This window comes from Cavia porcellus, unplaced genomic scaffold (genome assembly GCF_034190915.1).
Source record: "Cavia porcellus strain 051 isolate PalLab524CR breed Dunkin Hartley unplaced genomic scaffold, mCavPor4.1 scaffold_11, whole genome shotgun sequence".
Taxonomy (NCBI): domain Eukaryota; kingdom Metazoa; phylum Chordata; class Mammalia; order Rodentia; family Caviidae; genus Cavia; species Cavia porcellus.
In genome coordinates, this window is record NW_026947494.1 from 34128164 (window position 1) to 34186213 (window position 58050).

The following is a 58050-nucleotide window of genomic DNA, read 5'->3' on the forward strand; positions in this document are numbered from 1 at the left end:
TAAAAAAAAAAAAAAAAAAAAAAAAGCGTTAGGCCATCAGAAACATTCTGATAGTTTTGAAATGTATTTTTCATCAACTGAAAACCAATTTTCAAACAAATCTTTATCTGACAGTGGACAAAACAGCTTGTTGATCAAGCTTTGAGGCAGGTGATGTACATGGTGTGGTAGAGAAGTTGAACAGATGGAGAAAGGGTGACCCTGAGGTTGAATTTGAGATCATGTGGTAAAACATCTGGGGACCATTAACCCACTGTGAGCCTCAGTCTAAGAGAAAACCCCAACAATTAACTGAAAACTCCACTTACACAGTAAGAGTTGACTGTGAGACTATCCTTGTAAGTAAAATAAATCAGATTTACACTCTAAGTATCTCTAGTGTAAAAAATAAGAGTAGTAAGATCCAAAATGTGTAACAGATATGTAATAACAAAAGGGAAATGAGTGCTTGAAAGGAAAGAACAACTTGTAGGTATACACATATAACTGTATGTATAAGTGTGCAAGACAGATAACCATACTATGTTTTTGACAGTCCATTAAACAGAATAGTTTGTGCTGTCAGTTTGTCTGTTCATTTTTTATGCTTTGGTTTTGTAACTTGAACAACTACTTCTAAGATAACAACGTGATATATCAAGTAGTGATGTCTTCTATTTTTTAAAATTCTGTATCATTTTTACCTTGTTTTGTTTTTAAAAAATAAATCTAAGCAGGCAGTCATGAGTTCAATCCCTGGTACCGATAAAAACAAAAAAGACAAAAAAAAAAAAATTAAGATTTGGGGGCTGGGGATTTAGCTCAGCAGCATAAGTACCTGCCTGACAAGTGCAAGGTTGTGCATTCAATCCTTAGTACCAAAAAAAGTCAGGGGAAAAAAAGTTGACCACATGTTTTAAACACTATTTGGCTCCATCTATGACATCTTCCCTTTCTTCTTTCCTCTCTTGATTCACTGACATATCCCTGTGTCCAGCACACAGACAGCATTCAATTATAAAATTATAATTGAATTATAAAATGTTAATTAAGTTGGGGCTGGTGATTTAGCTCAGTGGCATAAGCACCTGCCTTGTAAGCAGGTGGTCATGAGTTCGATCCCCGGTACCGATAAAAAGAATATGTTAATAAGTTTACTGAATATTTATTAATTTTGTGACACTTGGTCTGAGCTTCACTTGAAAGGTAAACCATTCTCATTGTTTTGATCAAGCAAGTTCCTAAGCCCACAGTGCTTGAGTCTACAGCAGTGATGGTGAACCTTTTAGATGCTGTGGCACATGTACCGCAGGTTCACCACTGCCTGCAGTGATTTTACCAAGTCACATATTGTCTTGTAGGATTATTTTGCTACAGTTATCAAAATACCTGTTATCCAGAATAACAGTGACTGTTAACATTTATCAAACTCTTACCAAGCGCCACTGTATTGAGCACTTTATTATATGGTCTCATTTATTCTCAAATTAACTTTGCAGCAAGCATTTATCATGTAAGAAACTGTACTAAAATGATCTACAAGTTAAGTCATTTTTGTGTTTTAGTTCTATGTATAAAGTTATATTGTAAACTCAACATGTTTCTTGAAAACTTTTAACAAATAATCACTTTATCACAAAATAATCAACTTGCTATGGATTAGCCACCAATCACATGTAGCCACTAAGCATTTGTAGACAGTTCAGATGGAGATGTGCTTAAAGTATAAAATATGCAGTTTTGAAGACTTATTATGTAAACAATGTAGATATCTCAGTAATTTTTATACTAATTAATGGTGAAAATATATTAGGTTAAAGAAGTTACATTATCAGAACCAATTTTACATTATGAGTGTAGTTACTAGAAAATATATTTTGTTTTTTGCTCCTGGGGATTGAACTCAGAACCTCATGCTTGCCAGGCAGGCACTTACCCCACTAAGCTAAATCCCTGGCAAAAGTTTAAAACAATATCATTTAGATTTCTAGCTCACATTACATTTGTACTGAACAATGTGTGTCTAGCACATGTTCAAGACATTTATTTTAGTCAAGTTAGCACAAATTTATGGAGGTTAAATCTGACAGAAAGCTTTATAGTTCACTTGTGCTGCTTTAACAAAATACTTAAGACTGGATATATATATACAACAGAAAAACTTTCTCACAGTTGAAATATAATATTCAAGTGCTGGCAGTTTCAGTGTCTGCTGAATCTGGTCTCTACTCTTTTTTTTTTTTGTCTTTTTGAGTCAGGGTCTCGTTATGCAGTTCAGGCTGGTCTCGAACTCGCAAGGATCCTCCTGCTTCAGCCTCCCAAGTGCTGGGATTACAGGCGTGAGCCACCACTTCCTTACTTTTCTGTCACTGTGACCAAATAATAATCAACAAAAAGGACGAAAGAGTTATTTTAGCTTATAGTTCCTTAAACTTTTAGTACATGGAGTTTGGCTTGTTTGGGGCCTACACTGGCAAATACCTCATGGTAGGAGCACATGGTCTGATCACCTTATGGTGGTCAGGAAGCAAACAAAGACAGAGGAGCTCAGCATTTCTTTCAGGAATATCCCAACAGCCTTTTGTTCCCCACTGAATTCTACTTCCTAAAAGTTCCACCACTTTCTAGTAACAACACAGCCAATCAGAGGTTCCTCTCCAGAGCCTGGTCTAACAGGACAATACTTCTGAGGCTTCTTGTTTCCTCCCCTCCCTTCTGGAGCTGCTCTTCTTCTCATGGTGCTTCCCTGTGACACAAGGACTTTTAAAGTTTCTATTCCGAATAAACACTCTTCTCTCTGATGTGGCTGACCGTGTACTCTGCCTTCTACCCATTCACTCAAAATGGTTCTGTTGTTGAAATGCTATTTGTAACCAGTCCTCCTCCTATTCAGCCATATGTAACTCCTGTTCTAATTTAAGATAATCAGACTTTTCTCTTGTTCTCACCCTAGTTTTTTTGTTTGTTTTTTGGAACCAGGATCTCATTATTTTGTTGAGGCTGACTGTGAAATCATGGCAATCCTCCTGCCTCAGCCTCCTCAAGTACTGGGCATACAAGCATGAGCCACCATGGCTAGCGTAATTATCTTCTAAAGAAAGCTCTTTCCCCTAAGACTTCCTCCATTTAACACTCAGAACTTCACATCACTTTAAACATTTTCTATTTTTTAAAATATTGATTTGACTTTTGAGACATCTCACTATGTAGTTCAGGATGGCCTCAAACTCATGGTAATCTTCCCACTGGGAATACAGGTGTGTACACCTGGCTAAACATTGTACTAAAGCAAACCAAATGCTTTTTACATGTTAGATATTTGCAAGCCTACATAAATATTACAGTGCAATTTTTCCCACCTCAGGAAGTACCAGAAAATCTTTCACACATACATACACACTCCGTTTTCCATTCAGATCAGGGATGTAGGAGTTAGACACCACTAAAGAAATTTCTCTGGAAGGTGACTGGATTATGCAGGCAGTACAGCTGACTAGGAGGCCTGGTCTGAAAGGGCAGGTTACTGGCGCTAGTCTAGGTTATCTCTCTCCTCTGCTCCTCCACATTTTACGCACTGCTTCTTAGTCATGACAAGAGATGCTCTCCTATACTACATTGTCCTGCCTTGCAGCCAGCTATAAACTTCTCCCTTAAGTTGTGGGTGTTGGTATTTTGCCTGGGTAATGAGCAAAGTACTAAAATACATACAGTAACTGTGATCCTGCCAATGTCATTAGATGTAAATAAGGGGGCTGGATAGTTGGCATAGGGAGGAATTACAGGACTGTTTTGAACTGCTGAACTGTGATGGGTCCATCAGATTTCAGGGAATTTAAAAGGGGTAATCCCACAGGTAATCTCCCAAGAGGTCACACAAGTATCCAGAAGATACAGAGCTTAATCCTTTCTGGGGTTCAGACCATGAAGTCACCCAGCAAAGAAAGAACTAATCCTAACTCCTCACCTCCTTCATCTTATTTATCCTTCAGCCCCAATGAGGAATGAAATACAGCTCACCAGCCCCAGGAAAAAGACACACAGGAGAAAGCTGAAACACAAAACCCTTCTATTGCCAGTTTCTAGCCCAAAGCAAGCCTATGCCAAGAAGCAAGTTAAGTTCATCAGCTTTAAATTTTGACTTTGGAATAGGACTAAATGTTTACTGATATTAAAACTAAACATGATGCTGAACCTTTTAGAGCTTTCAATGATAAAAACAGCCCACTCTGGCACAGGTGCCATAGGTTTACCATTACTGATCTAAGGCCACTGAGACATACACATTATGTAAAAAGGATATGAAAATGTTTTGATCTCAGTCCACATACTAGGTCTATTATACAAATGCTCAGCTAAGAACTTTATTTTCTAGAATTTTGTCACTGGGTATGGTGAAGCACATCAGTAATCCTAGCACTCGGGAGACTAAGGCAGGAGGATCACTGTGAGTTTGAGGCCAGCCTGCACTACATAGCAAGGCCATCTCAAAACATTCCTTCAGTTCCTAGACAAGGATGCTTTTGTTTCACTACTTACATTTTGGATCCTGAGGTTATTAGCCAGCCCTGTACTTCTCATGTTCTAAACTATCTCTTGCTTAAAAAAATAAAGCCTAATACAATTCATATACTGTCAAAGGGTCTCTTTTCTTAAACAATTCTGTAATGTATTAATTTGCTTTTCTAACAGGAATACAATTAATTTTAACTAACTGCCGCCACAGTTAATATTGCCATGAACCCAGCACTCAAGGGCTAAGACAACTTCTGCATGAATATTATCTTCACAGAAGTAGCTCCTTACCATTCAGCCTTTATTGAGACAGTGTCATGCTATGTAGCCCAAGCTGGCTGGTCTCAATTTGAGGTGATCCTTTTGCCTTAGCGTCCTAAGTGCTGGAATACAGCTATGGGCCACCATGTCCAACTCATTCCCACACTGTGGCCAACACCACATATCTGAAACAGTAATAGGACTGAAATTTCTTAACAGAGCAGGGCCATTGTTTATTTTGCTTTCCATTTACATTTCTTGAACTTACAACTGCTTCTGATAGAGGTACTAAACAGATTTGCCTAACAAGCATTATACAGTCTAAAAAACCCGAAGAGATCAATAAAACACACATTCTGTGATTCCCGTCTTTTTTACCCTTTCTAGCTTCAGTCACAAGATTGTCCTATCAGACAATTTCCTTATTAGTTTGAGTCACTCAATCTTATCCTAATTTTCTAGCTTATTCTGCAGTCACTGGTGTAGACGTAAAGGTGACAAAGGCTGTCTGGCTTTGCTCCCAGTAACAGTGTACATCACACATGCAGAACAAATGAGTTGTTAACTCTGATGGCCATCTCCCCAGATTTTCAAGCTCTTCTACATCTTTTCCTTTTTTGATATTTTATTTTAAATGGTTTTGACCATTAGTGAGTCAATAAAGGTTACTAAAGTTCAGCGAATTGTTCTCACAGTTGTTTTTGGTGATGCTACTGGCAACTGAACCCAATGCCTGGTAGGTGGGCACTCTCCTGCTAACTGCATCTCCAACCCCCACACTTTTAGGTATTGAGTCAAGGCTACACAGGCTGGTTTTGAACTTGTGACCCGCCTGTCTTCTAAGCAGCTGAGACCATAGGCATGCACTACTACTTCCACCTCTCACGGTTTAAAAATGCATACCAAATCTTACCACCATTAATCTTTTTAGCTTCACCATTCTAACTTAAATTGTCTCCTTATACAACAGTACATTAACTTTAAAGGCAGATTTTCAGTCCTGGCTTTCAATCTCAACTGCCACTAGGGTTTATTTGCTTCTTAGATATTTCATGGCCCATCATCTCAACAACTCCATCACCTCCGGTCTGTATTTTATCTCCCAGTGAATGCACCAACCTTGCCCTAGCCTGAAACCTAAGGAATCTCAAGACTCCTGTATCCCTGCTTTCAAGGTCTGCTTCATTAAGGCCAATTTCATTATCTCATTGTGGAATTCACAGATGGGTATGGTGGGGCAAGCCTATAATCCCAGCACTCTGAGGAGGGATCTCTTGAATTTGAGGCCAGTCTGAACTGCCAAGCCAAACCTTGTTTCAAGATAGCTCATGGGGCTGGGGATTTAGCTCAGTGGCATTAAGTACCTGCCTTGCAAGCAGGCGGTCGTGAGTTCGATCCCTGGTACCAATAAAAAGTTAAAAAAAAAAGGTAGCTCATGTAGTCCTTTAAAGCCTATGGCCAAATTCATTTCATTGTAATTGAGCCAACTTAGGCTGACTTCAGCATTCTAATGCCTTGCTTGCCTTTTTTGAAATTTCACTGTTAATACTTTAAGACTATCCAATTCTGCCACACAAGAAACTCCTGTTATATACTTATCATCTTATAAATGTCCAACTTAAAGTACGCACAGAAGGGGAAAAAAAGCCTGTGGGCCAAATAAACAATTCATGGACACTGTGTTCCTGAGGTCCTATGTGCCTTTTGCCCAGAAAACGCAAGTTCATCACTGTCCTGCTGGGAAACTTGGAAGCTACAAGCAGTGGTCAATGCCTCTCATTCCTGCCAAATCTCAGTTCTGAACATCTGACACACTGGCAACAAGGAAAAAACATTCCACACGCTAGCATTTAAAAAGCACAACTGCATCCATGTATTTACCCATCCTGTGTCCTTTCTACTGCTTCACCATAATTAGAACCCTCTTGTCATAATTAGGCCTTTCTCCATGTTACATCACTGTTCATCTTTATGGAAGTACTTTTTCTAGCTGGATTTCACTTCAGGTAGTAAAATCAGTGCCCACTTGCTTGAACGGCTATTTATACCACACTGAGCTTTACCTATTTTAGTGGCTATTCCATCACTGAAGAACCATTAGTAATGTAGCAAGATCAAGTTACAAATAACTAAAGAGACTACACTGGTCTCAGGTGCAAACCCAAAATGTAACACAATTGTTTTTCTAGGTTGAAAACAATGTTATTATCTTGAAGTTGATTTGACTACAGTGCTCCTGTGAAAAGCACTTTTATGGACCTACTCAACAACTGCTCAAAACCCCTCAAAATTACTAACTTTTAAAAGAACATGGGGGCATAAATTAACAAAATTACGCTAACAGTCCAATTCCTGGACAGTCCAATACTAAGAACCAAGGTTAAGAAGTGTTTCACATACTGGGAAAATCCCATATTGAGATCTGCAAGGGCTTCTGTATAAATGTACCTTAAAAAATAGAGTAAAGGCAGGAATTTGTCCTTTTCCCCAAATACGACAGCTTAAACATCTTAGCTGTTATCCTTAATGTGTGAATTTACAGTTGAAACAGCACAGTGTCACCATTAACACAGAAAAATACAAGAATTGGCCAAGAAGACCCAGTATTCAGATTGCCTTGAGTTTGAGGACAGCTTGGGCTTCAGAGACAGAACTCTCAAACAAACACCAACTCACATAACTGAACAAGCAATTAAGCTGTCCCATTCCCCAAACCAGTTATCTCACTGAAATTATTAGCATAATGATTAAAAATACCTTAGCACACCACATATATGTCTTTTAAAACCAAAACATTTATTTTGAGTAATCGCTGAAATCCTCAAGACGAACTGGATGCTGCAACTGCTGCTCTCTTGGGTTTAGGTGTTGTTCCTTCACGGAATCCATGCCTATACCACATTAAAGACAAAAAGTTTTCTTTAGCAACAAAAACAAACCCTATCATTTTTGTTAAATGTATGTGAATAAGCTTATCTCAGTTAAATGCTGAAATCATTGTTATATTCATATGTTCAGACATTTTTTTAAAAACATCACTGATAAGCTATTATTTCATTCTGCATAACAGCACAGCTAACTGCAATTTCAATATTCAATAATTATTTATTGGGCTGTATTTGTAATTAAAGTTAGCATTTGCCTGTTGGCCAAGAAACGTGGTTATTTGTAAAAATCCTTATAAAGGATAGATCCTACTAACTTCCTCTTGGTAAAGGAAGAACAAACAGTAGACATTTTAAACCGTTTAAGTAAGATTACATTTCAAGTAATATTCTAGAAAAGAAGTATTTACCCTTTTGAACATCAGTGAATGGAGAAAAAAAAGGTTAAGTCTAAAATCTGTCCTTGGTTCATGATGTCACTTTACACTAGTTAAGTCCACATGATGACTGACTGCAAAAACAATTTTAAGGTCACTTGATCGAGGTAAGCCTCGTGACTTTTTTGTTTTGTTTTATCGGTACTGGGGATCCAACTCATGACGGCCTGCTTGCAAGACAGGTGCTTATGCCACTGGGCTAAATCCCCAGCCCCCTAGCCTAGTGACCTTTTAAACTTCTGTATGGACAATTACATAGGCAGAGGTTATTGTACTTATTCTTTACACCACTAATTGCCTACAAGTAATTTTTCAGCCTCAGATATCAAGGTTCAGAACTGTTGAAACAACACAGTAATGGAACTACTGGCTTGAATGAACCTGTTTCTCAATTGAGAATGGCAGATAATTTCCTACAAGGGACTGTAAAAATGCAGCTAAATTTGGGATGGAATTGAGTCTGCACTTTCCTAAGAAACTCTAGAACTGAGATTTTGAGTAAGACTCTAACGTAGTATAAATGCAATCCGCAATCGCTCACCAAAAACCATAAACGAATTTCAGGCCAGCCTTGCTCCCTTTCTCATTTGTGCAATTGTCTTAACAAATTTGCGTACAAACTATACTAAGATGTAGTATCAACATTTTGAGAAATACAGCCCAAACAAAACTTGAGGTATTTAATTCATATTTCTGCTGACTAAAAAAACACCTTCTGATGCTTCATTCCTACTAATCACCAGAGTAGGATAATTTTACACAAACAAAGGTTCTTATCCAAGCTCTTAGGACCCACTATGTTGAAACACAAAAAGCTGTACCTGAATCTGCGATACACAATTTTTAGGTGCCTCATTCGCCCAGTTCCGGTGGTATTTCGCCTTTTAGCCTTTGCGCTCCAGTTATCTACAACACAAGATTCTACTCATTTATTGGCCAAATTTTACAGTATCTAGTTTTTGCCACTTCGTTTGGATATAGATGCACCCAACTTTGTTATATCCCCACTTAAGTGCAATACAATTCCTTTAGTTAGGTCCAGGGAACACTTACACTTTCTCTTGCGCTTGGCAGGGTAGCCACATTTGCCACAAGTCGACTTTTGAAGGTGATAGGCCTTAGAGCCACAGCGGCGGCACAGTGTGTGCGTCTTATTACGACGCTTTCCGAAGGACGACGTTCCCTTCGTCTACAAATTAAAAGACAATTTAAAAAACTAATCATTTATATATACCATTTAGATGTTTTCTGGGAAACCGATCTATTGATCTGGTTTAAAAAGACCACTACTGGTAATTCACATTATCCTAAGTCTTCGTTGGGGAAAAGACGCAGGGTTGTGACTAGTGTTGGGGACTGCAGGCCAAGCTATCATCCCCGACTCGACCACGTATCCATGTATTCGAAAGGCATCAAGACTGGAGATCGAAAACATGTGCCTACCCCAAAGCCTGAGGTCTCTTGCCAGGAACCAGCAGCGATTCCTCTGCTGTTACAGAGCCAAAGGCTCTCAGACCTCTTCCCTCAGTCTCCTATCCGAAGTAGAGCTGCGTGCGCCCCACAACACGGAAGGGATCTACAGAGGATCCAGTTCCATGACTGTTGGCTAGGCCCGTCACCCAGAAGTCATTCTTTTGGCCCTTGTGGGACATCGCATGCTCCTTTCTTGCCCGCCAGCTTCCCTGATTCGGAACCTTGCCAGGTCCCCCAGAGATAGTACGCAGGACACCACAGGGAACGAGGATGAAAACCGATTCGGAGATACCCTACAACCAAACTCACCATCGCGCTTGTGCCGCCGAGACCAAAGAGGCCGGAAGAGAAGGCACTTCCGCTATATCACGCTCATAAGCTTCCGCCTAGGGAACTACTTCCTGCGGGGCGTGGTGCACCGCTCTCAAGCGTCCGTCGCAACAATGTGGGTGGAGTTAAGAGGAGACTGGGAGCCGGGCAGTGCGCGCTAGTCCCACGGGCTTTAGTTCTGAGCAGCCCGTGGGCAGTAATGAGGCTCCTTGTGCTCTGCTCCTGCGTTTCTTCCTTATGTCCCAGCTAATGGCGTCTGGACTTGCTACTTCCGCATGGACTGCAGAATCTGGAGAGCGGGCCGGTCCAGCAGGGTGCCGGCAGCGGCACCTGTGAACGCAGTGCGTGGCGTGCGCGTAGTGAGGCTCCGGGCTGACCGGCACCGCCGGCAGAAGCTGCGGAGTGCAGAGGCCGGGACTGGCCTGGCTGAGCGCCCATGCCAAGGGAGAAATGAGGTGTTTTTATACAGGGTGACTATAGGAGCCGATTGTTTGACCTCAGGTTTCCTTGTGAAATTTGTTGTATAACGATTCCAGCACCCGACCAGCGGGAAATGTGATTCCCCCCGCCCCCCCCCCCGGCTTAGAATAGGACTGTCGGAGTCTGCGCTAGTAAACAAACAAGGCTCTGTGGATACTTTTGAAATTGGCGGTTCCCACGCGACCTCGATTTGTGATTTCTTTAGCTGACAAAGCCCAGCGCTTGTAGAAACAGTTAAAGAATATCTCCAAACACATAAGGATAGGAAAAACGATCTCTACGTATATAATTTGCTGAAACTTGAGAGTGCCTGGCCTGCAATACACAGTTCCAGCAACTTGATAGCCTGCAGAGCAAAATGAACACTAGGAATCAGAGGGTCAGTTTTGACACTTAACAATTGATTAGGGCCTAGTAAGTCCGGGGCTCTTTTTTTAGGAGCAGGGAATAATTATGTCCTCATGCAAATGATACAGTAGGTGTGGGAGAGGAAGAGAGCATAAATTTGAGTCATTGAACTAAGTTGGAATTTGAGACTTTCTAAATTACTTCCATTTTACTAATGAAGACATAGGTTGCAGAAGACACAAAATCACACAGCCTGTGATACTGAGATGTTAAGTCTGACTTAAATTTACTCTGATAGAACAATTTTGGAAGGTTGATCACTGGTCCCCACAGGCAAGGAGACCCAAGAGACTGAACGGATAGACTGAGCATGCTCAGCTCCTCCTCCCAAACTGGCCACTCAGCTTGATGGGAGGGAGTTGAGTCACCAAAAGTCTCTTGGAAACCTCCTAGCTAAGTTGTTACTGGGTTTTGGGGACCTGGAGTCTCCTTCTGGGGTAGTTTCTAGGTTCTTTCTGCAAAGAATTAAAACCATCAAAAATGAAGGCAAAGTTTCACATTTATTAAAGGTAGGAAAACGGATTAAAAAAAAAAAAGAAAAGGTAGGGAAAACCCCCAGAAGGGTAGGAAAAAAAGAGCTCAGCAGAGTATGCTTCGGGCTGAGTAAAAGGGGAAGAAAAAATAAAAATGCACCCTACAGTGTCTGAAGTTTATTCCTTTTGAATGCTATATAATATTAAGTGAATATTATTGTCTGTTCATTCAATATCATGTTGATAGTTATTTAGATTGCTTTCAGGTTCTTAAAAACTATGTAACTATAAGTAAAGACCAATTAGTTTTCTTAAAATGAGAAGTCTGTTAATGACAAAAAATATTAAACAGTATTTAAAGTAGGAAGTATAAAACTAATCATATCTGAGATAATCTGTTAAAATTTGGAGTATCTCTTGACTATTCTAAATATATATACATACACATACATATGTTTATATTGGAAATACCATAATATTAATGGTATGAATGTCATTACTTATCAATATGTAGAGATCTACTTCATCATTTTTGACAGTTTGGTGTTGAAACACCAAGTTTGGTGTTGATATTCCATAGATCCTCAATTTATAAAAACTAGGTTTTTAATATTCTGGTATTATAAACATTATTATTTATTTTAAAGAGGATAAAACCAAGGAATATAAAACCAATCAAAACAAACCAGTATAAGAGATACAGAACTTCAAACATTACAAAATCAACAATAGTTACCATAATGTCTTTAGTTGTCTCCAAAATACCTACAGATACTTTTGGACACAGTAAAAATCAAACAACAGAATAGAATAGAAACAATGAAAAGAAAACAGTTAATGCAACAAAAGACTTAAAAACAGACCTATAATAAATTTAAAATGGCTACCATAATGTAACTTGCCATCTTTGAAATAGCTGTTCATGCCATTGGATTTAATAGAATCAAAAGAGAATAAAACCCAACCCAACAAATAAATGAAAACAATGTAGGGTTTCAAAACAAGACAATAGGGAATCAACAATGCCTACCACCCTCTGAAGGAGATCTCCCCCAGATGCCACATTGCAAACCACTATTGTCAGAACAAATAATCAGACCACTGGCCCTAGACCTGCAAGGTCAGTGAAACACCAGAGCGCGCACACACAGGCATCCAATTGCATTTCACTTTGATGGCTATCTTCACAGACTGTTTTTCTCTGGATAAGCTGCTCACTTATGGCCTGGTGGGGAGGGAGTGGATTGCTACTTCTTGTTTGCCAGCCCCACACACTGGAAGGGGCGGGGGTCTGACTGTTCCCAGTCTAGCAGCAACCAGCACTGGCATCGGTTCCTAGGTGGGGCTTGCTTTCTGATATGGCCTTGTTCTTTCCTGCAGAAGTCCACAAATGGCCTATAGACAATATTATTAAAAAGCAAAACTTCGAAGGAAAACAAGCCTGAATAAATTTTCCCAAACTCCCCTCCCTGAAAGTACATTTCTGTGTGATTACGAATACAGTTAACAACTATACTCCTGCAAACTGAGTTCTGCGGCATCCTGTTCCCACCACAATCTGTTTTCCTTTAAGGCTATTCCTGCTCTGTTCCTGATAAGAATGACAATTATGGTCCTAAAGAATGCATCCTATAATTCCCTATGGTGTCCTTTGCAACATCTAGGTTTACGACATCCTCCTGTCTCCACAAAGTTCAAAGATTCAAAAGGTTACAAAACTGTCACTGTGTGAATAACTGCCTTTGTTTATGTTCTCACCTGTTTTGGTGTCACTAACTGATACTAACCCCTCCCCTCCCCTATTGCCATATACATAAAACCTGCAACCTTTCCTTTGTTCTCAGTCTTTTGGACACAAGTCCAACTGAGTCAAGTGTATCTAATGGTCTCTTCTGTCTCTTAATATTCTGCAGCATTCTAATGTAGATTCTTATGTATATACCTTTGATATTCATGTTTTCTTAAAATGATTTTCTAAAGTGGAATTGCTGGATTGAAGGGTATGAATTTTTTTTTATCTTATCCTTTTCTTAGTGCTCCGTATCGCCAAATTGACCTCCAAAAATCAATGAACTAATTACATTCTTATCATCACAGTGTAGTGTTCAGAGCAGGAAACACTAGTCCAACCTGAAGTTTACAAGAGGCTTCTTAGAGGAGGTGACCCTAGCTCGAATCTTGATGAAATTCTGGTTATGAAAACAGTGGATAAAACTGGGGAGTCAGTCTATCAGCCAAGCACTGCAAAGCTCTGTGTTCATTCCATCACCACCAGAAAAGGAAGAAGAAGAAAAAAAAAAATACCTAAGGAGCCACAAGTAAATGATCCATAGGGAGCCAGGAACCCAGAGTGTCAGGCTGAATTTCCATACTGTGTGCCTGCCATTGCCTCCATTAGGTATCACTGGCGTATTGGTATTGTATCATTGGTAGATAGAATGACACTCTTTTGGCAGGGACTGGTCACGGGCCTGAATTTGGACCCCTACTAATGCATTTTCCTTCACCAACCCACTACCAAGAGGCCCATAAAAACAGAAAATTTATTCACAATTTGGTCAAATTGTGGTTATACCCACCCCTGTCTAAACACAGAAGCACTTTAACAGGAGGGGTAGAACAAAAGCCAAAAAACAGGTGTACGTAGGTTCAGCCAGGGTTTGGCACACCAGCAGGCCTGGAGAAATGTTGAATGATTATGACCCTTGAAACTTTCTTGGCACCGGGAATGGGGTAGAAGTTTGTCTTTTAGCACAAGGAAGCTGGAGAAAAAACTTCCCCCGTTTATTTATTTACTTCTGTTTAATGGTACGAGGGTATTTGCCCTAAACTATACCCCAGCATTTATTTATTTAAAATCCTGAGAGAGGGTCTCTAAACTGATAAATTATGATCTTTCTCCTCGTGTTTCAGCCCCCCGCAGAGTGCTGGAATTGTAGGCGTGCACCACTATGCCCAGCTGCAGCTTCCTGATTTTAAAGCTCCATTTCAGCATCTTGGTTTCATGTCTTTTTTTTTTTCCCCCCACTCTTATTTGTGCATCTATCAGAAGACTTCATTTCCTGGTCTTGAGGAAACAGAAACAATGGCTATGGGGCGTGCTCCTTCAGAGATTCTAGAAAAACAACAAAAAGAGTTGCCTAAACTCCTCCAAGAAGATCCTGCTACTATTTTTGATGAGTTAACCTCTCAGAGGCTGATTTCTGAGGACGAGCATGAGACTCTAGAAGACGTTGTGGATCCCCTGAAGAAAAGTCAGAAGCTGTTAAATTTAGTAGAGAAAAAGGGGGTGGGGGTTGAAAGAGTTGCTGGCCCAGATGGAACACTGTAACCAGAAAAGGCTGCAGCTAAACTCATCCCCCCCCCCCCCGCCCCCTATGGACTTGATTGTAACCCTATATCCCCATCCTTAAGAATCTGTGCGCCAATGAGATACCTGTGCATCTCTAATGGCCTTTGGGGCACTGCCCTAAGCTTAGGCTATTTAGATTCCCCCACGCCACGTGTCCGAGGGAGTTCGCCAGAGAGAGAGTTCGCCAGAGAGAGAGAGAGCTTGCCAGAATCCAGCGGCCAGCGCCTGCCAGCGCGCCAGTCTCCACTCCCCGTGTTCCCGGAGAGACCACAGCCTGGCCCCGGGCTCGGTGTAGAGATGCTGTGCCCCGGGACCGGCGGCGGGGGGCCCCTTCCCCGCATTCCCGGAATAAAGTCACCGCTGCCCACTACTTTCACGGCCATCCACTCCGCTCCATTCCTCCCATGGACTTCTCCTCTCCTCTCCCTTCTCTCAGACCTAACAGGGGTGAGCTGCCACAATTTTCTCCAGTGCTTATCAAGGACTTTTCCAGAGTCTGCTACCACTTGGGGCTTAAGCCATGGTAAGTTAAGGCTTACATTTTGGGAGTTATCAAGAGAGAGTAGGTTTTGTGTTTGTCTTTTTCCCAACGGTAATTTTCACTGAACTATCAGAGGAAAAAAAAGGTTTCATGTACATGTCTGCAACATTTACAAAGCAGGGAACAATGATTAGGGGGTTGGTGATTTGTTGTTCGGACTGTACCAAACTTTTCAGTTGTTTTAGTGTGACAATCAAGCGCTCATTGTTCTGGTAGGGACAGTGTGAACTCCTGCAGTTGGAAAGAAAATAGTGTTAATAATGGCACAGTCAGGTGTATTTTTTTTGAGTAAGTAACCTCAACCAGCATTTTTAGTTGAGCTAGCCGTTCTGAAAGTACAGGAAAAAATAACTTTTTGGATAGCTAGATGGTTGATTAGTAATTTCATTTTTCTCTCTAAGAATATTAACAGAATTCCAGTTTTCTGAAGTAATTCAAACACTAATTCTTTCTATAAAATATTGTTTACTTAATTTTTAATTGACACATAATACTTGTACATGTTTAAAGGGTTCAGTGTGATTTTCAATGTGTAAGGATCAGATCAATGATCTCTATTATGATCAATAATCTCTATTATGTTAAACCTTTTCATTTCAAAATCTGTGCTTTCTAATTATATATATATATATATATATGTATATATATATATATGCTACATCTTAGATGGTCAAAATACCTAGTAGCAGCTAGTAACAGATGAAGGAGCAGTTATTCCAGAATATATTGCTTAAAATTGTGGAAATTACCACTAGAGGCAGCTATAGCTCCTTTTTTAAAAAAGGAATTTAAAAGATTCTCAGCATTTTTAAAGCAATTCTAAAGTAGATGTTCTTATTAAAAAGTGAGTCTTAATGATCCCTAGTGTTGGACAAGATAATATGCTTAGAAAAAATAGGCTTTATTATTTCTATGTTGTATTTTAGATTACTGCTCTTTGTTTGTGAATTGGAATTATTCAGATCAGATTTAATTAACAATAGTCTCAGGAAATCTGACATGAGGGTCATAGTAAGTCCACAAGGAAATACTTTGTAAGATTTAAAATTTCTCTTTCATTCATTTATCCTGTAAAGTTTCTGTGAGAGATAAACTTTTGAGAAAGGCAGTTGTGCCATCTGATTTTTTTCTGAAGGAAATAGTTTTGGCAGTTGATTTTTTGCCATACAAATTAGGTAAGAGGCAATAGATATTTTTTACCTTCCAGTGACATAAAGAAGAGGGATTTTAGGCCTACAGCTCAAGCTTCTCAGAAGGTTAAGTCAGAAGGATAGATCACTTAAGCCTGGAATTTCGAGGCCAGACTAGGTAGCATCGTGAGATTCTGTGTCAAACAAACAAAACAAAACAAAAAAAGAAAGAAAAGAAAAAAAACAGCAGCGATGTTTTAAGAACTTAAAACTCAAGTTAACTTCTAATTTCTTTTGTATTATTTCTAGGGGGAAAAAAATAACCAAATCTTGTCCTTTTCAGAATTTTTAAACCATGAGAGTGTAACATCTTTTCAATCTAAGGGACAAAGCAAGAATTCACAAGATACTTCTTCCTTTGGAAAGAAAAAGCTTGAGAGCCCTGGGGTTCCTCTGTCCCCCATAGAGAAAGAACACTTAGATTTGAAAAGCTTGGCACTCTCCAAAGACAAGAAAACTAATCAGAGAGAAAGTGCTTTGTCCTCCAGGGACAATGAGGAAACATGTGATACTCCAAAAGTCACATTAATATATTCAGTTGAGAAAGCTGAATATGAAACTCCAATAACTATTAGGGTTTTAAGGATGGACAAAGATATGAGGAGCCAGATGATACTTTATACTTAGATGAAGAGGAATATCAAGAATCTGTTGGATACTCTGAAGACGCAGAAACCACCGTGAAAAAGAGGGGCTATAATGACTCAGAAGGCATCCTGTATGGTGGTGAAGAGGACTCTGCATATTCAAAAACCACAGGCTTCTCTGATGAAGAACTCAGTTATAAGTATTTAGAAACCAACATCTCCCTGGAAGAAGAAGAGAAATGTATGGAAGGTATGTAGACAATGTGTGTATTGTTAATTAGGCAACAACTTATCAAAAATTAATAAGCTTGCCTTGATCTAATGGGGACAGGGGATAACAGGGCAAATAGCAGAAATCAGCAGTCAATGAATCAGAATTTGCTTTAACATCTCTTGGAATGTCTTCAGAGGTGACATAAAGGAATACCCGGGACCTTGGAATGGTGTGTCATAAAGTGATCCTTCTGAATCCAAGGGAGATAGAGCCAGGACTCCGCTTGGGTACCAAAGTCTGTGGATGCTCAAGTCCCTCTATAGTCATGGCATCTGTACATAACCTATGCCCTTGTTGTATATTTAATTAAATTATTTATTTTAAAATCAAAAAAGAATAAAAACAATGATACATTATTACAAAATAAAATAATAGATTAACAATGATTAATATATTGTGTAATGTTACATTCACAGTAGTTCCGATTACAAGATATACGCATAAAAATGATCAAACAATCAAATAGTGAAAGCACAAACCATTCTTTTTGATGAACTAACAGAGATTAGTAGTATAGGTATCAATCTTGTATATGTATAATCTTTTCTCCTCTTGTTTCCCTTGAAAGAAGGGAAAGAAGAGCAGTGTTCTTTACTTTCACAATATCTATTGTACTTTTTAGATCTTATTTATTCTTTCACGTTTTTACAGTAGGGAAGCAATACAATACTAACACATGCAATTCTGATTTATTTCACTTATGAGTATTGTCTCAAGTGGCAACCATTTACCTATAAAAGCATCAAGTTTATCATTCTTTATAGCTGAGTATTACTACTTTAAACATTTTTATTTATAATTAGCATATAACAAGTCTGCATATTTATGGAGTTCAGCATATTTTCATGCATGTACATAACATAGATGAACTGATCAGGGTTACTGGCATCTCTGTTGTCTTAGATATGTCTTTGCTATGTGTTGGGAATTTCAAACTCCTCTGTACTAGCTATTTTGAAGTCATTGTTGTAAACCACAGTTATCCTATCCACAGTGCTAGAAAAACATTAAAAGTTCTCTCATCCAACTGCACTGCTGTATATTTTAACCATCCTCTCTTCATCTTTTCCTCCCTCTTGTGGCCAGATACTTTTAAGTCATGTCTAGATTACTTATAATACCTAAAACAAGGTAACATTATGCAACTAGTTGTTTTATGTATGGCTTAGGGAATAATAAGAAGTAAAAAGAATGTACATGTTAAATACAGACACAGCTTTTTCCACATATTTTTGATCTGCAGTTGGCTGTATCTGTACATGTGGATTGATCTCAATACAGAGGAGCTACTAAAAAAGCAAAAGCAAATAGTGATTATCAGTTTATAGATTTCTGTAGTTAACTTGCATCACACATGTAAAGAGTTTCAAACCATGAAGTTTAGTAGTTACGGTCTATTCCTCAATTCAAAGCATGTTGGTCAGTTTAGTATCTTTATGGGCAGAAAGGTATTGGGCTTATCGTTCTAATCACTGAAGTAGAAACAGCTAGTGCAGAAGCATATGGTGAATAACTTGAAAAGAAAAAGGAATAAAAATAATGATACAGAATTTCAAAGCAAAATAATAGACTAACAATGGTTAATATATTGCTTATGGTTATCTTCAAAGCAATTGCTAATATCACAAGATATTAGCATGAAAAATTGGTCAAACAGTGAAAGCACAAACCGTTAGTTAGTTAGTTTCTTTTTGAGGCATGGTCTAGCTATGTTGTCTAGGTTGACCTTGAATTTAAAATTCCTGCCTCAGCATCCCAAGTGCTGGGAATACTAGGTATACTACCACACCTGGCTTCATGTTACCAACTTGATTAAGACGTTTATATTAGCACAGTATCTTGCAACTTGGTATTTCCTAATGAAATCCAAAAAATAAGAAATTTTTCATTGATATCATCTGGGAAAATAAATACTAACAAATTCTGAGTAGAGAATGGAGAGGTAACTACCATCTCACATTCATCCCACATGGGGAGAATTCATAATCCCCTGTAGATAGTAAAGACTAATGTTTTCCTCCTTATTCCCTGTACTAGTGTGCTAGGAATAATGTAACAAAGTTTCACAACATGAGTGACTTCAACAACAAATAATAAGTACATATTTTCTCATTGTTTTGGGAGCTGCAAGGGCCAAGATGCAACTGTTTCTTTCTGAAGGCTCTGGAGAACAATCTGTCCTAGTTTCTGGAAATCTTTGGCAAATGGTGTTAGCAGTTCTTCTCTCTGTCTTCATTGTATTTTCTGGATACATTTTTCTGGAGATAAAATTCATACAGCACTATCTCTCTTAACACCTTTTGTCGACCAGAGCAAGTCTTATAGCCAGCATAAAAACATGGGTTAGGAAAAACAGAAAATTAGGCATGATGCTCATGCCTCTAAGCTTATCTACTCTGGAGGCTGAAGCTAACATGGGCAAATTTATTGAGACTGTCTCAAAATAAAAGATTTGAGAGCGGTGATCTGGGACTATAACTCAGAGGTAGAGTATTGCTGGGTTCAGTCCCCAGTACTGAAAAAACAAAACAAATCCCCAGAATAAATTTCACCTCTTGCAAAGTAAGATTGCATAGGATGTGAATACCAAAAAACCCCGTTCATTGTGGCTGTTATTGCAATCAGTTTAACACCTTTGCCCAAATCAGTCAAGAAAAGGCTTAGTCATGATTGTGACTGTACTGTAATTCTAATGGGTCTGACAGGAAATATGGCCAATACTTTGTCTCCTTCCTCAGTAATGTTTACCTGTCTGTCCAATAGCTGGAAAAAATCTAAATATCTCTGACTGTGTAGCCCAGGCTGGCTTCATTCAAACTCTTGGCAATCCTCCTGCCTCAGCCTCCTAAGAGCTGGGATTATGGGAATGTACCACCATATCTCGCTTCTTTAGGATAATTTTTGAAATTTATTTTTATTAGTGATGTTTTTAGGACATAATGATTACATTCTTCCTGGGGAATTGGTACAGATATATAACACATCTTAATTCATTTTATGTCTCTTTACTTTCTCCTCCCTATCCCCTTTCTCCATCTTAGCTGCCTTAAAATTCTTATGTGTAAAATCCAACAACTGGATCATTTTGGGATCAATCTCTTGATTGGAGTATGGGTTACATTTCTTGATTTTCTCCTATTGTTACTTTGGATTATGTCCTAGTTTGAAATGTAAAGACTCAGTTATTATATTTTCCCCAAAGGTTTTCCTTCTTTCTTTTTTTTTTTTTCCTTTAGTTCCTAATTCAGCTAGACTCAAAATTTCAATTTCCTTTTCAGTAAGTGGCAACGGACATCGCTGGTCATTTCTTTTTACCTTAGCTGAGTTACTTTTATGAATTTTTAATTTACAAAAATGGTAGTAGGTTCTAAATGGTATTTCTTTCTTTTTCCGCTCAGCTCTGTGCTTAATTAGATACATGCTTGCTTCCTTGTGGATGTATGTTCTATTTCTTCTACTGTTCCATTTAGCACCATCCATAACCTCTCAACACTAGGTACCTGGCTTCAGTTATGTGAGAGACTATCTCTGTTCTAAAAACTGTGGAAGATTTTCCTAAGGAAAAATATGAGACAGGCAAAAGCAGAACTTGAAAAACTTACCTGCAGATTATAGAATCTTCTTACTGCCTGCTGTGGGAACCATTCATTATAGTGTAAATTTCTCCCTCATTTTCTTACCTCAATACATATACCATTTGAAACAACTTTGAAACTACCCAGGTGTATCTTTCTGTTCATTCATAAAATCTGTGCCTTTCTCTCACTTTGTTGGTTCTTCTTAGTTTTTTAAAAAATTTTATTTAAAAGGAAAAAGAGAAAACACAAAACAAAACAAAGCGGTGTAAGGGTACACGTAATACAGAACTACAAAAAAAAAAAAAGTAAGAAATCACCTGTTAATAGATTACATATTATCATCTTGGAAATAGTTGCTCAAATCACAGTATCAAAGAATACAAAGTGGACATTCAAACAGAGAGACAACAAACAGCTGTGTTCAATGATCCAAAAACATTAATATAGTCAGCTATTTAACACCCCTAAACACACTTGCTGTTATATCCATTAGAGCTCTTTTTTTCCCCCTCTCTTTTTTTACAACAAAATTTACACATTTTGGATTTTATTACTCCTTAGTTCTTATTACTTTTTTGGGGGGGAGAGAATAAAGTCAAATATGGCAAAACAAAGCTGTCAGTCAAAACCAAGGATAGACATAGTACATGATGTAAAACAGAGTACAAGGTTATCAACAATGGTTATCAACAATGTCTCTTGTTTCCTTAAAAAGAATTGTCTATCTCATTAGATATTATAAAGTTGGACAAAACAGTAGAGAACAAGACCAATAAAACTTAGGCATTGTAAACATTACAGGACTTCCAAAGGAGACAATAGTCAAACCAGAATGGGCATCTTAGTGAATCTTATTGCCTTCAAAGTAGTTGCCTATACCCTCAAACTTGACACTATCATACAGAATGGAACAGAGTCTAATCAGTCAAAACAAGATAGTAGGAGTATTACAGAACTTCAAAACAACTTAATAGGAAATCAAAAAAAGTTACTATTATATATCTGCTAATTTTTAAAATTTTTCCCCTTAATTAAAAAAACATAAAAAATAACTAAATAATTTTTTTAATGAATACGGGAGAGATTGAGATAAAACAGGACAGAACAATATAACAATACAGGTCAAAGCATGACTTTCAGCAACCTAGTGCTTCACCACCAAATAACCCGACTTAATAGTAGTTACCATAGTGTCTGTCTTTTTCCTTGAAATATTTGAATAAAACTTCATATACTATAGCTTCAAATATTTTCATATAAAGAAGCCGAGAATGAAGCCTTTCCAATTAATAAGTGAAAACTTTATAAGGCTTCAAGGCCACATAATGGGGAATCATGATTACCACATATTTTTATATATTTGAATCATTACTTACATTAGGGAGACTATTCGGTATTCACACATGCGAGATTGATTTATTTCACTTATGAGTATGGTCTCAAGCTGCGCCCATTTATTGATAAATATCTCAATGTGATCCTTCTTTATAGCTGAAAAATACTCCATTGTATAGAAATACCACAACTTTTTTTAATCCATTACTCAGTTGATGGACACTTGGGTTGTTTCGAAGATCTGGCGATTACAAATTGTGCTGCTATAAACATAGGTGCACATATATCACTGTGGTATGATGCTTTCAGTTCTTCTGGGAATATGCCTAGAAGTGGAATAGCTGGAATAAATGGGACTTCCAATCCCAGCTTTTTGAGAAATCTCCAGACTGACCTCCACAAAGGCTGCACCAGTCTACACCCCACCAACAGTGTAGCAGAGTTCCTTTTTCCCCACAGCCTCTCCTGCATTTGTTTTTGTTGGTTTTCTTGATCCCGGCCATTCTTTCAGGAGTGAGATGGTATCTCAGGGTGGCTTTAATTTGTATTTCTCTAATGAGCAATGATGATGAACATTTTTTCATGTATTTATTTGCCATTTGCATTTCTTCATCTGAGAAGTGCATATTCATCTCAGATGCCCATTTTTGGATTGGATCTTTGAATTTTGAGGGTCTGAGTTTTTTAAATTCTTTATATGTTTTAGACAAGAGTCCCTTGTCTGAGAGAGAGTTCACTAAAATCTTTTCCCAGTTTGTGGGTTTTCTTTTCACTATGCTGGAGATTTCTTTTGACATGCAGAAACTTTTTAATAAGAAGTGGTCCCAGCTATTGATTCTGGGAAGTATTTCCCGTGCAGTTTGAGTCCTGTTCATGAATTCTCTACCTACTCCTATGTCTTCAAGGTTTCTACCCACTTTGTCTTCCAATAGATTTAGTGTTTCTGTTTTAATATTCAGATCTTTGACCCATTTAGATTTTAATTTAGTACATGGTGATAGACATGGGTCTAGCTTTAGTTTTTGGCAAATGGAGAGCCATTTTTTCCAGCACCATTTATTAAAGAGACTGTCATTCTCCCAGTGAACCTGCTTGGCTCCTTTATCAAAGATAAGGTGGCTGAGTGTGTTTGTAGTTGTGGTTGTATCTTCTAATCTATTCCATTGATCTTTGGCTCTGTTTTGATTCTAATACCATGTTGATTTTACTACTGTTGCTTTGTAGTATAACTTTAAGTCAGGGATTGTGATGCTTCCTGCTTTGTCTTTGCTGCTTAGAATTGCCTTTGCTATTCTAGGTCTCTTCTGGTTCCAGATGAAACTTAGGAGTGATTTCCCTAGATCTATGAGGTATTTTGATGGTATTTTTATTGGGATTGCATTGAATCTATATAGCAGTTTTGGGAGAATGGCCATTTTCACAATGTTTGTTCTTCCTATCCATGAGCAAGGGATGTCTTTCCATTTTCTGAGATCATCTTCAATTTCCTTTTTCAGTGTATTATAATTTTCACTGTATAAGTCTTTCACTTCTTTTGTAAGAGTAATTCCTAAATATTTCATTTTTTTGCTTGCTAATGTGAAGAGTGTAGTTTCTCTTATTTCCCTCCCTGTGATTTTGTTGTTCGTGTATAGGAACTATTGATTGTTCGTGTATAGGAGCTATTGATTTCTGAATATTGATTTTGTATCCAGCCACATTACTGAATTTATTTATTGTATCTAAGAGTCTTTCAATGGAGTTTAGGGGGTCTTCTATGTAGAGTATCATGTCATCTGCAAACAATGATAATTTAACTTCTTCTTTTCCTATCTTACCCCTTTTATTTCTCTCTCTTGCCTAATTGCTCTGGCTAGTACTTCCAGTACTATATTAAATAGGAGTGGTGATAAAGGACATCCTTGCCTTGTGCCTGATTTTAAAGTAAAGGCTTTCAATTTTTGGCCATTTAGTATGATGCTGGCTGTTGGTTTGTCATAAGTGGCCTTTATTATATTGAGGTAAAGACCATCTATTCCAATTTTCTGTAAAGTTCTTATCATGAATAAATGTTGGACCTTATTGAAGTCTTTTTCTGCATCTATAGAAATGATCGTGTGATTCTTACTTTTGGCTTTATTGATATGGTAGATTACATTTACTGATTCACGTATGTTGAACCACCCTTGCATTCCTGGGATGAATCCCACTTGGTCATGGTGTATAATCTTCTTGATGATTTGCTGCATCTTATTTGCCAATATTTTATTGAGGATTTTTGCATCTGTGTTCATTAGGGAGATCGGTCTATAGTTCTCTTTTTTAGTTGGGTCTTTCTCAGGTTTTGGTACTAGAGTAATATTTGCTTCCAGGAATGACTTAGGAAGGATTGCTTCCCTTTCAATTTTATTGAATAGTTTGAGGAGTGTCGGCATTAGGTCTTCTTTGTATTTCTTGTAGAATTCTGCAGTGAATCCATCTGGGCCTGAGCTCTTCTTTGTAGGTAAGGACTTAATTACATTTTCAATTTCATTAACAGAGATTGGGTTATTCAACAGTTCTACATCCTCTTGATCTAGCTTTGGTACTTCATATGTTTCTAAGAATCTGTCTATTTCTTTTGTGTTATCAAACTTTTGAGAGTAAAGGTTTTTGAAATAGGTGATGATCTTCTGTATTTCTATTGGGTCTGTAGTGATTTCTCCTTTTTCATTTCTTATTGCATGAATTTGAGCTTTTTCTTCCCTTTTTAAAATAAGGTTGGCTAGGGGCTTATTGATTTTATTTATTCTTTCAAAGAACCAACTCTTTGATTCGTTGATTCTTTGGATTATTTTCTTAGTCTCTATTGCATTGATTTCTGCTCTGATTTTTATAATTTCCTCTCTTCTTTTGGCTTTGGGCTTGACTTGCTCTTCTTTTTCTAGCTGTTTGAGGTGTAGCATCAAGTTATTTATTTGTATTCGTTCTGTTTTCCTGATGTGGGAACTCAGTGCAATAAATTTTCCTCTGAGGACGGCTTTCATTGCATCCTACAAATTCCGGTAAGTTGTATCTGCATTTTCATTTTCTTTTAGGTATTTTTTAATTTCTTCTGTGACCCACTGATTACTCAAGAGTGTGTTATTCAGTTTCCATGTGTTTGCGGGATTTTTGCAGTATCTTTTATCATTAATTTATAATTTCAGAGCGCTATGATCCGATAACATGCAAGGGATGATTTCAACTCTTTTGCATTTGTTTAAATATGTTCTGTGAGCTAATATATGGTCTATTTTAGAGAATGATCCATGTACTGCTGAGAAGAATGTGTATTCTGATGTTGTTGGGTGAAACATTCTGTATATGTCTATGAAATCCATTTGTTCGCAGGTGTGATTCAGTTCTGCTATTTTTTTGCTCATTTTCTGTTTGGTTGATCTGTTCCTTGGTATCAATGGCATATTAAGGTCTCCTGTTACAATTGTGTTACTGAAAATTTGAGTTTTCATTTCTGTTAATAGTTGTTTTATATAACTGGGTGCTCTGGAGTTTGATGCATATATATTTAAGATAGTTATCTCTTCCTCTTGGAGTTTCCCCTTACGAGTATGTAGTAACCTTCTTTGTCCTTTATGGTCATTGTTGGTTTAAAGTTCACATTGTCTGCAAACAGAATGGCTACTCCTGCCTTTTTTTTTGGATTCCTGCTGCATGAAATATTGTTTTCCATCCTTTGACTTTCAGTCTGTGAGTATCCTTCTGGGTTAGATGGGTTTCCTGTAAACAGCGTATGGTTGGATTTTGTTTCTTCATCCATTCTGCTAGTCTGTTTCTTTTGATTGGTGCATTGAGACCATTTACATTAATGGTTATTCCTGTTAAATGCTGGTTTATTTTTGATGTTATCTCTCTGCTGTTGCATCCTTACCTTTCTGTTCTGTTTAATTATCTGCTTTGCTTGTGTATCTAAAATGTCTTTCAATATTTTTTGCAGGGTTGGTTTGGTGTTCATGAAGTTCTTCAGCTGTTCTTTGTCATGGAAGTATCGTATTTCACCATCAATTTGGAATGATAGTTTTGCAGGATACATCAGTCTAGGTTGGAAATCATTTTGCTTTAGGATCTGGAATACTTCGCTCCATGCTCTTCTTGAATTTATTGTTTGTGCTGAGAAGTCTGCTGTGATTCTGATAGGTTTTCCTTTATAAGTGATCTGTCTTTTCTCTCTGACAGCTTTTAATAATCTATTCTTGTGTTGGATTTCTGGGATGGTGATTATTATATGTCTTGGTGTAGTTTTATTTTGGTTATGACTATTTGGAGTTCTGTATGCTTCACTGATCCTGATGTCGGTTTCTGATCTCATGCTTGGGAAATTTTCAGCTATTACTTCTCTAAATATCCTCTTGACATCCTTTATGTTGTCTCCTTCTTTTTCATTAATCCCTATCTTTCTTATGTTATTTTTCTTTGCATCGTTTTGCAGTTGTTGAACTGTTGTTTCCTTTTCTTTTTTTTTTTTTTTCCCCATTGGTACCAGGGATCGAACTCACGACTGCCTATTGCAAGGCAGGCGCTTATGCCGCTGAGCTAAATCCCCAGCCCCGAACTGTTGTTTCCTGATTCCTTGTTATTTTTAAAAGATCTTTCCTTTCCTGTTCACTAGCTGCAATCCTGTCTTCAAGGTCTGAAATTCTATCTTCACTTTCATTAAGGCGGTTTTTACAACTTTCAGTGGAGTTTTTTATTTCCTGTATATCTCTGTGCATCTGCATTATGTATTCTGTTTGTTTCTTATATTGCTTGTCTAGGGATTCTTTTTGTTTAGTTCCTCCAATTTTTTATCTGTGTTTTCTTTAGGTATATTCAGAATCTCTTTCATTTCTTTTATCATTTCTTCTTTTACCTGGGAGATTATTTCGAGTTTGAATTTCTTTAAAGCTTCCTGGAGTTGCTTGTTAATTTCAGTAGCTATTGTGTCCGATATTTGAGGTGAATGGCATATATTTTCTTCTATATACGTTGCTCCTAGGGTTTTTTGAGATGGGCTGGAGGTTTGAGGCTGTAATTTGGTCTTTCGTTTTGTCATTTTCCTATATTTCTGTGTTTCAAGTGTTATTTGAAAGCTTCCTCAGGGTTTGTTGGAAATCCCCTTCTATGTTTGCAGCTCCTGAGACTCTGGCATCCCATTACCCCAAGCCACTGGGCCTGCAGAACCAATGGCCCTCCTCTGCCTGTTCAGAACTCTGAAGTTCCAGATAAGCTTGGCCTCAGGGACACTGTGAGCCCACCTGCCCGTTGGAAGCTCCACAGCTCTCCAAGCGCAGCTGGGATGCGGAGGTGGGTGTAGACGCCTCCAACCCACCTCTCCACTTCACTGCACCCCGAAGCCTGGAGGGTCCCGAACAGTCTGGGCTTTGGGCAGAGTGCGCTGAGCACTCACCACAGGCCGCAGTGCCTCTGAAACCTGCGATCCTCCCCTGCTTGCTGAGATATCCACAGTCCTCCAGACACACAGGGAGGCTGATCAGTTTTTTTTTTTAAAAGGAAATTTAACAAGGTTATGTTAGCTTGCCACCTGCCACAAGTAGAATCCACTCTAATCTTTTTATATTAAGCACTACCTTCATTCTCAAGGAGTATCTAGAAAATATATTTGAAAATAGGGAATGAGGAGAAATTGTAGATGGCATGTAAATTCTGAGAAATATTTAAGAGAAATAAAATATTCAGTTTCTCCAATACTTAGCAAGACATAAGTTTAAGAAATGAAATAGGATCAACCTAGAGAATTCCTCAGACACAAGCATAATGAAGAATTAATAAGATTTTTCACTGAAGCATACAAATATTAACCAAAAAAAAAAAAAAAGCAAAACTGGTCTATCCAAACTGCAAAGTATCATGAAATAGCCAAAATGAATTATGCATGTCTCTATGTTGATTTTGAAAAACTTGCAAGATATAGTGTTACGTGAAAAGAGGTTTAATCATTTGTTTAGTATGATATAATTTTTGTAAAAAAATAATATCAAGTAAAATGGTATGTTTCAGTGCTGTAGATGCATGCATACTTACACACTTGCATGAAGAATGGGAAGAAATCGTACTGACCATACTGACGTATCTTTTAGAGGGGAAGTAACATTGGAAGCACTTAGAAATGGGACTTTTTTTGTAGTACTATTTGTCACTTATTTAATTTTAAAAGTCAGTGAAGGAAACAGATTCTGAACATGGCATTCACTTCATTTTCCTTTACAGAAAGAAAAAAAGTGTTTAGAGATGTCCTGTCCTGTTTGAACATGGATAGAAGCAGAAAGCTTCTGCCAGGTTTTGTTAAACAATTTGCCTTAGACCAAGGATATGGGTGGACACCTAAGACTTCAAGAGACTTAGTTTGGAACTTCCTGATGAAAGTTCAAGCACTGGGTGTGAGAGCCAGAGATTCGCTCCTCAGGCACCAGGTTCTGGATGAAAGCAGTAAAGAGGAATTGCTGAATGGAATGGAAAATTTGGAAATTAGAGACACACAAGCCATTAATCCCCTTGACATCTTCTGTGCTTGCATGCTCTGTTCAGACAGCTCTCATGTCATGTCAAACATGTCAATGCCAGTTTGCCCTTCCTCTGCTACTGCCTGATGCTGAAAATAATGAAAGCATCCTAATGCTAGGGGCAATGAAGGACATTGTGAAGGAACAGTCAACACAGTTCTCAAGGAGGCTCACAGGGGCTACCAAAACATTTTTGAGTCTCATGAAGATGCCTGTCATCTCTTTTGTGCGTCTAGGACATTGTAGCTTCTCCAAGTCCAGAATCCTTAACACATTGCTTAGCCCTACCAAAGTGAAATCACACAAAATCTTTCTCCATCAGGATTTTTCTGGTGTGGTACTTCCTCGACAAATCTCTGACGGGCTGGTTGAGATAACATGGTGTTTCCCTGATGATCTAAAGGAAAACCCTTGTTTTTTCCAACAGCCTGTGGCTTTGGCCACCCTTCGTGGAGATCTCCAAAACTTATGGACACAGTTTGGTTTTTTGATGGAAATTTCCTCATCTGTGTTCTTTTTTACTGACAGCTCAGGTGAGAAGGAATGGAACTTGCTAATGTTCTTAGGCGAAGCTGCCATTGAAAGATGCTACTTTGTTGTCAGCTCCCAAGCCAGGGAGAGTGAAGAGGCTCAGATTTTCCAGAGGATCCTGAATTTGAAGCCATCACAGCTGCTGTTCTGGGAAGGGGAGGCAGCTGGGGGTAGGAGGAAGAACACAGAGAGCTTTCAAACTGCCCTCCAGGAAGTGATGTCTTCTTTACTCAGAAATTTGTCTGTGGAGGACATGGCCTCCCTGACCAGGGAGTTGGGGATTCAAGTGGACCAAGACTTTGAGAATGCTCAAGGAATGCAAATCTCCTCTACTGCAAACACAGCTGGAACAGCGAAAGGACAACAAAGGCATAGTCAGCCAGAAAGCTCATCTAAAAGCCAAACTCAGATAGATGCCTGTGAGAGAGTCTGGGGCTAGATGTGAAGTCAGGCAGAATTTTCACAATTTTCACCACCCTCCAGCTTTGATGCCTCATCCAGAAAAATCCTGGCTCTTGTCAGTTGGAGATAACTTTAATCATCCTTCCTTGAAAGCCCCTAGATTTACAGGCTCCCACTTTGGGTCACAGCAGAGGTCTAAGTGGCTCTGTCCTTTTCCTTTTCAGAATATAAAGGATCATAGCACAGGTAAACATTTTGGTGTTCAGTACTTTCAACCCCAGAGATTTTATTCAGATAAAAGATTTATGGACATTTCAGGAATGTTTTGGGGGAATCACTTGCATGGAACTTTTGGGAGAACACCAAGACCTGTTTTGCAGTCTGCATGGGCCCGTCCCCAGAGACCACAAATAGGCACTCTTGAAATGTCTGGGCCAGTGGTTCCCCGGGTAGGTCATACCCATTCTCTGGGTTCACAACTGGCAGGAGCAGTAGGGAAGCCACAGCCTGGGCAAGCCTATGCCTGGGGAACACAGCTAGCTAAAGCAACTGGGAAATTTAAGACTCCAAGGTCCTTTATTGGAAATCTTACCCCTCAATCCTTTCAGCCAGCTGGAGGTCTGCAAACACTGGTAAGACCTGCTTCACAAGGAACCCAACTGATGACACAGGTAGATCTTCAAATCCAGCTTTCCAAACAGGATTCTCTTCCATGTTTACAAACAAACTTTTACCTAGCTCTCAATTCAAATCCCATCAACCCAAACCATCCCAGGGCAAGCACTTTCAGGCCAAACCAAACCATCCTGAGGCTTCTCAACCTAAGCCATCTCAGAAAACTGATCCTTAGCCCCAGACCTCTTGGGCTAACACCTCTGCATCCAGACCCACTCAATCCCAGTCCTCCCAATCTAAGCTTTCTCATTCCAGATCCAAATCATCGCAGGGCAGTTGTTCACAGGTTAAGGCATTGCCCCAAAGAGCAAGGAGCAAGAGGACAGGGAAACATTAAAAAGCGTGGTCCAGAAACCTGTGAAATATGTCTCTTACCAAACCACTCTTATCCTATAGTAACCTGAAAATAGATGCAGTGAAGGTAGAAGTCTGCTGGCAGCACGACACCAAAAAACCTAACTGGATACCATTAAAATACCTCTTAGAGTTGTGTCCCTAAACTAGTGAAAAAATATAAAAGTAAAACAGAATCAAACCATAAATAAATGTATTCCAAATTGAGTATCAGGCAATAAGTAATTTGAATCTGTGGAATGAGATCAGTGAAACACCGTCACTTGGAGAAGAATGTGTTTGTCTCTAATAGCAAAGTCATAAAAAAAAAAAAAAGGGCTCAGGTTTTCCCATTGTTTGAAGAAGAACTGCCTTAAGTGTTCCCTGCTCCAGATGTGTCTTGGTCATTAAATGTCTGGTTCAAGCCTGGCGTGATGGTTCATGCCTGTAATCCCAGTACTCTGGGAGCTAAGGCAAGGAAGAGTGCTGTGAGTTTGATGTCTGCCTGGACTACAAAGTGAGTTCAAGGTAAGCCTGAACTACAGAGGGAGACCTGTCTCAAAACCAACCAACAAACAAAACAAAACCAAGTTTCTAGTTTATCAGCTGCTGACAGATAGTCTTATGGTACATATTGGGTTTATTAGGTCACTATGCTTAGGTAGCAACTCCAATTTGCTGGGTTGATAACTCTTTTAATTGATCCTTATAGATAGAAATAATGAACTAAAAATAATAAAATTAGTTATTTTATGTTAACTTTAGAGACAGTTAATATATGTTTCACATTTTAAATATTTGAAATAAGAAAATTTGGCTTATTAGAGACTCTCTTAATAGCTTCATGATGCCAATTAAAATGTGGCACTGAGTTAATTTTAGAGGTAAAATTAAGTTGAGAAGATTAAGATAAGTTTATAGTGTTTATTAGAAACTATTGAAATGTTTAAGTTAAGACTTATTGAACTGATAATTTTATTAGATTCATGTTGCTCTAAACATTTGAGTAAGATCTGCTAGTTAGTAGCACTGTGTAAAATAAAAATGTTAGATTGAAAATATTTGAGTAAAGCTTAACTAGGTTTTAAAGTGATAAAAATACTAGTAAAGATTACCTTAAAGATAGATGTTAAATTCACGAGGTATGGAAATAAAACAGTAAGATTTACAAATTAAACTTAGTAGCCCCAGTTTTTGAATTTGTAACTTTAATAAAATTGCCACTAATTTTAAATGCTAAAATAACATCAAATAGTCTTTTTGAGACATAAAATAATGGCTTCATAGATACTATACACACACACACACACACACACACACACACACACACACGAGTTATATAATCTTTGAATGTTGTGGACAGCCATGCTATGTATACTTTGGTGGAGCCCAAACTTCAGGCCCTGCGGTCATAAAGCAGATGTTGACTTGCTTCAGGAACAGGGGAGTTTGTGTGGAAGTGTTATGGTTTGTGTCTAGATGTCTCTCCAAAGCTTCATGTAAAGGGCTTTTTTATAGGTAACTAAATCTACAGTGTGTGATGCAAGGATTAAAGGTGTATGATTAGTAAATCAGTCCACTGATTGGTTTGGCATGATTCTGACTACAATTGAGGGTATGAGTGCTATACCCACCCAAAGGTGGATCTTCTACATACAAATAAGGGACAGAAAGGGTCTAGTCTCCTCCTCTTGTTGTTTTGTGTCTTCTGCTGCCATGAACTGTTGCCCTCTGCCATGTACCACCCTACCTTGGAGTCAACCAATTATGTACGGAAACCTCTACAAACTGTAAACTAAATAAATCTTCCCCTCTTAATTTTGGGTGTCAAGTATTTTGTCTCAGCAACAAGAGAGAAGTTACTAAGACAGGAAGGCTTCCAGCTTCCTGTCTAGGTGGAATGTGATCCCATAACCCCAGTGCAGGTGAGGCAAGATAATGTCTGCTGAGGACAAAACAAAGAAAGAAAGGACCCCGCTGTAGAAAGGATCTCAACTTGTTTTCATTGTGCCGAAATGCTATTCTAGGAAAAATACACTCCTTCTCCCTCCACCCTTCTCACCTGCTATAAAGGTGGGTCAGTTGATGAGGTCTTTGTCTTTGTCCAATCTGAGGCACTGATCCCCTAGCACCCCTAAATCTGCTAACTTCTCTTTGTTTTTGTTTATCCCTCAACATACTCCCCTGAGCAGGTCTGATCCGTCCTTGATATTTGAAAAGGAGTAATTTCTGAAAATATCCTCATGTCACAATAGGTATCCTTTATTTACTTGTGCATTTATTTAACAACATTAAATGTTAACAGTATCCATGTTAACATGTTAATTTTGTTTTCAATTGTGAATTTTTATTTTTGGCAGGAGAAAAAACATGATTACTAATTTATATTTCATAAGTCAAAATCTTTGATGTAAAACAATTGCTCAGCTGAAAATAAAAATTTTGGTTTAAATTTTTGAAATGAACAATTTCAAAATTGCTATCATTATTTGTTTTTTGCAAGTAAATGACCATTTATTATTCATTCATCAAAACCTTGAGCAACTACTGTGTGCCAGGCACCACGCTGGGTCCTGAGGACCCAATAATGAAACAAAAACACCCCTAGTTTAGGACATGCTTTCAAGGTATTTTGGAAATGGGTATGTAATGTATGATAGTAGAACAATATTTTTATAATCCATAAAGAAGATTGCACATACACAGAGAGCAAATCTTTCCAGTCAATCACCAACTTCAGGTAGTGGAATAACGAATTCACCCTTACGCTTTTGCATCACTGCTAAAGACAGAGATTGGTTTGCAGAGGTGTGAATTTAGCATATTCTTGACTCTTTATTAATAAAAGGAGTAACAAGAAACTAAGGAAAATGTTTCTAATTCTAACAAGACAAACTATAATATTTTCCATCCTCTTTATATCTATTGCTAGTGTCTTAATTCAGATCATCTTTTCTTTCTGTTGTGCTCCCTGGAATTCAGCTTCCCTCATGGACCTTTATTGCTTTTATTTCTTGTATTTTTTTATACAATCAAATTGTCTATTTTCCCCCCCTTATTTCTTTATGTGAAGTCATCCTTGTATTTCCTCTTTGATCATGATAGCTTCTTTAAAAATCATTTTTGGGGGGCTGGGGATTTAGCTCAGCGGCATAAGCACCTGCCTTGTAAGCAGGCAGTCGTGAGTTCGATCCCTGGTACCGATAAAAACGAAAAAAGACCAAAAAAAAAAAAATCATTTTTGGAATTTATTTGCTAATACCTTATTTGGGCTACTTTATCTCTGTATTCATAATCCAAACCTACTCATATTCTCTCTATTTATATTATCTTGATGAATATTAACTGTAGGTGATATAGTATAGTGTGTACTTGATGCTACATCTAACAAATCAGTGTAGGAGTACCCTCACATTTTCATCCTCTGGATAGTTTGAATGATAGATGCTCTTTGACTTACCATGGGGTTACATCTGATAAACTCATCATAACTGAAAATGTTAGGGTTGAGAATAGCTGTGATTGCTTTAAAACATTTCTCTGAATCATTTTTCAAGATTAGAACTTGTTAAACTCTCACTACCAACAAATTTGGTAACAGTTTGGGTCCTGGAAATACATATGTTCTATATTAAAATTGGGCAATTTGAAGGTAATTTAATAAAAACACTATTCATAAAGAGTTGAACAAGCTGTGGAAAAAAAAAGAAAGTGCAAAGGGAAGTCCAGTGTCCTAGATTCTGTAAAATCACACTGGCATAGTTGCTTTTCATGATTCCCATTAAATTCATTAGTTCTTCTGCTGGAAAATTTGGCACTAAAAAGCTGTTGTAGGAAGGTACTGATGAACTAAAAACTGTTATCACTTAATATGAGTCCTATTCTAACTGGGTTTCTATATCTAGCACTTCCTAATTTGTCTGCAAGTTTTGTACATCATTAAGTTAAAAGACCGTATATTTTTCAGAATGTGCTTCATTCTCTTTGCTCCACAGCTGGGCTGGATTTTTTTTTTTTTTTTTTTTTTTTGGTACTGGGAATTGAACCCACAGCCTCTCACTTGCTAGGGAGGCTCTTACGTTACTGAGCTAAATCCCTGGCTCTCAGCTGGATTGGGTTTTTCCCTATGGCCAATGTTACTAGTTTATACCATCATTCATTCAGCATTAGTAGGAATTAATACAGCATAATTTAGGGGCTCTGATTTAACACTTCTAGGTGGCTCGGCTTCCCAGATGAGATGAACTTTTATGAGTGACAGGCAGAGAGAGTGGAAAATACATCAAGACACTGAGAAGTTGTGTATGTCCTCCAATAGGGACTGTCTACTTGTCTTCTAACCTCGGTAGACCCTTGACCTCACCCCAACAGCCCAGGGTAAGAAATAAAACTCAAAAACATGCATACCTACTGCCTAGCTCTAATATCTGCCCTAACTCCCACGAATGAACTGAATGAAAGTGTAGGGTTAGAGAACAGGAAATAATATTAATGAAAAATTATCAGTTAATATTATTTCAAAAATCATTCACAATAGCCTAGGCAGTGGGGACAGAGTGGCAGGACTGGCTTGAGAGAAGGCAGAATTTTAAGGCACAGGCAGATCATTGAGGTACTGTGAGCTGTTTGCATAGATGAGAGCCAAGAGAGTTCTGAGGAAGTGCCCAGTGGGTGTATTTCAAAAAGATATTGCATGTTATCTCAGGCATCTATCAAGTCAGAATCAATTTTCTTGCTTTTGGAATGATTTCTTTTTGATGTTTTTATTTTTATTTTAAAGAGGATAAAACAGAATAAAACCAATCAAAACCAACCAGTGTAAGAGATACAGGACTTCAAAATATTACAAAATCAACACTATTTACCACGATGCCTTTTGATGTCTTCAAAATAGCTGCAGATACCTTTGGACATAGTAAACATCGAACAGAATAGAATAAAATAGAAAGAATAAAAACAAAACAATGCAACAAAAGACTTAAAAACAAACCTATAGTAAATTCAAAAGGGCTACCATAATATATCTTGCTATCTTTGAAATAGTTGCTCATGCCATTGGATTTAACATAGTCAAACAAACAAAAGAGAATAAAACCCAAGCCAACAAAGAAATGAAAATGATATACAACTTCAAAACAAGACAATAGGGAATCACCACCGCATACCGCTATCATTGGAACAGATAATCAGACCATTGGCCCTTGACCTGCAAGGTTAGTGAAACACCAGAGCAGCACAGGCATCCAATTGCATTTCACCTTGGTAGCTATCATCACAGCCTGTGTTTCTCTGGATAAGCCGGTTGTTTATGTGCGTATATGGGGGATTGGTACTTCTCGTTTGCCAGCCTGCATGCTAGTAGGGGGTGGGGTCTGGCTGTTCCAGTCCAGCAGTGGTCTGCACATGGTGCTGGTTCCCAGACTGGGCCTTCTTGCTGGTGTGGCCTTGTTCTCTCTATCTCAGTCTGCAAATGGTATCCTTTTGATGTTTTTAAGACAAGGAATGAGATGAAAATTTCAGAAACTTAGAGATATCCCTACCAAAGGAGTATTCTGCTTTTTATTCTATTCAAACTCATTTAAAGTTATTCACATATAGGTTCAGGTGGGGGTAGCCACAGCAGAGTGTTGCTTTATTCTTCTCATGATAGCTCCTTCTCTATTACCTTGGGGTTCCTGGACTCACACTTTGCACAGGCTACTCTTAGCCAGGAACTGAGTATGGTGTGATACAAAAGCAGACAAGTCCTTCCTTATGGGCCTTAAGTACCTGGTAGTCTCTGATATGGGTCTCCTTGTTCACTCGGTTGATTTCTGGGTTGTGCCTTAGTCTGAGGCTTTCTCTCACCAGACCTCCTGCTCCTGTAGAAGACCACCTGGACAGCTCTTCTTGACTACAGAGCAATTCTTTCCCCTTTGGCTAAATCTTGTCCTATCTGTACAGAATTAATATGTACAGAGCTGGTTAAGCTATATCCTTTTTCATTCAAGTGGTGAGAAGCAATATAAGTAGGATAGCTGATGCATAATCTTTGAAGCCAGATGACAATGGCTGTTTCCCTGCCTCAGTGTCTTCCCAAATGGTTGAGCCCAGTGAGATGCAGAGCCAAAGCTCCACGGCTGTGAACTGGGTTCCAACTTCAAGAGGCTATAACTTCCCAGGGCAGAAAAGGTTCGCACATCAGAAAGCTTTGTCTAGCCTTCTAGACATTAAATGCTACCTCCATTTTGTTGTGCAGACTGGTCTTTCTACACATCCTTCTTTCTGCATAATGCAAAGGTGTTTTCTGGCCTCCTATCTAGCCCAGCTCATAGTACGCATGTAATTCCTGCCATTCTCCCAGTCATTCATCCTCAGCAGTCCCTTCATGAATTAAAAAAATTCAAGTTAAGCCCTGGTTTGAGGCTTTTGTTCTGTGAACCCTCATCTGGACCAGACTCAGGCCCTTTGGCTGCCTGTAACTATAAATATACTTTAGTGTCTTTGCCTTCATTCTCTTCACTGGTACGTAGCAGACCTGGAAGGCAGGGTTCTCCTGTGAGGCTTCCACTGCCTATTCTTGCTCTCCACTCCCTTTAGACTTCTCAGGTTTTTCTTGCACTTAAAATTCCATTTTAGTATGCTTACTAGAGAACATAGTTTCTTTGTAGAAACTCTTTCTTCCATTTTCAAATATCTAAGAAACCTTGCATAACTTTCCCATTTTTTAAAGAAGGTAGACCCTAGGGTTTTTGTCTATAACTGTGAGCATCTAATACCAAAGTGGAAGATGTCTTTGACTCTTTTTATGATCTTTCTTAGGGTCAAATGATTGGAAGAAATAACTCTAAATTCAACTTGGAGTTTGTGGGTTAATTTGGGGCAAGCAAATGGGAAAGTTATATTGATGACAACAAATATTTTAGAAATGGATTTTTTTCCCCATTTGTACACAAGGCATATTTCACTCATTCCCATGCATTGTTAAACAGCGTTCTTTGCTTACTGACAACACAGAATCATTCACAATTCATTGTTCTGATTTGAAGAGAAAAAATTAATAATTTGAGTTTCATGATATTATTTTATTTTGACTCTTAAAACTTCAGCCAAATAAGTCAAATGACCCAGAAAAATCAGGATAAGAACCTGTGTTGCAATATATGGCCGGTGTCACTATATATATGGGAGAAAAGGATACAGAAGCCAAGATGAGTAGAGCTAAAGTGTAAATTGAAATTGAAGAAATCAACATTTATGAAATTTGATCAAGACAGGCATGATGACATATGACTGTAATGTTAGCACTTGGAAGACTGAGAATCACTCCAAATTCAAGACCAGTCTGAACTACATCTCAAAAAAAAAAGGTTGACTCAATCACATACACGCAAAAATGTGTCAAAAAATGTGATTGAAAAGGAAGGTACTGAAGTATTTTACCTACAGAGTCAGAAAAGTATTTCTTTCTCTTTTCTGCTCCTTCCTTCTTTTCTTTTTCTTTTCTCTCTGTTTTTCTTTTTTCCAGATCTGGTGATTCACACCTAAAGTCCTAGGATTCCTGTGATTTTGAGGCCAGCCTCGGCTACACAGTTCAAGTCCAACCTAAATTACCTAGCAAGACCCTCTATCTCTATCTCTATCTCTATCTCTATCTCTATCTCTATCTCTATCTCTGTCTCTGTCTCTGTCTCTATCTCTATCTCTCTATGCGTACACCAACATATCTATATATGTAAATCTAGATCTAGACACAGATACAGATAGAGACACAGACACAGACACAGACACAGACACAGATACAGATACAGATACAGATACAGATACAGATACAGATACAGATACAGATATGTGGTTCAAGGGTAGAACACTTCCCTTGGGAACACATATCTATATCTGTATCTGTATCTGTATACCTAAGGGTAGAACAATGAGTGAGGTTCTGCACTCCACTAAAAATTTTAAATCTGTGCATGGTGGCACATGTTTGTAATCCCAGCATGCAAGAAGCTGAAACAGGAGGGTTGTTGTGAGTTTAAGGCCAGCATGGAGTACAGAGAAAGGTCAAGGCTAGCCTGAACTGCAAAGCAAAAACCCTGTCTCAACCCCCTGCAAATCGAAGATATGTCTTTAAATAAATATGTATATTTAATGAATACAATAACCAATAGACAGTTATCCTTTTTATTATCAAAATTCATTTAAGTTAGTGAGCTGAACTCTTGGTCTGTCATAAATAAAATGAGGAATAAGTAGAAAATTCACCAGAAAAGTTATAGATCTATTTCAGTCTTCAAAAAGTCAATACTATAATATTTTTCAAGGATATATCAAAACTATTAAAAGGATATATATCCTTGTGAAAACAATTTGTTTGAAACATTAAAGACGTTTTTAATTTTATGTTTTTTTCAGTAGTGGACATTGAACTCAGGATCTTCCTAAGCTATATGCCCAGCCCTTTTTATTTTTTAATGTTTATTAGCACGTGTTTGATGTACAGATTTTACATTCACTATGGGGAGTTCGTGCATCTTAATTCTTTTTACTTTTTATTTCCCCTTACTCTCCCTTTCTTACTCCCCTCCATTTCTAGCTCCCCTTTCTTTGCTGAGGATTTATATTTCGATATTTCATACTACATATCTATCCTATATTTTGCTCTTTAAATTATTTATTCGTAAGTGCATCTGGTTTTCTCCAAAATGACTTGAATTTCTCTTTCTTTTTTTCTAATTCATCTTTTAAAAAATCCAAGATAACCTAATATTTATAAAACTATTAAAACACTACAGAAATATATGATGTAGGAAGTCTGTGGCTGGCATGAGTCCCCCATGTTACACATTACAATGACCTGGGGGAGAGTTAGAAAAATTCTGATCACAAGCCCACAGTCTATGTTTAAGACAACTGAATCTCTGAGAGTGGTACTCAGATACCAGTGTTTGTAAAGCTCTCCAGGTTCGTCTGGTATGGGGACAAGGTTATAAACCACTGCTCTGGGACTTAGTGCACCTAGAGTATTCTGTGGACCAGAATCATCAGCATGAATTCTGTAGAATATTAGCCTGAAACTTGCCATGTAGCCCATGCTGGCCTCAGACTCGGGGTCCTCCTGCTTCAGCCTCCTGAATGCTGGGATTACAGATATTCATTAACACGCCTGGTTTATATCCTGCATTTAAAAAAGAACCTTCAATGTTTCAAATGTAGAGTAAAATTTGAGAAGCAGTTTGCAGAGAAAATCACTAAAATAAGTAAGATTCAATTTTTATTTTAAAAATTTTTTAAATTAAATTTATTGGTACAGTTTAGATATACATAATGATCACATTCATCATAATTTGTACCTACACATGATATATCCTGGTTCCTCTTTTTTATTTCAATTCCTTCCCCCCTCTCTGTTAAATCCCTCTTCCAATCCATATTTACAAAATATTTTTTCATTTTATCTTTCTTTTATTTTTGTATTCCTTTTCTTCTTTCCCTGCTTACCTCCTCCTAGTTTCCTTTTTTTGAACAATTTCTTCCTATTTTACACTACTAATTATACACTTTGGTCCTTATTTATACTTTTGGTTTGTTGTACCAGAGAAAAGTGCAACATTACGTGTGTCTGATTTATTTCACCTAAGCATATAGTCTCAAACTGCATCTATTTACCTAGAAAGGTCTCAAGTTTATCTTTCTTTATGGCTGCATAGTACTCTGTTATATATTTTAAAAACCCCATCTTGTTTGTCCATTCTTTGGTCGATGGGCATTTGGGTTGTTTCCAAGATTTACCTCTTTCTTACATGCAGTGCTGCTATAAATATGGATGTACATGTATCACTGTGGTATAATGTTTTTAATTCAACCAGAAAGATACTCAGCAGGGGAACTGGTATTTCTAATCCTAGTTTTTTAAGGAATTGCCACACAGATTCCCCAGTGGTTTTAATAGTCTACATTCCCACCAACAGTGAAAAAGCATTCCATTTTCCCTGCAGGCCCTCTGGCAGTTGTTGTTAGTTGATTTCTTAATAACTTCCATTCTTTCTGGAGTGAGATGGGATCTCAGCATTATTTTACTTTGCATCTCTCAAGTGAACACTTATACTGATTTTTTTTATATATTTATTTGCTGTTTCTATTTCTTCCTCTGAGAAGTGTGTATTCATGTCAGCTGCCCATTTTTTGGATCATGTCTTTAAATTTGAGAGGGAGTCTGCTTGTTTTTAAATTCTTTGTTTGTTCTAGATATTAGTCTTTTGAGGGACAACTCTTTAGAATTTTTTCCTACTTTGTGGGTTGTCTTTTCACTCTATTGGTAATTTCTTTTGCTGTGTAAGAGGTTTTTAGTAAGATGAGATCCCAGTTATTGATTCTTTGTAGTATTTCCTCTGCGTAAATCTTTGTCTACACATATGTCTTCAAGAGTTTCACCTATTCTCTCTTTCAACAGATTTCTGTTTTAATATTTAGATCTTTTATCCATAAAAATTTTGTGCATAAAATCTTTGTCTATACATATGTCTTCAAGAGTTATGCCTAGTCTCTCTTCCAGCAGATTAAGTGTTTCTGTTTTAATATTTTGATCTTTGGTCCATTTTGATTTTAGTTCAGTGCCTGGTGAGAGATATGGGTCTAGTTCTGCTCTGTGATACATGAAAAGCCAATTTTTTCAGCATCATTTATTAAAGAGGCTAGCTTTCTTCCAATGAATGTACTTGGCTCCTTTGTCAAAGGTCAGATGACTGTGTTAAGAGTTATTTCTGCCTTTTCAAATTTGTTCCATTAATCCTCTAGTCTTTTTTTTTTTTTTTTTTTTTTTTTTTACACCGGTACCAGGGATCGAACTAACGACCATGCGCTTGCAAGGAAGGCACTTATGCGGCTGAGCTAAATCCCCAGCCCCTGTAGTATGATTTCAGTTTAGGGCCTGTGATGTATCCTGCTTGCCTGTGTTCCCTAGGACTGTTTTGCTTTTCTAGGTCTCTTCTGGTTCCAGTGAATTTTAGAGATGTTTTCTCTAGTTCTGTGAGGCATTCTAATGATAGTTTGATTGTGACTTCATTAAATCTGTGTACCAATTTTGGGAGTATGACCATTTTTACTATGTTGGCTCTTCCTATCCATTCACAAGGGATATCTTTCCGTTCTGTGATATTTTCTTCGATTTCCTTTTACAGAGTTTTCACTGTAGAGATTTTTTTTAACTTCCTTTGTTAGATTGATTCCTAAATATTTCATTTTTTTCCAATGTTACTGTAATTTTTCTCTCAGTAAGATGTTATATATGTACAGGAATAGCACTGATTTGTTTTTTGAGACAGGTTTCATGATGTAGTGAAGATTGGCCTCAACCTCACGGCAATCTTTCTGGCTTAGCCTTTGAGTGCTGGAATTACAGGCATGCATCATTATGCATAGCTTCCTACTGAGTTTTGAGTGTTGACTTTGTATTCAGCTATGCTGCTGAATTTGGTTATTAAATCTAGAATTCTTTTGATAGAGTTTTTGGGGTCTTGTGTGTAGAGTATCATGTCATCTGCACATAATGACAATTTAACTTCTTCCTTTCCTATCATTATTCCTTTTATTTCTTTCTCTTGTCTAATTGCTCTGGCTAATGTTTTGCAGAACCATATTAAGTAGGGGTGGTTTTAGTGGACATCCTTGTCTTGTTCCTGATTTTAGAGTGAAATTGTTCAGTTTTTGACCATTTAGTATGATGATGGCTATTGGTTTTTCATAGATGACTTTTATCAGATTGAGATGAAGACTATTCCAATTTTCTGTAGGCTTTTTTAAAATCATGAATGGGTATTGGACTTTGTTAGATGCTTTTTCTGCAGCTATTGAGATGATCATGTGATTCTGATATGGTGCTAATATGGTGTTAATATGGTGTATTATATTGATTGATTTGTGTATGTTGAACCATCCCTGTATCCCTGGAATAAATCCTACTAGGTCATGATGTATAACCTTCTTGATGGTTTGTTGCATTCTGTTCACCAGTGTCTTTACTGAGGGTTTTTGTGTCTATTTTCATTAGGTAGATCGGCCTACAGTTTTGTTTTTGGTTGGATCCTTCTCTGGTCTTAGTATTAGTGTAATCCTTGCCTCCAAGAATGGCTTTGGGATTTGCTTCCCTTTCAATTTCATGAAAGAGTTTGATGAATAATGGCATTAGATCTTCTCTAAATATCTTGTATGATTCAGCAGTGAATTCATCAAAACCTCTGCTTTTCTATATTGGTAAGTTTTTAATTACATTTTCAATTTCATTGGCTGATATTGATTTATTTAGAATTTTTATATTTGCTTGATTTAGTTTTAGCAGTTCGTATATATCTAGGAATCTGTTCATTTCTTCATTGTTTTCCATCTTATTAGAATGTAAGTTCTCAAAGTAGATATAGATGCTTTTTTGGATTTCCACAGCATCCATTGTGATTTTATCCTTTTCATTCCTAATTGTGTGAATCTGAGTCTTTCTTTCCTTTTTTTGGGATAAGGTTGGCTAAGCATTAATCAATTTTATTTAGTCTGTCAAAGAACCAGTTTTTCAATCTATTGAGTCTTTGTATTGTCTTGTTAGTCTCAATTGCATCAATTTGTGCTTTTAATTTCCTATCATATGAATTTTGGATTTGATTTATTCTTTTTCTAGAAATTTGAGGTTCAACATTAGGGCATTTATTTGAGCTCATTCTATTTTCCTTTTTTAAAAAAAATTTTATTTAAAAGGAAAAAGAGAAAAACACAGAACAAAACAAAGCGGTGTAAGGGTACACATAATACAGAACTACAAAAAAAAAAAAGACAGTAAGAAATCACCAGTTAATAGATTACATATTATCATCTTAGAAATAGTTGCTCAAATCACAGTATCAAAGAATACAAAGTGGACATTCAAACAGTGAGACTGCAAACAGTTGTGTTCAATGATCCAACCAAAAACATTAATGTGGTCAGCTATTTAACACCCCTAAACACACTTGCTGTTGTATCCTTTAGAGCTCTTTTTTTCCCTCTCTTTTTTACAACAAAATTTACACATTTTGGGTTTTATTACTCCTTAGTTCTTATTACTTTTTTGGGGGGGAGAGAATAAAGTCAAATATGGCAAAACAAAGCTGTCAGTCAAAACCAAGGATAGACATAGCACATGTTGTAAAACAGAGTACAAGGTTATCAACACTGGTTATCAATGATGTCTCTTGTTTCCTTAAAAAGAATTGTCTATCTCATTAGATATTATAAAGTTGAACAAAACAGTAGAGAACAAGACCAATAAAACTTAGGCATTGTAAACATTACACGATTTCCAAAGGAGACAATAGTCAAACCAGCATGGGCATCTTAGTGAATCTTATTGCCTTCAAAGTAGTTGCCTATACCCTCAAACTTGATACTATCATACAGAATGGAACAGAATCTAATCAGTCAAAACCAGATCATGGGAGTATTACAGGACTTCAAAACAAGTTAATAGGAAATCAAAAAAAGTTACTATTATACCTCCTGCTAATTTTTCCTGATTTGAGAATTCGCTACTATAAACTTCCCTATTGGGAATGCTTTCACTGTATCCCATAAATTCTGGTATATTTTATTGGCATTATTGTTTAATTGTAGATACTGTTTAAGTTCTTAATTTCATATGTGACCATTTGTTGTGAAGAAGGGTGTTATTTAGGTATTGTGGGTTAATGTGTTTTTTGTGATTCCTTTTGTCATGATTTCCAATTTCACTGCACTATGATCAGGTCTGATAACATGCATGGGATAATTTCAGTTCCTTTCCGTTTACTTAAGCATATTCTATTCGCTAATATATGATCTACTTGGGTAATGTACCATGTGCAGCTAAGAACAGTGTGTGTTTTGATGTGGCATGGAACACTCTGTAGACATCTATCTACTAAGTCCATTTGTTCCCACGTTTGGTTTCATTCTGATATTCCTTTGTTTATTTATTTATTTATTTATTTATTTATTTTTTGCCTAGTTACATTGTCTATTTGTGACAGGGGTTATTGCAGTATTCCATTACAACTGTGTTAGTGCTTATTTCATGTTTCATGTCCATTAATGTTTGTTTTATGTAGTTGGGTACACTGGCATTTGATCCATATATATTTGTGATTGTTATCTCTTCTTTTTTTGGTTATCTCCTCTTATTCTTGGAATTTTCTCTTAACAAAGATGTAGTGATTATCTTTGTCACTTATGATCAGCCTTGGCTTGAAGTTCACACTGTCTGCAAATAAAATATCTGCCCCTCCTTTTTTTTCTGGGTTCCTGTCATATGGAGTATAGTTTTCTATACTTTGACTTTCATTCTTTGGATTTATTTTTAAAATTTATTTTGAAGAGAATAAAACCAAATGAGAGAACAAAATGGGGTCAGTAAAAAAAAAAAAGATGGACATAGTACATTACTTAAAACCAAAATACAAGATGATCTACAATGGTTACCATGATGTCTCTTGTTATCTTCAATAGAATTGCCCATATCATCAGGCATAATAAAATTGAACATTACAGTACAAAACAAAATTAATAAAAGCAAAACATTGGAGACATTATAGAGCTTCAAAAGAAGATAATAGTCAAACCAGAATGGGTATCATAGTGAATCTTATTGTCTTCAAAGTAGTTGTCTATACCGTCAGACTTGATCCTATCAAACAAAACAGATTTGAATAAAATCAGTCAAAACAAGACAGCAATCAAACAAAACAGATTCAAAGAAAATCAGTCAAAACAAGATGGTGAAAGCAATACAGAGCTTCAAATTAAGTTAATAGGAAATCAAAAGTGGTTACCACAGTGTATCTTTCTATCTTTGGAATGGTTGTGCATGCCATCAAATCTAGTACAAGTAGACAAACTGGAACAGAATATAACCAAACTAAACAGAGCAATGAAAACAATATGGGTTTCAAATCGTGATACAAGATTGACAGTGTCCACTGCCTTACCTTTTTAGACAGTTCCTCCTCTTTTACTTTCACAGGGTGCATTGTACATTTTGTGTCCCACCAATTCCTTAAGTTTTTAGATTAGGGAGATGACCTGCTATTTACCTAAGTGATTCTGAACCTTTTTACCATGAGCATGATTTCAGGTTGTATTCATTTACCTACAAGAGCCTCATGATTTTCTTTCCATATAGCTGAGTAGTTCTCCATTGTATAAAAGTGCTATGTCTTTCCAATCAATCTGTAGTTGATGGGTGAGGTACCCCCACTTTTTTCTGGTTCCGTGTCACATGGAGCATTATTTTCTCATCTTTGACTCTCAGTCCATAAACTCTCTTTCAGATTAATTATATTTCTTATATAGAGCATCTTGATGGGCGCTATCTACTGATCCACTTTGCCTGTGTTTCTTTTTATTAGTGTATTGAGGCCATCTATGTTAGTGATTATGGCCAACCTTCTCTGCCTCAACTCCGCCATGCTATTTTTCTGCCACTGATTGTCTACTTTCTCCCTTCATTTGAATGTCTGCTCTATTCAGTAATCCCCCTCTGCTACTGTTCCTGAAACCATGATCTTTTTTCTCTCTCTCTAGAATGTCCTTCTGGTTTTTTTTTTTTGTAGGGTTAAATTGGTGGTCATGAACTCCCCCAGTTCCTCTTTGTCGTAGAAGCATCTTGTTTCTTCATTAATTTTAAGAGATATTTTTGCACAGTACATCACTATGGAGGGTATTTTCTTTCAGGGCTTGGAATACTTCACTCCAAGCTCTTCTTGATTTGATAGTTTGTATCGGGAAGTCTGTCATGATTCTGATGGGTTTTCCTTTATAGGTGATTTGTTTCTCTTCTCTGACAGCTTTTAATATTCTGTTCTTGTGTTGAATTTCTGGGATCTTGATTATTATATGTCTTGGTATAGATCTATTTTGGTTATATCTGGCTGCAGTTCTGTATGCCTCATATATCTGAATATCATTTCCTTTTCCTAGGCTTGGGAAGTTTTCTTTAATTATTTCTGTGAATAGCCTTTTTAATTCATTTATGTTTATGCCTGTTTCTTCACTCACATTTTTTATTCTTAAGTTATAGATCCTCTTGTTATCTTCTTGCCTTTGTATTGTTACTTCCTGTTTTCTTGTTATTTTTAAGAGATCTTTCCTTTCACAATCACAATTTGCAAACCTGTCTTCAAGATTTGATAGTCTATTTTTAGTTTCTTTTAAGCAGTTTTGTCAGCTTTCAATGAAGTTTTTAATTTCCTGGTAATCTCTATGAATCTGTTTCATGTACTCTAAATATTTTTAATATTCTTCATCAAAGGTTTCCTTCCTTTTTCTATGCTCCTCTATTCTTCCATCTGTGTCTTCTTGAGAGGTGCTTAGCATTTCTTTTATTATTCTTCTTTTTAAAAATTTTATTTTAAGAAAGACTAAAAAAAGCAGAAAATGGGTAGAAATAATACATACATTCAGAGAAAAAGCAAACAGTAAGAAATTACTAGTGAATGTTTACATACTGTCCTTTTACAAATAGTTGTTCAAGATACAAAAGTGGAACATATAAAGTGGGAATTCAAACAACGAGACTGCAAACAGTTCTGTTCAACTATCCAATAAAAACTTGGTAATATGGTTTTCAATGCTATGCACTTAAACATACATGCAGTTATCCACATCTTCAATTATGTTGAGATTGAACAAACCCAAACAGTCTAATATCACTCTTAACAAAAAATAATAGTATTGCTGTATTTCACATCATGACACTCTGGGATCAGCACTGGGTACTGTAGTTTCTTTTTTAAAAATTTTTCTTTAAAGAAAGACTAAACAAAACAGAAAATGGGTAGAAATAATATATACTTTCAAAGAAAAAAATAAATAGTAAGAAATCACTAGTTGATGATTATAGATTGTCCTCTTACAAATAGTTATTCAAGATACTAAAGTGGAGCATATAAAGTGGAGATTCAAAGAATAAGACTGCAACCATTTCTGTTCAACTATCCAACAAAAACTTAGAAATATGGTTATCAACCCTATACACTTAAACATATATGCAGTTATCCATATCTTCAATTATGTTGCGACTGAACAAACCCAAGCAGTCTAATATCACTCTGAACAAAGAATAATACTATTCGAATAATAATAATACTGGGTGTCACCTTATGACACTCCAGGATCAGCACTGGGTACTTTAGTGTCTCTTTTTCTTCAAAGTATCTGTTCATTTCACCATGTGTTATAAGATTAGCTCTCATAAACTGTTTATAGATTCTACACATGCATGAGTCTTAACATGTATTTCTATCCTTTCTATATTAGAGGGAGAAACAAAGCAAAGCAAAACAAGACAAAACATATTCCTATAAAACACATGAAATGAAAAAGACATATAAGATGGTTGTACAAGTAGTTCTACCATAATTCCTATGTTGTCTCTTGTTATCTTCAATAGAATTGGCTATATCATCTGACATAGTATAATTGAATATATCAGTACATAACAGTACTAATAAAAACAGAACTTTGTATATAGTATAAAACTTCAAAAGCAGGCAAGTATCAAACCAGAATGTGCATCCTAGAGTCTTGTCATCTTCAGGGTAGTTGCCTATACTTTCAGACTTGATACTATCAATTATATCAGTTTTGAATAAAATATGTCCATACCAAACAGCAATCAAACAAACCACATTTAACTAAGATCAGTCATGATAAACAGTATAAGTCATACAGGGCTCCAGATTAAGATAATAGGAAATCAAAGATGATTACTGTGCTATATCCTGGTGTTTTTGGGATAGCTGCCTGTGTCCTCAAATTTAATGCAAGTAGACAAACTGGGACAGAATAAAATCTATCAAAAAAAGAATAAAATCTATCTAAGCAGAGTGGTGTGAGTAATGTGGGTTTTAAATCCTGATACACTATTAACAATATCTTCTGCCATCTTTTTCACTTTTCACTTCCCCTTTTCACTTCCCCAGGGTACACTGTGCATTTTTGGATCTCACCAATACCCTTGGTTTTAAATTGTGGGGGGCAACCTGCTATTTACTTAAGTGGTTCTGAACCTTCTCTCTAATGGATTTGATCTCTAATTGTATTCCTTTACCTGTTAAAGCCTGTCTTTCCAACCTATCCACAAATACTGGTCTAGTTGCCCCTATTACTCTCTGGTTCTCTGTCACATAGAGCATTGTTTTGTCATATTTGATGTTCAGTCCATGTACTCTTTTTCATGTTAATTATATTTCCTATAAATAGCACCTCAGTGGACTCTGCCTCCTGATCTACTCCATGTATGGTTCTTTTTTTAAAATTTAATGTATCAAGACCATCTATATTAGAGATTATAACAAACCTTCTCTGCCTCATTTCTGTTATGCTCTTTTTTTGCCATCACTTGTCTGCTTATCTTCTTCATTCTGTTTTCTCCTCCATTCATTGAGGCCTCTCTGCCAGTGTTCCTGGAATCCTAGTACTTTTTTCTCTGTCTATAATGCCCTGCAGTATTCTCTGTAGAGTTGGATTGGTGGTTGTGAATTTCCCAAGTTTCTCTTTGCCTTGGAAGCATCTTGTTTCTCCATTAATTTCTAGAGACAGTTTATCAGAGTATCCAATCTGGGCCGTGCGCGTGGAAGGTGTCTGGGCTGAGCCCCTTCCGGGCGGCCCTCAGGGGTTTTGGCCACATTGGGTGAGGGCACAAAATAACCACTTAGCCCTTCTCACCGAGGAGGAGCGGGAGAAAGGAATATCACATAGCCCTCTTGGAAAATGGCGGCGAGCTAGAGGATCGAGCGAAGAATCTCTCCAGAGAATTCAAACTCAAAGATAAAAAAAGACAGCATGGAGAGGACCAGACAAATCGATAGCGATTCTTATTAACCAAGACAGTACAACTGGAGGATTTAAAGTTGTGCTGAGACCGGAGGCTACAAATCCCGCGCCCTTAAATCAACAAACAGACTCGTGGACCCAGCACGAAAAGCTGAGTTGCTTTTGGAGACCGCGGGAAACTGAGACCCAGATCGAGACTCCAAGTAGCAGCCAGTTCTGCACCGCTGCACCAGAGCGGATGTACAAAGCTCTGGCGATTCAAATCTAAACGGTGCACAGAAATCTGACCGGTCAGCGCTGAGCCGCGAGTGGGGGAAAAGTGGACAGCTTGGTGTGCGGCGGTCCCGGAACGAGGACTTGCACCGGACTCTGGTGAGTACAGAAAACCCTGCCGCTGCTGTGTTTGACCAGAGAACAGCTGGCCCGCCACCACGGGGAAATCAATAACACAGAGTCTGCTGCAGACATATTAGCCTGGCGGCAGAAATCGCAGCTTGGTAACATCACCAGGTCCCCCTGTAGGGAGGGCTGGTGGAAGACATCTTGAGTCCTGGCAGAGCCTGATTACTTGTTGGCTTCAGCTCCACACAGAGAACTTAGTGGGAGCCATCTTTGTTTTGGGCAGATCTGCTTTTCTGGTGCACCTATCACAGAGAGGTTTGGAAGAGAACGGCTGGGACCTGGGCAGAATCCTGTGCCACTACTCAGCTGCTTCTGATTCAAAGAGAACTGGCAGGAGCTTCTGGGGCTAAACCAAGCCTCTGCTTGGGGCCCAATAAGCAGATACAAAATAGTCACAACTCAGTGACAACCAGAAAGTACAGCCTAATTTATGAACTAACTGACACAGAGGCTAGAGGCTAGAGACTAGACTGTACCGCCCCTACATCCCAGCCTATCCCAGATAACAGCAAATTGGGGAGGACAGCAAAAACTCAAGCCAGCACGCTTCTGAAAGGCCCTAAGCAATTCGGAGAGGGCCAGAGAACTCCAGGACAGTCTGAAAGAAACCAGAAACATGACAAGAGATAAAAATAAAAAAAAACCTCCAGCTGTTCAACAGGAGAAATTAAACCCAAGAGAACTAAACACTGAAGAGAACAAGCACAGTAACCATCCTCTACTAGACACAGCATCAGCCGAAATTAAAAAGTACTTACATGATCTCATAGAGGAATTTAAAGATGTACTCCTGATCCAAGTGAGGCAAGATATAAAGAGATTAATTAAAGAAATGACAAGCCCCGCCCAAGAGAACACAGATGGAAGAACTGAGGAAATCAGAAAAGAAAGAGAAGCATCTGAAGAAGAATTTAAGCATAACTTAGAATACATGAAACAGATCCAAAGAGAATATCAGGAAACTCAGAACTCCATTGAATATTGGCAAAATGCCTTGACAGAAACTAAAGACAACCTTCTGAAACTTGAAGAGAGATTTAGGGCTTATGAACGTGAAAGAAAAAGCCTCTTAAAAATAACAAGGAACCAGAAAGAAGCAATTCTAAAACTGGAAGATGATAAAAAGATCCATAACCTAAGAATAAAGAATGTGAGTGAGGAAGCAGGAACATCCAAAAATGAAATACAAAAAATATTCACAGAGATATTAAAGCAAAATTTCCCACGTATAGCAAAAAGAAATGATATCCAGATAAAAGAAGCATACAGAACGCCAGCTACCTACAACCAAAACAGATCTACGCCTAGGCATATAATAATCGAGATCCCAGAAATCCACCAAAAAAACAGAATATTAAAAGCAGCCAGAGAAAGGATGCAGGTTACCTATAACGGGAAATCTATCAAAATAACAGCAGACTTATCAACACAAACTCTTAAGTCAAGAAGGGAGTGGGGAGAAATATTCCAAGTCCTGAAGGAAAAAAATATGCAACCTAAGTTCATATATCCGTCAAAACTCTCTCTAAAAATTAATGAAGAAATAAGATACTTTCAAGACAAGGAGGAACTGTGGGAGTTCGTGGCCACCAATCCAACCCTACAGAGAGCGCTGAAGGACATTACAGAGAAAGAGAGGAAGAGATATCAGGATTACAGCTACAGTGGCAGAGAGGCCTCAGTGTACGGGGCAGACCATGGAATGAGGGAATAAGGTGGACAAATTATAGCAGAAAAGTGGAGTAGCAGACATGAGGCAGAGACGGTAAGCTAGTGTTTGGTAGAGACAGCTCTGAAACTATATTTAAAAAAAAAAAGCAGAGGTCATTGCTAATGGTGTATAACGATTTAAAAGACACAGTAGTCCTAGTGCCATATTTAGATTGAATTAAATTTGTTCTGGTCTGTCCACTCATATCAGATTTGAGGACACAGACCTCTAGAACCAAAAATAGCAGGTTATACCATGGTAACTATCCTTATTTTCCTATTGACTTAAGCTGAAATCCTGTATTACTTACATTGTCTTACTATGACTGATCTTAATTGTATCTGAATCATAAGACCATTGGTTGGCCTTGACTGATCCTATTTGAAATCGGTATGCGTGTTAGAATCAACCCTAAAAGTAGAGGAAACTACTCTGAGCATGACAGGATGTAAAGGATATCCATACTGGTATGAATCAGTAACAGCTCTCAAATACTACAATGCAGTCAAAGATAAGTTTTTATAAAAATAGGTGATAGTATATTTAACTATAATAAGCCAGTGTTGTTGACAAATCTATTGAAAATAACAAGAGAAAACATAGTAGCTACGGAAGATCATTTATATTATAATTTTATAAGTCTTATCCATTGCATGTTTATCTAGGAAATTGTTTCGCTGTCTTGTTATGACTTGGTTTTCCCTATAATACAGAGAGGATAGGAACAAATACTCTGAGGAAGAGACCTGAAAAACCCGAGGCTTATTTTGTAGCATTATAATATAAATTCTAGCAATCTATTGCTTGCTGATTAAAATGACTCTGGACTGGTTTCTTCAGCTCAACTTCAGCATATGCAGAGATGGGGACGGCTATCACAAAGAGAATGAGTGATGCGATGGTAGTTGGAAATGTCTTCCCTAATCTGGAACTTGAGGACCTAAAAAGACTCCATCATCCTGTAATGATTTGATTTGTTCTATAATATGCAATAAGTATAGAAAGTGGGTGAAGTTAGGGACAACTATCTGTAAGAAGCTAGAGACAGTTAGATAAGGTAGATCTCCAGTGGACTTGCTTTGAAATCTGTACTTCTTTAAATTGTTTTTTATTTTTTTTTTTAAAATGTTCTGTTCTGTTTTGATATGGTTAACCTTATCCTCTTAGAGATGTAAAACAAATAGGTGGGACTGATAATCATATTACGGAGCTTTTGTTCGGCCATAGAGCAGAATGGTTTATAGGGTCATTTTTTTTTTTTGAATGTCATTCTATATACTTTAATTCTATAACCTGAACAGCCATTTCGAAGATGACAATTTGTAACTTATCAACTGGCAATTTCTTACCTTTTGTTTGTCTGTAATTTAGAATTATTTCTACCCTTTTTTTTAATCTCCATGTATTTTTTTTTCGTTTCCTTTTCTTTAAATAAAAAAAAAAAAAAAAGAGTATCCAATCTGGGTTTGAGGTTATTTTCTTTCAGGGCTTGGAATATTTTGCTCCAGGCTCTTCTTGACTTGATGGTTTGTGTCGAGAAGTCTGCTGTTATTCTGATGGGCCTTCCTCTGTAGGTTATCTGTTCTTGTCTCTAACAGCTTTTAATATTCTGTTCTTATATTGAATTTCTGGGATCTTGATTATTATATGCATGGGTATAGCTCTGTTTTGGTTGTAGGTGGCTGGAGTTCTGTATGCCTCACACATCAGAATATCATTTCCTTTTCCTATGATTGGGGAGTTTTCTTTAATTATTTCTGTGAAAAGCCTTCATAGTTCCTTTGTTTGTACCCCTGCTTCTTTATTCACATTCTTTATTCTCAAGCTATAGATCCTCTTGTTGTCTTCTAGCCTTTGTATTGTTACTGCTTGTTTCCTTGTTATTTTTAAAAGATTTTTCCTTTCATAATCCCACTTGCGAAATTGTCCTCCAGTTTGGATAATCTATCCTTAGTTTCTTTCAAGCTGATTTGCCATCTTTCCATAGCATTTTTAATTTCCTGGTAATCTCTTTGAATCTGCTTCATGTATTCGACATCTTATTTATATTCTTCATATCAAATGGTTCTCTCCTTTGTTTGAGTTCCTCCCTTCTTCCATCTGTGTCTCCTTGAGGGGTGCTTAGTATCTCTTTTATTAATCTTATATCTTGCTTTACTTGGCTAAATATTTCACTTTTGAACTCGTCTATGAGGTCCTGAAGATATCTCCTTATGTCCACTGTTGCCATGTCTGATATTGCTTGTTTGCTGTTCTCATTCTCCTTTGTATTTACCTGTCCTGGGTCAATGTTCTCAGGGTTGGGACCTGGGGACTTTTTGTTGTTGCTTCCTCTTCCCATCTTTTTTGTTTCTCCAGGAGGCCCCAGTTTCTTTCTTTGTTGGTTACAATTCTTTTGAAGCACTGGCTAGGTGACCTTCCCACTGCCATGTGCTAATGAGCCGCAGACAGGGGCAGTGTATGCTGGCCCCTCCCCTCTGGATCAATCAAGCTGCTGAGGTCTGCACTGTATTACTGTGAGCTGCCTCTCCTCCAGGCTAGTCCAACTTCTGAACCTTCACTGTGTTAGGGTGCACCGCCACCATAGGGAATTGATTTCGGATAACCTATTGGGTCTTGGTCAGGTCCCATGGCCCAGCCCTAGCTCACTCCACCCATACCGTTTGGGAAGGAAACAACTGACTGAAGTCACTGCTGCCCCTTGTACTTGTCAGTCCTGCCTAGTCCCAGAACGTCATCCACCAGAGCCCTCCTTTCTGTGGAATGCCCCCACTCCCTTCAGTCACCAAAGGTCAATGCAGGCTCCCCAGCAGGTCAGCTCTCCATTCAGCTGGCCGACCTCCAACCTCAGTGTGACTGTGCCTCTAGTGAGTCGAAATGGTGGGACCTTGGACAGCTTGGCAAGTCACCCGCTATTGTGGGAGCACTGATCTTTTAGCTGTTTCAATAATAGCACCAGGACTGTATGTTTGATTGGTTCTTCTCACCTTAGTTTCTTCTTGGCACGAGAGAATTCATCTCCCTCTGTTCAGGGCTCCTCACACTGTATTATGTTGAATTGTAAGTTGACTATCTCAAGGAGCCTCTGTTATCTATCCGCCATCTTTGCTCTACTCCTATTATTTTTCTTATATCTTCCTTTACTTGTATTAATGATTCTAAGTTCCTTCATAATTTCATGAAGTTGTTTCTTTATGTCAGATGCTGTTGCTTCAGAAACTGTACCTGTGCAACTCCTGATATCTTCTGTGTTTACCTCGCCTGGGCCAGTACTGCTTGGGTTGGAGGCTGGAGATGTCTTTTGTTTCTTCCTCTTTTCATGTTCCTGATTTCTTCTGGATGAGTGGGTAATGGGGTCGCTGGCACTTCCTTTATTGGTTATAATTTCTCTGAAGTGTGCTGGCTAGGGATGGCTGCTTTCCTCAATATGCTGGTGGCTACTGGAGTATAAGCAGGGGTGGGACAGGCATGCCTCTCCCTTCTGAGCTGATCAACCACTGGGAGTCTTCACCATATTAGTGTGTGCCACATGGATGGGGCTGATTAGGGATAGCTTCAGGGAGACCTCATCCTTGGCTATTGGATCGTGCACATGGGCGAGACTCAGTCCAAGCAATTTTCACCAATCTGCTCTGTGTTCGGAGTGGCTGAATGAAGCTGGCTGCAGTTCTGGTTCCAGGTATATCTTACCTGACTCCAAAAAGGATGCCTGGCCAATCGCCCACTCCTATGGGTGTACTGAGATCCCCACACTCACTGTGAGCTGGTGCAGTTCTCTGGTCCACTGCTCTTCTCCGTGACCACATCTTCCCACTGAGATCTTTGGGCTTGCCAACCCCTGGTTTCAGTGTGACCATGCATTTCTAGTTTCCAGTGGTGCTTGACACACAGTGGGACTGGCTCTGGTGAGAGAGCATCTGGCTACCACCTTCTGTTTAAGTTTTTCTTTTTTTTTTCTTTCTTTTTTTCACTTTAGTTTCTTCCTGGGTTGAGAGGACCCATTTCTTTCCTTCTGGTCTTCTCCAGAATGCTATATTCCAGCATCTGGGCTGTTTCTCTCAGAGATGCTTTTTACTTTGCTGCTTATTGATCTGCCATCTTCCCAGCTTCTCCAATTCGCTTTCTGTTATATCTTGTATCTAGATGTCCTTCTGAAAGCCTCGTGTGATTCTAGGTAGGGTTTTGCACAGGAGGCTCTGGATTTATTTTTGGGTTAAATTTGTTTCTTCTTTGAAGCATATTTTTGGATGTTGCTTCTTTACCCAGTGTGCCAATCTGTTTCTTTTGACTGGTGAATTGAGATCATTTATATTGATGGTTATAACTGGTATATGTTAGCTTATCTTTCTCATATTATTTTCCTTTTGTTGGTACCTTGTCTTTTCCCTCTGTTTGATTGCTTGTTCTGCCTCATGGCTTCTTTCTATTGTTGTTCTTGAAACTGTGGTCTTTCTTTTCCTCTTTACAGAGTATCCTTCAGAGCATTTTGGATAGCTGGTTTGGTGGTCATGAATCTCTTCAGTTATTTTTTGCCATGGAAGTATTTTATTTCTCTATTAATTCTGAAAGATAGTTTTGTGGGGGCACATCAATCTAGATTGAGGGCTGTTTTCTTTTAGGGCTTGAAATGTTTCACTTTGAGGTCTCCTTAACTTGACTTGTGGTGAGAAGTCCACAGTAATTCTAATACATTTTCCCTTATAACTGATTTGTTTCTTTTTTGTTTTTAATATTTGCTTTTGGTGTTGAATTTCTGGAATTTTGTGTAGATAAAGAAGACAATGACAAGTAGTTTTAAGAGTGTGTTGGAGGAAGGTGATGGTGTTGCTTTGTACTGGACTTTACTTTGTATTTTTTCTCAGAGAAGTAGAGGAAGAGGTCATTTCGTAGAAAATAAAAGGGGCTAAAATAAATAATGGCTGTCAAACACCTGCTATGTGTTATGGAGGATTTACATGCAAAAATCATGTGTATGGGCTAGAGATATAGCTCAATGATAGAGCACCTGCCTAGTGTAAGCTGGGTACTGCATTCAATCTTGTTACAGTCAGCTGAAAATGTGTAATCCTTTGTATAGCCCTATCATAATTCTGGTGTACAGATGAGGACATTGGTGCTCTGCAGACTTTTCCTTTTCTCAGTGTTTAAGCTTCTTCTCCAAAATTCCTTTTCTATTTCTTTACTCCTTTGATGATATCACTCAGTTCCCTGTCTATAAATATTATTTATGTGAATTCAATCTTCAGATTTTTATTTCTAGTCCTATTCTGGGCTTTGATTTTTTTATTTTATATTTCTACAAATGTGATGTGTGATGGGAATGTCCAATTTAGCATGGGCAAAATAGAAGTCGTCCCAAATCTACATATACCTGTATATAAGCCCCATTACTATTATAATAAAGCCCTATCATAGCCAGAGCAGCTACAAATGTTATCAAGTAATTTGTTCATTTTGTCCCATTTACTTTTCCACTTCCAGTTTCCTTTTTTAAAAAAAAACAGTTTAAAGGAAATATAAAAAAACTATTTCAACCATAAATATCTCAGTAGCTGTTTCCAACAGATAAGAATTTTAAAAACTATAATTAGAATGCTATAATGGCACCTAAAATGAACAATTATTTTTCAATATCATCTAATATGCTTGTTTAGTTATTTCTTTATCTGTAGGTATATTTACATTTATTAATTGTCTCAAAAATATGTTAACAGTTGGTTTATGCAACTTAAGATACATATTTTACATTTTCTTGGAATACCTATTAAGTGATTTTATTTTGTTAGACAATAATAATATTTTCCTTGTATCTGTTTTCTGAAACAATAAAAAACAAGTTACTCATCCCACAAGAAGATTTCATGTTTTGCCTTTAACTAATTGTTTTTTTTAATAATGTAAACATGACCCTGTAAGCTCCAAATTTTCTGTAAATCGTGGTAAATCTGGAGGGTTAATTAGACTCAAATTTCTTTGGCAAGAATGCTTTATAGGGAGACACTCTGTTCTTTCTAGTGCATGATTCAGGAAGTTTTTCATGTTATGTTTCATTAGTATCTTGAACTCAGAATGACTTCAAAAAAGTTTTAAATTGTATAAATTCCTCGAATCAAATTATCTGGTGGCAATTCATTGTGCTTAAAATAAAATCCAGATTCTTCAACTTGACATGTAAAGTACTATATGAACTAGGTTATCTGTCTCTCCAGCCACATAGCATCCATCTACTCCCTTGTGCATAAAGCCCAGCATGTAGCCTTCATTCTTTTTCTGAACCATTCTTCCATTTAAAATTCTCTTCCATTCCTGCCTTGGCACAATTGACTCTTCTTAGTTTTTCATATTCAGAGAGTATATTTCAGAGTCATATTTCTTACCATTTAAATTTCTCTCACCAGCCCATTTTAAGTGTCCATCCATCATTTTCTATTATGTCACTTTATTTATATTCCTTGCACAGAAATTTTTAGCCACTTGAAATTTTACTTCTGTATTTATGTGCTTCCAATTTTCTTTTCTCATTATCTGAGAATGAATACAGGCTCCAGGGTACTTAATTAGACCTAAACATAC

General features: G+C 37.6%; 2 protein-coding genes and 1 non-coding gene across 3 annotated transcripts; 1 reads left to right on the forward strand and 2 right to left on the reverse strand.

Annotated features, from left to right (window-relative positions):
* Nucleotides 1-7527: 7527 nt before the first annotated feature.
* Rpl37 (ribosomal protein L37) lies at nt 7528-10014 on the reverse strand. Its single transcript, XM_003470269.5, has 4 exons — nt 9857-10014; nt 9128-9263; nt 8896-8980; nt 7528-7643 (listed from the first exon to the last, which is right to left on the reverse strand). Exons 1-4 carry the CDS (start codon nt 9857-9859, stop codon nt 7574-7576), a joined length of 294 nt encoding a protein of 97 aa, XP_003470317.2. The 5' UTR covers nt 9860-10014; the 3' UTR covers nt 7528-7573.
* LOC111757007 (small nucleolar RNA SNORD72) lies at nt 7722-7800 on the reverse strand. Its single transcript, XR_002791391.1, has one exon. It is a non-coding gene; the product is annotated as a small nucleolar RNA SNORD72 (small nucleolar RNA).
* Nucleotides 10015-11587: 1573 nt separating the features above from the next.
* On the forward strand, nt 11588-32360 carry Card6 (caspase recruitment domain family member 6). The gene is given in 8 exon segments (XM_023565258.2): nt 11588-14560; nt 14603-15113; nt 16605-16895; nt 16898-17158; nt 28321-28663; nt 28665-29553; nt 29555-30212; nt 30215-32360. Coding segments are annotated over 8 exon segments (3453 nt in total). The 5' UTR covers nt 11588-14242; the 3' UTR covers nt 30397-32360.
* The last annotated feature ends 25690 nt before the right edge of the window (nt 32361-58050 follow it).

Coding starts and splice junctions, on each gene's coding strand:
- Rpl37 (XM_003470269.5), bottom strand. Junction 8,981..9,127: donor TGCCAAGCGCAAGAGAAAGT/GTAAGTGTTCCC, acceptor CTTGTGTTGTAG/ATAACTGGAGCGCAAAGGCT. Junction 7,644..8,895: donor ATTGTGTATCGCAGATTCAG/GTACAGCTTTTT, acceptor AATGTGGTATAG/GCATGGATTCCGTGAAGGAA.